The 69,282-nt window shown below is 42.7% G+C and overlaps 1 protein-coding gene across 2 annotated transcripts; it reads left to right on the top strand.

Moving 5' to 3' along the window:
• The first annotated feature begins 17,247 nt into the window (after positions 1–17,247).
• On the top strand, positions 17,248–46,410 carry LOC135510753 (uncharacterized). 2 transcript variants are annotated; one of them, XM_064931926.1, is made up of 9 exons: positions 17,248–17,363; positions 21,913–22,022; positions 25,423–25,507; positions 29,577–29,772; positions 30,064–30,132; positions 30,239–31,257; positions 31,480–32,303; positions 36,444–36,620; positions 39,421–46,410. In XM_064931926.1, the coding sequence occupies exons 1-9, from the start codon at positions 17,266–17,268 to the stop codon at positions 39,669–39,671; spliced, it is 2,829 nt and encodes a 942-aa protein (XP_064787998.1). In that variant the 5' UTR covers positions 17,248–17,265; the 3' UTR covers positions 39,672–46,410. The 2 variants fall into 2 exon arrangements, with proteins under 2 accessions (XP_064787998.1, XP_064787999.1); XM_064931927.1 differs by lacking the exon at positions 21,913–22,022.
• Positions 46,411–69,282: the final 22,872 nt, after the last annotated feature.

Genomic DNA, 69,282 nt, shown 5'->3' with positions numbered 1-69,282 from the left:
ATATATTGCATTTGATAACTTCTACAGTGCTATTCGGGATGTTAATCAGATTCGTCCTGCCGTTCTTGATTTCTTGTCTAAATAAATAATTGTTTGACACTTTATTGCATTGTTAGGAGCTAGTTGTCATGATCGTTTGTTGAATTAATGGACCAAGGCGCAGTGTGCATAGAGTTCCACATGTTTAGTGGATGAAACTCACAGAAAACAATAAAGTGCAAAACGAAACGTGAAACTAATGTAGTGCTCGCAGGCAACTAGACATAGACAAGATCCCATGAAAACCCAGTGGGAAAAGGCTGCCTAAATATGATCCCCAATCACAGACAATGATAGACAGCTGCCTCTTGGGAACCATACCGGGCCAACATAGAAATTAAAAAAACTAGACTACCCACCCTAGTCACACCCTGACCTAACCAAAATAGAGAATAAAAAGGATCTCTAAGGTCAGGGCATGACACTAGTAACATAAGCATTTAGCTGCACCCACTATACCACTTGCTAAACTGTGTACACAAGCAATAAACTTTGATTTGAAACCAACAAATATTTCCATTATTGTATTACATTATGAAGAATAATATCCACCACACATAGAGGGTGTATCAAAAATATATGAAAAAATTACATCGAAACTATACTGGCATATTCCACAACTTCAGACTACTTCAAATGCTGACAGTGCTCTTGTTTAAAAAAAAATGTTTTTGCTACATATGCTACCGAACCAGGATTTTAACAGTTTTGAATTGCCTAAATGCAGGACAAAATGCAATCAAAAGTAAGCTGTCTTTTCAAATACACTTTTGAGGCACAGTAGCCCATTAGTACTGTCCATGGTGTTGAAGGGATTTGGGAAGGTCAACTTTCATAGGTAGCCTACGCCAGAGTTTTCAAACTCAATCCTGGGGTTCCCCCTGGGTGCACGCTTTGCTTTTTGCCCTAGCACTACACAGTTTATTCAAATAACCAACTCCTCATCAAGCCTTGATTATTTAAATCGGCTATGTAGTGCTAGGGGAAAACTGTAATACCCGGGGTGTAGTGGAGGAAGGAGTCAGACGCAGGAGACAGAGAGTTCAGAGTAGGCTACTTCTTTATACACCGACCAGGTGAAAACAGACGCCACTCAAAACAAATGCCCCAAAACACAGGGGAACTAAACAGTCCCAAAAAACAGTTCACGTACACGAACAACCGTGACATACATGTGTGTACAAAGAGTACACATAAAACAATCCCGCACATCCAGCAGGCGGGCCGACTGGCTAATAAAGCCCAACTAATCAACCTTATTAACAACAGGTGTAAATAATAAACAGACAAGGAGGGGGAGGAAAAGATCAGTGGCAGCTAGTAGGCCGGCGACGACGACCGCCGAGCTCCACCCGAACGGGAAGGGGAGCCACCCTCGGTAGGAGTCGTAAACAAAAACACTAAACGGGCTCCTGGATCGAGTTTGAAAACCCTGGCGTAGGCTACCTATGAACGTTGAACTTCCCAAATCCCTTCAGCACCATGGACAGTACTAATGTCCGGGTTCACGTCCGGGATCTGGCTGGGCCAATGAAGGACATTCAGAGACTTTTCCCGAAGCCACTCCTGCGTTGTCTTGGCTGTGTTCTTAGGGTCGTTGTACAGTTGGATGTTGAACCTTCACACCAGAACACTCTGGAGTAAGTTTTCATCAATGATCTTTCTGTATTTTGCTCTGTCCATCTTTCCCTCAATTCTGAATAGTCTCCCAGTCCTTGCCACTGAAAAATATCCCCACAGCATGATGCTGCCACCACCATGCTTCACTGTAGGGATGGTGCTAGGTTTCAGCCAGACATGAGGCTTGACTTTCAGGCCAAAGAGTTCAATCTTGGTTTCATCAGACCAGGAAATCTTGTTTCTCGTGGTCTGAGAGTCTTCAAGTGGGCTGTCATGTGCCTTTTACTGAGGAGTGGCTTCCGTCTGGCCACTCTAACAAAAAGGCCTGATTGGTGGAGTGCTGCAGAGATGGTTGTTCTTCTGAAAGGTTCTCTCATCTCCAGAGAGGAACTCTAGAGTTCTGTCAGAGTGACCATCGGTTCTTGGTCACATCCCTGACCAAGGCCCCTCTTCACCTGATTTCCTAGTTTGGCCGAGCAGCCAGCTCTAGGAAGAGTCTTTTTTTTGGTACCCTTCCCCAGATCTGTGCCTCGACACAATCCTATCTTGGAGCACTCCGGACAATTCCTTCCATCTTATGGCTTGGTATTTGCTCTGACGTGCACCGTCAACTGTGGGACCTTATATTTCCAAATCATGTCCAATCAATTGAATTTACCACAGATGGACTCCAATCAACTTGTAGAAATATCTCAAGGATGATCAATGGAAACAGGATGCAAATAAGCACAATTTCTAGTCTCATAGCAAAGGGTCTGAATACTTAGGTAAAGGTATTTCTGTTTTTTATTTTTAATACATTTGCAAATAAATTGTTTTCGCTTTGTCATTATGGAGTGTTGTTTGTAGATATTACTTGTAGAAAATATTTTATTTAATCAATTTTAGAATAAGACTGTAACATAAAAAATTTGACCACTGATCTGGTTTTGACCTTTTGCCTGTCCACGACCATTCACTTGGTCTACCCCTTTGGATTATTAAACATTGTAAGAATCCAACCATCTGCCTCCTGTGACTGCATCTGGGTCTCATCTTCTGTCTTTATATCTTCCTACCCTTGGTGACACTGTGGTCCAATGTAGGCACGGTGAGACCACAAGAATACAGCAAGGTATGTAGAAAAAGAAAGATGGACCTATTGGAAGTACTTAGGATGAAAATAATAATGCGCACCAAAGAAAAGTCTAGAGAGGACTCCAGCAAAGATGAACAAGTGGAACCAGAATGAAGCAGAAGACTAAGTGTGGCAAACAAGAATGCAGCCAGGAGCACCCGAGCAGTTGAGTTGGGATGGATCCATAACGGCAAACAGGTTAGGACCAGAAGTGGTGGAGGAATCAGGAACCAATCAAAAATTGGTCAAAGTTGATTTTCTACAACGGCCATTCCACTAAAGGGCCAGAAAATGATTTCTCCTTCAAAGTCTGGGACATCAAAGAAAAGAGATGCCTCTTGGCAAGAATGTTGGCAACAAAAATTGATGAATTAATATTTTACTTGGCAACTGAGGAAATAGATAAATACAATAACACATCTGATGACAGTGAGGAATCAAGGTTGTTTGGAGGCAGAGGAGTATGGGAAAGAGAATAATTCTGCAGGTGAATAGGACCCTTCTGTAGAAGAGGCATCTGTGGATGAAGAAGAGCATTCCGCAAGTGTAGAGGAAGAAGAGTTTAATGCGGGTGGAGAGGAGGCTTCTGCAGGTCCCATATCTTCTGAATCATATGTAATATCTGATGATGATGATGGTGCAGATGAGGTACAATTTGGCCCTGTAACTGATGGTGATTACACCTCCAAAGCCACTGTTAACACAAGTAACAATTCTCCTCCAGACATTCCCAGGTACTCACTAGTGTGAGTCCAAGACTCAGTACCTGTGCAATCACTCGTGTCTCCAGAAATTACAGTGAAGAGTCAGAAATGGAAACTATTTTTTCAGACCAGGTTGGTTTTGTCAAAACATTTACACAGATCAGACACAGACAGAGTAGGATTAGCTCGGTTTCAAGGGTGTTTATTTAAATAACAAACAAAAAGAAAACAATAGGTCTCCCCTATGAGACCCTCTCCGGGAGACCGTCTTCTGGGCTCTGGGTCTTGCTGTATCCTGCGGGGAACAAAAACTGAGCTCCCTCCTTTTATCTCTGGGACTGTGCCCAACTATACAGGAGTAACCTTCCTTCCCACCGGTCGCTTCTCCCGTGTGCTGCCCTTCTGGCAGCTTTATGGGACTTGTCCAGATGGTGAGCAATCAGCCCTTGATTACTCACCAACCACAATCAGCACCAATTAGTCCTGGCCGAAGAGCCCGTCGAGACCTGGCACGTCTAGCAGAGGGAGACATCGCCTCGTGATGTAGGACTCCGTCTGTCACCAGGCATCGACAAGTCTCCCCCTGGTGGCTGACCTGCTGTACTCCACACTATGGGAAAGCCTCCATCCCAGAGAGTTAAAGAGAAACAACCTGAAACCCTTGTTCTGAAATTACAAATGGTCAACATACTGAAAGACAAACTTCATGAATTCCAAAAATCCAAACCTAGTGAACAGTCTTCTAGCGGTGAGGTTTATTGACGAGAGCGGAGTGGATTCATCAGGTATCACCAGAGATGCATTTGCAGCCTTCTGGGAAACATTTTTTCAAAACTGTTCAGAGGGCTAGATAGATAAAGTTCCATTGCTGTGTCCTGACTATGGACGTGAGCAGTGGGAAGCTGTTGGCTGCATACTAGTCGAAGGATTCCTTGAAGTCAGCTACTTCCCCATTAATCTTTCTTTGTCCTTCATGGTAGCTCTCATACACAGAGAAGCTCATTTAACCCCAGAGATAATGATGGAGTCCCCCCATTACATCCTTTCACCCTACATACAATCATACAACCTGAAACGTAAACCCAGGCTACCTAAGTATGGTTCTCAATCAGGGACAATGAATGACATCTGCCTCTGATTGAGAACCATACCAGGCCAAACACAGAAATCCCAAATCATAGAAAAAAGAACATAGACAACCCAGCCAACTCACGCCCTGACCATACTAAAACAAAGACATAACAAAAGAACTAAGGTCAGAACGTGACAAATTGAAAATAAAATAGTTATAGGAGCTGTTTGGTTAGACTTCAGTGTGGCTTTTGACATTATCGATCATAATATTCTGCTGAAAAAAAATGGTATGGCTTTACACCCACTGCTATCTTGTGGATTGAGAGTTTCCTGTCTAACAGAGCACAGGGGTGTTCTTTAATGGTAGGATCTCCAACATAATCCAGGTAGAATCAGGCTTTCCCCAGCACAGCTGTTTAGGCCCCTTTCTTTTTTCAAACTTTACTAATGTCCTGCCACTGGCTCTGTGCAAAGCCTGTATGTCTATGTATGCGGATGACTCAAACACTATACACGTGGGCTACTTCAGCGAGTGAAATCACTGCAACACTTAAAGAGCAGCATTCAGTTTCTGAATGAGTGGCTAGAAATATGTTAGTCCTAAATATTTAAAAAACTAAAGGCATTGTATTTGGGACAAATCATTCACTCAACCTCAAATAAGTCTTGTAATGAATAATGTAGAAATTGAGCAAGTTGAAACTAAACTGCTTGGAGTAACCCTGGATTGTAAACTGTTATGGTCAAAACATATTGATGCAACAGTATGCCTTCTTAACAACATTATCAACAAGGCAGGTCCTACAGCCCCAGGTCCTACAGGGCAGCATGGCTGGCCCTTAAATGTACACATAGAGCATACATTAATCATATACATGTCAATCTCTCATGGCTCAAAGTAGAGGAGAGTTTGACTTCATCACTACTTGTTTTTGTAAGAAGTATTGACATGTTGAATGCACCGAGTTGACTGTTTAAACAACTAGCACATGGAACTCTATTCCACATCAAGTAATTTATGCAAGCAATAAAATCAGATTTAAAAAACAGATAAAAATACACTTTATGGAATAGCGAGGACTGTGAAGAGTCACACACACATACAACATACGCACTATACACACACGTATACCTGGATTGTGTGTTGTAGTAGAGTAATGGCCGGAGGGCACACATTTAACATATTGCGAAATCTGTTGTAAAATGTATTAGAATGTTTAAAAATGTTATTATATTATGTATTACTGCCTTAATTTTAGCTGGACCCCAGAAAGAGTAAATGCTGCCATCTTTATAGATGAAGAAATCCTAAATGTAATCAGCTGTTTATAATAATGTAACTGTAATACGGTTACATTTTTTGGGGGGTCAATTACACTAACAAATTGCTGTAAATTTACACCACAACTTTCACGGTAAGCTACTGTAATTCTATATTAAAGTACAGTTCTTTAAAGAGCAAAGCATTATGGGGACTCACTGGCATTCTGCTAAACTGCTGCGTTACCGTAAAGTAATGTATTACCTGTTTTGCTGAAGATTTAGAGCAGCATATTGAGAATTATGGTGCATTTTGAGTAAATGTTTTCTGTGTCTCATTAACATATTTTGAGGAGTGCCTTTAAGAGACATCACTGCACTCTATACTCTTCTGTAAACTGGTCATCTCTGTATACCCGTCGCAAGACCCACTGTTTGAAGCTTATTTATGAAACCCTCTTGGGCCTTAACACCTGTTCTGCCAGTCACATTCTGTTAAAGGTCCCCAAAGCACACACATCCCTGGGTTGCTCGTCTTTTCAGTTCGCTGCAGCTAGTGACTGGAACGAGCTGAAACAAACACTCAAACTAGACAGTTTTATCTCAATTTCTTCATCCAAAGACTCAATCATGGACACTCTTACTGACAATTGTCGCTGCTTTGCTTGATGTATTGTTGTCGCTACCTTCTTGCCCTTTGTGCTGTTGTCTGTGCCCAATAATGTTTATACCATGTTTTGTGCTGCTATTATGTTGTGCTGCTGCCATGTTGTTGTGCTACCATGTTGTTGTTGTGTTGCTACCATGCTGTGTTGTCATGTGTTGCTGCCATACTATATTGTTTTAGGTCTGTCTTTATGTAGTGTTGTGGTGTCTCTCTTGTCGTGATGTGTGTTTTGTCCTATATTTATTTTATTTTTATTTTTAATTTTTAATCCCAGCCCCCGTTTTTCCGCAGGAGGCCTTTAGCCTTTTGGTAGGCCATCACTGTAAATAAGAATGTGTTCTTAACTGACTTGCCTAGTTAAATAAAGGCTAAATAAAAATGTAATAAATAAATAAAGGCTATATTTGTTGCACCCATTAGTGAGAATGCTGTACCCCTTATTGTTTTAACATTTTATTTGTCCTGTAAATATGCAGTAACTTACTGGCTACTGTGCTGCCAGTAATTTACTATAATTCCCTGGTCTGATGAAACCAAGATTGAACTCTTTGGCCTGAATGGCAAGCTTCACGTCTGTAGGAAACATGACACCATCCCTACGGTGAAGCATGGTGGTGGTAGCATCATGCTGTGGGGATGTTTTTCAGCAGCAGGGACTGGGATACTAGACAGGGTCAAGGGAAAGATGAACAGAGCAAAGTACAGAGAGATCCTTGATGAAAATCTGCTGCAGAGCGCTCAGGACCTCAGACTGGGGTGAAGGTTCACCTTCCAACAGCCAGCGACCCTTAGCACACAGCCAAGACAACGCTGGAGTGGCTTCGGGACAAGTTTCTGAATGTCCTTGAGTGGCCCAGCAGATCCCGGACTTGAACCCGATCTAACATCTCGGGAAAGACCTGAAAATAGCTGTCCAGCAACTTTCCCCATCCAACCTGACAGAGCTTGAGAGGATCTGCATAGAAGAATGGGAGAAACTCCCCAAATACAGGTGTTCCTAGCTTGTAGCGTTATACCCAAGAAGACTCAATGCTGTAATCGCTGCCAAAGGTTCTTCAACAAAGTACTGAGTAAAGGGTCTGAATACTTATGTAAATGTTCTATTTCAGTTTTTTATTTATAATACATTTGCAAAAATGTCTAAACTTGTTTTTGCTTTGTAATTATGTTGTATTGTGTGTAGATTCATGAGGAAAAATTATTGTATCCATTTTAGAATAAGGCTGGAATGTGGAAAAGGTCCAGGGGTCTGAATACTTCCCGAATGCATATTATATCTGTTTGTAACAGTGTGTTAAATGGGAAAATGTGATTGTATCATAAATTGTATTTTAATGTTTAAAGACTCTTGGAAGATTAGTCAAAATGAGGACTAAAAGAGATCCTAATAAAATAAAATAAAAACTCCATATGCCTCTGCAACCTGTGCGGGAAAGGGGGCCACTTTCCACTTCTTCAGAAACTGTCCCAGTTCCTATGCTGGCAGGGCAAGGGCCAAAGCCACCAATCCAAATCCCAAACCCACCAACTCACCAGACAAAAACAACAAAGACACAGACCCAGACCTTTCCACAGGCACCGCCCAACCAACCATCCAAGATGTCTAAGAAATGGCCCCCCATCCCTGTCACCACCAAGACATCCAAGAAACAGTCCCCACCCCTGCCTGCACCTTCATCTTCAACAAATCCTCACCTCCACCACCTGCAAATCCCTGATCAAAGTGGAGCCGGTTTTCGAGAGAGGTCATACAACCGGAAGACTCCATCACCACCCATCTACAGTTCTTAGATGATGACGACCCAAATTGGACAAAAATTACCAAATGGAAAAGACAAGACAAACAGACCAATAAGAGACCAGACCAGAACACCACCCCAAAACCCAATCCCTGACGACAGCAAACACGACCCGCCAAACCCCCTATCCCCTCAGAGAAACCGTCTCCCCCTAGTCCATTAGTTCCTCTGATCCCGCCTCCCTAGAAACAAAGCCCTTTCTTCTGAAACTCGTCAGTCTATTCTTGTTCTGAGAAATGAAGGCTATTCCATGCGAGAAATTGCCAAGGAACATAAGATCTCCTACAACGCTGTGTACTACTCCCTTCACAGAACAGCACAAACTGGCACTAACCAGAATAGAAAGAGGAGTGGGAGGCCTCAGTGCACAACTGAGCAAGAGGACAAGTACATTAGAGTGTCTAGTTTGAGGAACAGACACCTCACAAGTCCTCAACTGGCAGCTTCATTAAATAGTACCCGCAAAACACCAGTCTCAACATCAACAGTGAAGAGGCGATTCCAGGATGCTGGCCTTCTAGGCAGAGATGCAAAGAAAAAGCCATTACGCAAACAATTGGAGTGTATGAAAAGAAAATACTTGGAATGACTTCGTAGATACCGGCCCTAAGTGTTACCAAACCACACACACTGGAATATATCAGCTAAATAGCTACCTAATAAAAGGTTGAGAGCAGTGGTGTAAAGTACTTTAGTAAACCTACTTGAAAGTACAACTTCAGTCATTTTTTGGGGTATCTGTATTTTTTTACCCCATACATTTTCCCTGAAACCCCAAAAGTACTCGTTCCATTTAGAATGCTTAGTAGGACAGGAACATTGCCTGATTCACACAGTTATGAAGAGAACATCCCTAGTCATCCCTACTGCCCCTGATCTGGCAGACTCACTAAACACATGCTTTGTTTGTAAATGATGAGTGTTGGTATCAAGGCACAAGGTGAGACCCAGATGCAGACACAGGAGGCATATGGTTGGAGTCTTACAGTTTTTAATAATCCAAAGGGAAGATAATGGTCGTGGACAGGCAAAAAGATCAAAACCAGATCAGAGTCCAGGAGGTACAGAGTGGCAGACAGGCTCATGGTCAAGGCAGGCAGAATGGTCAGGCAGGTGAGTACAGAGTCCAGAAACAGGCAAAGGTCAAAACCAGGAGGACTAGAAAAAGGAGAACGGGAAGAACACGCTGGTTGACTTGACAAAACATACAAAATGAACTGGCACAGAGAGACAGGAAACAGGGATAAATACATTGGAGAAAAGAAGAAACACCTGGAGGGGGTGGAGACAATCACAGGAACAGGTGAAACAGATCAGGGCGTGACAGTTGGAGCATGCTCCTGGCTATCCGTAAATTTAAAAAACAAGAAAAAGATGCCGTCTGGTTTGTGTTATATGTGTTGGTCATTACTGAGACGTGGTTAAGGAAGAATGTTTTGAATACTGATGTTTACCTTTCTGGTTATAACTTTTTTCGGCAAGACAGATATTCCAAAGGTGGGGGAGTGACAATCATTCCCAAGTATTACCTTCAGTGCTTGGTTGTTGCCACCAAGTCTGTCCCCAAAGAATTTGATCTGCTGGTTTTAAGCATTAAACTTTCAAAAAGCTCTTTGTTGACTTTTGCTGGGTGTTATCGTCCTCCATCAGCACCGGCCTATATCCTACCTGCCCTAAGCTCTCTACTGGCCCCTTACACTAAGTATGAATGTGTCCTGCTTGGTGAACTAACTTGGGACATGCTTAAAACACCTGACCAAGTCCTAAAGCAATGGGACTCCCTAAATCTTTCTCAGATTATTACCAATCCAACAAGGTATGACTCCAAACACCCAGAAAAAGCTACTCTCCTCAATGTTGTCCTCACAAATAATCCTGATAGGTATCAGTCTGGTGTTTTCTGTAATGACCTTAGTGATCACTGTTTTACAGCCTGTGTTTGTAATGACTGCTCAGTGAAACGACCTGTCCTGATTTGTCATAGACGCTTGCTAAAAAATTTAACGAGCAAGCCTTCCTTCATGAACTGGCCTCTGTAAAATGGTATAGAATCAGCTTGATCCCCACTGTTGAAGATGCTTGGACCTTCTTTTTTAATATTATCAGTGGTATTGTTAACAAATACGCCCACATAAAGAAAATGCGAATTAAAAACAGGTTCAGGCCCTGGTTCGACAGCGATCTTGCAGAGTTACTCCACCTGAAGAGTTGCATCTGGCGAAAGGATCGGCACACACATACTCAGGCTGACTTAAGGAGCAGTTCTCTCTCTGTGGGTCTAACCCGAAGATGTTCTGGAAAACTGTTAATTAAAGACCTGGAGAATAAACCCTCGTCCTCACAGCTGCCCATGTTAATGTTGATGATGTGGTTGTTACTGACAAGAAGAAGATGGCTGAGCTCTTTAATCACCACTTCAATAAGTCAGGATTCCTAATTGACTCAGCCATGCCTCCTTGCCCGACCAACATTTCCTTATTTCCCACCCCTTCTAATGCCACTAGCCTCGATGCTCCTCCCTCTTTTTCCCTTCCCTGCTACAAAGTTTCTCCCTGCAGGCGGTCACTGTGTCCGAGGTGCTAAAGGAGCTCCTTAAACTTAACCCCCCAAAAACATCTTGGTCAGATGGTTTAGACCATTTCTGTTGCTGCCCCTATCATCGCCAAGCCTATCTCTGACCTTTTTAACCTGTCTCTCCTCTCCGGGGAGGTTCCCATTGCTTGGAAGGCAGCCACAGTTCATCCTTTATTTAAAGGGCGAGATCAAACTGATACTAACTGTTATAGGCCTATTTCTATTTTGCCCCGTCTATCAAAACTGTTGGAAAAACTTGTCAATAATCAACTGACTGGCTTTCTATAGTATTCTCTCTGGTATGCCATTTTGTTTCCGCTCAGGTTATGGATGTGTCACTGCAATTTTAAAGGTCCTCAATGATGTCACCATTGCCCTTGATTCTAAGCAATGTTGTGCTGCTATTTTTATTGACTTGACCAAGGCTTTTGACATGGTAGACCATTCCATTCTTGTGAGCCGGCTAAGGAGCATTGGTGTCTCAGAGGGGTCTTTGGCCTGGTTTGCTAACAAAGAGTGCAGTGTATAAAGTCAGAGCATCTGCTGTCTCAGCCACTACCTATCATTAAGGGTGTACCCCAAGGCTCGATCTTAGGCCCCACGCACTTCTCAATTTACATCAGCAACGTAGGAAGCTGTCTCATCCATTTATATGCAGATGATACAGACTTATACTCAGCTGGCCCATCCCCGGATTTTGTGTTAAACACTCTACAACAAAGCTGTCTTAGTGTCCAACAAGCTTTCTCTGCCCTTAACATTGTTCTGAACACCGCCAAGACATAGGTCATGTGGTTTGGTAAGAAGACTGCCCCTCTCCCCACAGATGTGATTACTAGCTCTGAGGGTTTAGAGCTTGAGGTAGTCACCTCATACAAGTACTTGGGAATATGGCTAGATGGTACACTGTCCTTCTCTCAGCACATATCAAATCTGCAGGCTAAAGTTAAATCTAGACTTGGTTTCCTCTATCGTAATCGCTTCTCTTTTACCCCAGCTGCCAAACTAAACCTAATTCAGATGACCATCCTACCCATGCTACATTACGAAGAAGTAATTTATAGATTGTCAGGTAAGGGTGCTCTAGATTCAGCTAGATGTTCTTTACCATTTGGCAATCAGATTTGCCACCATTGCTCCTTATAGGACACATCACTGCAATCTATACTCCTCTGTAAACTGGTCATCTCTGTATACCCATCGCAAGACCCACTGGTTGCGTGCTTATTTATAAAATCCTCTTAGGCCTCACTCCCCCCTATCTGAGATATCTACTGCAGCCCTCATACAACACCCGTTCTGCCAGTCACATTCTGTTAAAGGTCCCAATCCCTTGGTCGCTCGTCTTTTCAGTTCGCTGCAGCTAGCGACTGGAACGAGCTGCAACAAACACTCAAACTGGACAGTTTTATCTCAATCGTTTCATTCAAAGACTCCATCATGAACACTCTTACTGGCAGTTGTGGCTTCTTTGCATGATGTATTGCTGTCTCTACCTTCTTGCCCTTTGTGCTGTTGTCTGTGCCCAATAACGGTTATACCCTCTTTGGTGCTGCTACCATGTTGTGTTGCTGCCATGTTGTTGTCATGTTATGTTGCTACCATGTTGTGTTGTCATATGTTGTTGCCATACTATGTTGTTGTCTTAGGTCTCTCTTTATGTAGTGTAGTGTTGTCTCTCTTGTTGTCATGTGTTTTGTCATATATTTTAATTTAATACATTTTTATTTTTAATCCCAGCCCCTGTCCCCGCAGGATGTCTTTTGCCTTTTGGTAAATAAGAATTTGTTCTTAAGAGAGAATAGAGATTGATCAGATATCAGAGCGCCCTATGGAAAAATGAGGTGCATTTTACACCACACGGACATAGACCATTACTTCTGCTACTGTTGTGGACTAAAACTTATCAACATCTAAGTTGATCTCCTTTTGAATAACAGGGGACTCTGTACTATCAATGTAGTTTAGTGTCTACAATTTGCTGTACCATAGACACTATGAGTCTACACACTGGCTTGATAACCCTCCCAAACCCAGAAGTGGGGTGATTGCCTGCATTGGGGCCCTTTTTAAGTTTTTCTGGTGCGGGGGCATTTAGTGGCAGGGATAAAGGAGGGGGATTTAGGGGCACCAGCCACTGGAAGCTCATCTGAATGAATGTTCATTTGTGGGTCACTTGGGTTGAGGCTGCCAGTGTCTTCATCACTGTCATCAGCCCAAGACTGTTCTTGGACCCAGGAAGTAGTGCGATCCTCAGCACATCCATCTAGCATCCTCCATGGAAGGTTCAGCTGCTGCACTGTTGAACTCCAATCCAGAAGCTTCAGTCTCAGGCACATCCCTCACATTGGTGTCACTCATCATACTGTTGTCGCTCTGGGAGCTGAGGTCAGACACATCCTGTGTGTCATCCAAGGGAGGAAGTTTTCTGGGAGCAGGAGGTTTCTGTGCACCACCCTCTCATTTCCAGCACGTCCCCGGATCTTGTAGTTGTTGAGTGCAGGCTTTTGAAGCCATGACAGTGTACACATCTGATTCCTACTTGTCAGGAAGCTTGTGTTTTCCTCTGCATTCCTTGTTAGTCATGAGACCATGGTCACCAATGGAACGAGACTGGCCCCTAACTTACTTGTTGTACAGGTCAGACTGATGTCTCTGTTCCACTGCAGAGTTCTTCTGAGCTTGGAGCATGGCAGACTGGAGGTCGCTCAACAGGGACTTCAGATAGACTTCGTAGCCATAGACAGTCTGGTCATGGAAGACATTCTTGAACATCAGGTCAACAGGCAGCCTGAGCACTCTATCAAACATCAAGTAGAAGGGTTTGAAGCCAGTGAGCAGTACAACTGTACACAAAGGTCATGTTCTGGATCATCTGGGGCCACTTCTGTTTTGACTTTGGGGTCAAGAATCTCAGCATGTTACCTAGTGTCCTGTTGAACCTCTCCTTGTCACCGTTCCCCATAGAGGGAGGTTCAACACTTCTCGACACCGGCCAACTCCAGGAGTTCGGCGATGAGTTCAGTTTGGAAATTCGCTCCCTGATCCGAGTTGTACCAAAACTTCTTTGGTGCCAACTTGGTTAAGTAATCATTAATCACTAGGAAATTCAAAGAATTGTTCCTGTTGTCTTCTGCAGACCAGAAGTCGATGCATACAAGTTCCAGTGGGGCAGTGGTCTAGATGCTCTCCAGTGGGGCAGTGGTCTTGATGCTCTCCAGTGGGGCTCTTGCTGCAACCTCTGGGGTCTTGCTTAGGACACACCTTTGACAGGTTTTGACCTACACTACCGTTCAAATGTTTGGGGTCACTTAGAAATGTCTTTTTTTTTAAAGAAAAGCTATGTTCATTAAAATAACATGAAGTTGATAAGAAATAAAACATTTTTTATATCTACTTAGGCGTACAGAGCCCTATTATCAGCAACTGTCACTCCTGTGTTCCAATGGCACATTGTGTTAGCCAATTCAAGTTTATCATATTAAAAGGCTAATTAATCATTAGAAAACCCTTTTGCGATTATGTAAGCACAGCTGAAAACTGTTGTCCTAAGACTCAGTTTTCAGCCTCACATTTCAAAGTGACCCCAAACTTTTGAACGGTAGTGTATACTGAACGAAAATATAAACGCAAAATGCAAAAATGTCTACGATTTTACTGAGTTGCAGTTCATATAAGGAAATCAGTCATTTGAAATAAATTAATTAGTCCGTAATATATGGATTTCAAATGAGAGCGATGGGTGGAGTCACTTGGGAGCCAGCTCCACCCACTGGGAAGCCAGGCCCAGCCAATCAGAAGGATTTTTTTGCCCACAAAAGGGCTTTATTACAGACAGAAACACTCCTCAATTTCATCAGCTGTCCGAGTGGCTGGTCTCAGACTATCCTGCAGGTGAATAAGCCGAATAAGGGGGTTCTGTACTGGCGTGGTTACACCTGGTCTGCAGTTGTGAGGCCGGTTGGACGTACTGCCAAGTTCTCTAAAATGACGTTGGAGGCGGCTTATGGTAGCTAAATGAATATTCCATTCTCTGGCAACAGCTCTGGTGGACATTCCTGCAGTCAGCATGCCAATTGCACACTCCCTCAAAACTTGAGACATCTGTGGTATTATGTTGTGTGACAAAACTGCACATTTTAGATTTGTTGTGGATGTCTTTCTACATGTCGTGCCAGAAGAACCTCTGACGGGCGAGGGAGAGGGTGCGTAGCTGACCCTGGTGACCAAACAGGTCATCAATACCATTCAAAGCCTCCTTCCTCTGAGTCTCAGGCAGGACGTTGCTCCTTGTCAGCAGATCTTTGGAAACTCTGTACAGGATATCATTCAGCAGTGTGAGTTTCTCCCTTTAGAGCAAGCTGGTTCTCATTGTGATGCTCACGTTTGGATGATCTGCACTTCCTCTCAACATAGTGGATCACTCTGGAGATGGCGGCATCATGTTGTTGGTGGGACTTGAGCTCTTCTATGGACAAGGTGGGGAGTGTTTCTTGGCCATCTGGGATTAACGTGCTCATGTGATCCACCAACAAAGCAGTGTTCTGACGAGAAGCAGACTCCCAATCTTTATGAGAGGAGAGTAAAGCTGACGCATCATCCTCAGACAAGGATACATCCGCTGACACACGCAGGGAGGAGTTATCTAGGATTGCGGCTGACACATTAAGCGGAATGCATCCTACATGCATCCATCTTTCACAACACACACTTTCCTAAGCAGCTCCAAATATGTCTCAGACGAGTCAATGACTCAGTAGCTTCACGAACGGTCCCTTGCTCAGAGCTTCGGCCACAACCAGTACATTCAAAGGGAACCTGAATGATCTTGAAGCAGTATGGTGCAAGCTTGGAGACCGAGCGCTGCTCACATGCATCAAGCATCTTTAGCCAATGGAAAGGTGGATGTGTCAGAAAGGTGGATGCGGTGCACAAAGTCCCTCGCCTCTCCACATTACAGCATGTCCTTCAAGAAGACATCTTGGTACTTCACTAAGATCTTGGCCAGCTTAGCTTTCCAATCAGCAGATACTTCACTTCTCGATATTCACATCGCTCTAACCATAGTCCGTCAACAGCTGTGTGGGGTCAGCCATCCTTTGTGAGGAAATGGCAGGACTTGGGGTGTCACACTGACATTGCAGCCCCTGAGTGACAGGCAGGTTCTCCACTGCTAGGCAAGGAGAGACATCCACAAGCTTGGCGTTGCGGCGCAGTGTGACCGTGTTCAGTGATGCGTTCAGGACTTTCTTTGGAACCCAGCGATCTCCCCACATGGGTGTTAGGACATTCTCTAACAGAATGTCCTTAAGGGCTGAGCAGGCGGAGGTGGGCTCAACAATGACAGTGCTCCCAGGTGAAACACGAGCATCATTTGGCAACTTCCCCCATAGAGGTACTCCTCCTGTGAAAGGAGAGTAACAGCTGGCCTAAGCTTTACCGTGCCAATCTTGCTTGCCGACTTGGGGCCTGCCCTGCCTGAGAAACTGCTCAGGAGCTTGAGGAACTGCTCACACTCTGGGTCAATGTATTTATGCACCAGTACTAGTTAGTGGCCAGGTAACGTTGAATGGAATGTTGGACTCAGGCTCTATGTTATGGCACAAATCAGTGAAGAGGAAGGGTTGAGACTTAAAGCTGCTGGCGTTCTTCCTTGTTCTCAGCTAGCCCCCAGCAATGTGGAACTCGTCGGTTGTGGTGGTCTGACTACAAAGCCCAAATGTCAATATGACTTGGAAATCTAAGTTTATGAATCAAAGTGAAAGATCAATCAATTGATAGTGACAGAATTAGATTACTTCCCAAACAAAGCCTATGTTTTGTCGCCTCCGCTATAGAAAGCTGTAGCTCAACCAAAGAAATGAAACATATCCCCATATATATCAGATTCACGTCTTTTCTGGGTATTTTACAGCTTTTTCTCTAGCATTATCAAATCCATTTTATTTTCTTAAATATTAACCTAACAAAAAGAAGGGATAGGATTATGAATTGACAAGGCTTTACATCAGTATAACAAATCAATAATTTAATTATTGGGAATTTATTGACTTCCCATAGTAACCAGCTCAAGGTGCTGAAAGTAGGCATAATTTCAACAGTCTTCATTTTCATTAGACTTTACGAACAACAAGAGGGCTTGTGTTGGAGCCTATTTCTTCCTATGAAGTCGGTCTACCTGTTTGACAGACGAAATTAGGGTATGGGCTGCTATATCCATAGATTTCTCTGTCAATTCAAGACAGTATGCCATAGGCATACCTTTTATTAAAGAAATTGGCAAAAAAGTACAGGCCTACCCATTGTAATTGTGCTATTCTTACCCCCCATTTTGCCATAAACCTCTGCATCCTCGCACATGCGCGTTGGACAATTTACCGGAGCGCGAGGACGGGTAGGAGAGCAGTCCTAATGGCGGAGAACGTACGGTCGCCTTTTGACTACCGGGAGCCACCGACCCTCGACAGTGACGGGGATGGGAGCAAACCGCCACCGCCGCCGCCCCGGGGGTGAGAGAAATAGCTTACTGGAAAATACATTTTTGTTGTGTATCTGATCACTTGCTAACGTTACTTTGTTTAAAGTGAAGTAGAACGCAAAGCCCTGCCTAAGCGTGTGTTTGTTTAGTTCCAGGCTTCCATCCGCGTGATGATTCTGCTGACAAAAATGAAACACAGCAAAAGTGCTTTTTCGCTTTGGGATCACTAACTAGTTTAGGATGTGCAAGCATCCACAATTACGGTCACCCACTTCTCTTAACGCCGATTAAGCTGTATGATGTTGCTCTTTCGTTTGGAAGCTGGCCAGCTGTAATGGGCTGTCTGTTATTTCAAGAGCCAGCCAGCTAGCCATTTTAGCTTGTCCGGCCAGCTAACGCGTTAGGTTAGTTATATTGGCAGAGCAGAAATCTTCGCTAACTGAGTAGCTATCTATAATTATTTTCATTTAGGACATGCCTTACTTGATTCTGATAACTAACGTTTGCTAACTAGCGAAATACGTTATTCATTGATGATTCATTATTTGTTAATATTTCATTAAAACCACACCTGCATACCAGATGTTTTGGTAGCTAGCTAGATCATCTTTATTCAAACTGATGTTGTTTTTGGGGGGGGGGGGGGGGCAGTTAAATTCAGGCATCATTTTCACTGTGTTGATGATCTGACTGATTTTGTGGTCTACTGTATCAGAGAGAGCGAATGAGGAATGCAAAGGTATCTCAGGTGTGTGGAGTGGGGCGCATTTTATATAGGTCTGCTATTAGGGTTTGTCAAATGTTTATTTTATAAAGCTATTATTTTGTGTCTTTATCAGATTATTTATGGATTTGATTCAATTTGTTGATAGACAGATGTTAAAATTATATTGATACTATATCATCCCAATTGTTAATGCCATATCTATTTCATTTCTGTTTTGAATTTAACTTTAGAAACAATATTAGAATAACATTGTTGTGATTATTTAATATGGTAGTAGAGAATGCCTTACTACGAGTGGCGGTAGACTTTTCTTGGGGTTATTTGACAGCAAGAAATTGCCTATTCATAATGTGGCAGATGTAAATGCAAGTTACTTTACACAAGTATGTGAACACCCCTTCAAATTAGTGGATTCTGCTATTTCAGCCACACCTGCTGCTGACAGGTGTATTCAATCGAGCACACAGCCATGCAATCTCCAAAGACAAACATTGGCAGGAGAATGGCCGGTACTGAGGAGCTCAGTGACTTTCAATGTGACACCGTCATAGGATTATCATAGATTTATCCGTGGTGACCGTGTTACCTAGCATCAGTGCAGTGGGCAGCTGGGAGGAGGTGCTCTTGTTCTCCATGGACTTTAGTGTCCCAAAACCTTTTGGAGTTCGAGCTACAGGATGTGAATTTCTGCTTGAAAAAGCTAGCCTTTGCTTTCCTGACTGACTGCGTGTATTGGTTCCTGACTTCCCTGAACAGTTGCATATTGCAGGGACTATTCGATGCTATTGCAGTCCGCCACAGGATGTCAAGGGCAGTCAGGTCTGGAGTGAACCAAGGGCTATATCTGTTCTTAGTTCTGAATTGTTTTGAACGGGGCATGCTTATCTAAGATGGTGAGGAAATTACTTTTAAAGAATGACCAGGCTTCCTCGAAATATGGGATGAGGTCAATATCCTTCCAGGATCTCTGAAGCTAGATTGGGGGGGGTCGATCAATTCACAAATGGTGTCCGGGGCACAGCTGGGGGTGGAGCGGGGGTCGATAGCAGGCGGCAACATTGACAGACTTATTTCTGGAGAGGTTAATTTTTTAAATTTAGAAGTTGTTTGGGTATAGACCTGGAAAGTATGACAGAACTTTGCAGGCTATCTCTGCAGTAGATTGCAACTCCTCCCCCTTTGGCAGTTCTATCTTGATGGAAAATGTTGTAGTTGGGTATGGAAATCTCAGAATTGTTGGTGGCCTTCCTAAGCCAGGATTCAGACATGGCAAGGATATCAAGGTTGGCGCAGTGAGTAAAACACACATAGGGAGGAGGCTTCTGATGTTGACATGCATGAAACCAAGACTTTTTTGATCACAGAAGTCAACAAATGCCTGGGGACACACAGGGCCTGTGTTTACCTCCACATCACCCGAGGAGCAGAGGAGGAGTAGGATGAGGGTACGGCTAAAGGCTATCAAAACTGGTCGCCTATAGCGTTGTGGACAAAGAATAAAAGGAGCAGATTTCTGGGCGTGGTAGAATAGATTCAGGGCATAATGTGCAGACAGGGGTATGGTGCGGTGCGGGTATAGCCGAGGTAAGCCCAGGCACTGAGTGATGATAAGAGAGGTTGTATCTCTGGATAAGCTGGTTATAATGGGTGAGGTCACCGCATGTATGGGAGGCAGGACAAAGGAGGTATCAGAGGTATAATGAGTGGAACTAGGGGCTCCGTTGTAAACTAAAACAATGATAACTAACCTAAACAACAGTATACAAGGCATATTGACATATGAGAGAGACATACAGCGAGGCATAAAGTAATCACAGGTGTTGATTTGGAGAGCTAGCTAAGACAACAACGGGTGAGACAACAACAGCTAATCACCTAAAACAAAAACAGGTAAAAGGGCGATGAATGGGCAGAGAGGCTCGGTTAACTACACACAGGGCCTCAGTTCGCGTCTGGGCCCGACAGATAAACAATACAAAATAAACCGAATGGAGTACTGTGATTAATGGACAGTCCAGCAGGCATCAGCTATGTAGCCAAGTGATCATAGGGTCCAGGGGGCAGCAATAGATGGAACAGGGAAGCCGCGGAGTAGTCGCTACTACGCTAGCATTCGGGCGACATGGTGTTTAAAGTTAGTAGCCCGGGGCTAGTCGAAGCGTGTGCTCCGACGGAGGCCGGTTGAAGGCACAGCGGATGGAGTATTTGCGGCAGACCAGTCGTAGTGGTGCGGCGGGGCGCCGTGTCGACTAAGGATCCAAGCCAGATGGCGAAAGAGGTATCTTAGTTGTAGTAATGTAGTTTTCTAGCAAGGAGATGCGCCTGGGTCACTGCAAACTGGTGCTTGCTTCGGGGCAGGGGCATTAGCCACTACAGCCACTCAGTAGCAGCGGTGATCCGGTGCCAATGTCCAGAGCTTACGGCAAGGATCCGGTGGAGTAGTGTGTTCTAGCTGTGTTTGGGTGGAGTCCGGGTGAACAACTGAGTAGACCTGGAGGTGGGCCTCAGGGATAGCTTCGGTACTTGGTAACTCGGTGGGTGCTAGCTAGCTGTGAAGATCAGGAGTAATGGTCGAGGGACCAGCGTTGTAGTGGAGAGACAGTCCGTTACTGGTAGGCTGGCGAGTATTATCCAGGCTAAAAAAATATAAAAAATTCTGGTATCTGTGCAGAAGGTAAAGGCCGCTAGCAGTGGCTAACAATGACTAAATAGCTTGTAGCTAATTAGCTGGTTAGCTTCTGATGGCTAGGTGGTTCTTGCTATAAGGTCTAAAAATAATAGCGGTTCCATATCACAATGGGTGAGGCAGGTTACTGGAAGGTAGAATTGAACTAAAATGGAGAAGAGATTGAAAATAAAATGGAAATATACGAAAAATACAGAAGTACATGAGAGGACGAACAAAACACGTCTGCACTGCTACGCCATCTTGGAAATCAACTTTTTGTTGGGAGTTTCATTAAATGGTTTTCCATGGCCGAGAAGCCGCACACAAGCCTAAGATCACCGTGCGCAATGCCATGTGTCGGCTAGAGTGGTGTAAAGCTCGCAGCCATTGGACGCTGGAGCAGTGGAAATGCGTTCTCTGGAGTGATGAATCCCGCTTTACCATCTGGCAGTCCGACGGACGAATCTGGGTTTGGCGGATGCCAGGAGAACGCTACCTCTATCTAGAAATGTAATTATTGTCATCGACAACATAAACCTGTCTGCTCTATGCAGCACATTTTTAAGCTGAAATGTTCTTAATCTGAAGGGAACCCTACCCCAAGATGTACCCTACCCTCAAGTTACTCCTTAAGGTCCAGGGACCTTATACGATATCTTCAGAGGTAGACTTTCTCTGGCAGCCAAATACTCAAGCTAAACGTGAATGGATTCTAAATTGCCATACAGTTCTAGAAACATAAAGCCCCTTTTATATCACATTAAAAGTAATTTCACAAATGCAAAATATACACTTACAGTGATGTTTCTGGGGACCTTCTTCAGTTACACACAGATGTTCGGTGCATGCTACATAGAGGGACCACTTGTGCTAATTAGCTGTCTTCCATCTGTCTGCCGTAAACAATCGCTGATATGGCCACGTGGGAACGTTAACCCTATAAAGGTGTGTATCAATGCAACCTTTTTTATTTATTTATTATTTCTCGCTCATACGAAAGATAAGGTCCTTATGCTCCCAAAACCTGTACCCGCAAGCGATGCATGTTAATATTCAGACTGAGCGTTTAGGCACTTAACAAAACTCCCACGTACCGAAGACTTCTTTGTCCTATGACTCTTATTATGTGTAATTGATCTGAGAGTCATGGACAAGTGCTAAAGGAACCCCGCGTGTGTTTTGTAGGCGGGTGTGTGGGAGAAAAAGAAAGGGTACACCTGTGAAGGTGTGTGACCAGGCCTACGTGACCGAGGATGAAGAGGAGGAAAGTCTGTCTGAACACAGCTACAGTCCGGGTAAACACACGCACAGACAGACACCCTATTATGTGCCGTCAGAAAGTATTCACACCCTGGACTTTTTCTAAATGTTGTATTACAGTATGACTTTGTTACTGGCCTACACACAGTACCCCATAATGTCAAACTGGAATGATGTTTTTGATGTTTTTACAAACTCTAAAAAATAAAAAAAATGTGAAGCTGGAATACCTTGAGTCAGTAAGTATTCAACCCCTATGTTATGACAAGCCTATAAGTTCAGGAGTAGAAATTTGCTTAACAAGTCACAAGTTGCAACAATCGTGTTTCGCATGATTTTTGAATGACTACCTCATCTCTGTACCCCACACATAATTATCTGTAAGGTCCCTTAGTGTTGCAGTGCATTTCAAACACAGATTCAACCAACATTTTTCCAATGCTTTGCAAACAAGGGCACCTATTGATACATGGTTAAAATAAAGCAGACATTGAATATCCTTTTGTGCATGGTGAAGTTATTAATTAGCATGGTGAAGTTATTAATTACACTTTGGATGTTATCAAGTCACCCAATCACTACAAAGATACAGGCGTCCTTCCTAACTCAGTTTCCGGAGAGGAAGTAAACCACTCAGGGATTTCACCATCAGGCCATTGGTGGCTTTAAAACAGTTAGTGTTTAATGGCTGTGATGGGAGTTAAACTGAGGATGCATCAACTTTGTAGTTACTCCGCAATACTAACCTAATTGACAGAGTGAATAGAAGGAAGCCTGTACAGAGTAAAACATTCCAAAACATGCATCCTGTTTACAACAAGGCTCTACTGTAATACTGCAAAAAAATATGGCAAAGCAATTTAACTCATTGTCCTGAATACAAAGTGTTTTGTTTGGGGCAAATCCAATACAACACATTCTTGAGTACCACTCCCCATATTTTCAAGCGTAGTGGTGGATGCCTCACGTTATGGGTATGCTTGTAATCATTAAGGACTGGGGAGTATTTCAGGATAAAAACAAACGGAATGGAGCTCAGCACAGACAAAATCCCAGAGGAAAACCTGGTTCCTTTCAGCAAGACAATAACCTTAAACATAAGGCCAAATCTACATTGGAGTTGCTTAACAAAAGACAGTGAATGTTCCTGAGTGGCCAAATTACAGTTTAAACCTGAACAATGGTTGTCGAGCAATTATCAACAACCAATTTGACCGAGCTTATTAAACAATTTTGAAAAGATCAATCGCCAAATGTTGCAAAATCCAGGTGTGGAACGCTCTTAGAGGGGGCGCCCGAGTGGCACAGTGGTGTAAAGCAGTGCATCTCAGTGCAAGAGACGTCACTACAGTCCCTAGTTCGAATCCAGACTGTTTCACATCCGGACCATGATTGGGAGTCCCGTAGGGCGGTGCACAATCGGCCCAGCGTCGTCGGGTTTGGCCAGGGTAGGCCATCATTGTAAAGAACAAATTCTTATTAGCTGACTTGCCTAGTTAAATAAAGGTTACATTTAAATTAATAAATAAAATAAAAATAATAATTGAGACTTACCCACAAAGACTCACGGCTGTAATCACTGCCAAAGGTGCTTTTACAAAGTACTGACTCTGCGTGTGAATGCTTAGGTAAATTACATATTTCTTTATATAATTTTCAATGAATGTGCAGAAATGTCTAAACATGTTTTCACTTTGTCATTATCGGGTGTTGTGTGTAGATGGGTGAGCAAAAATGTATGTGTCAGTACAGTGCCTTGCAAAAGTATTCATCCCCCTTGGTGTTTTTCCTATTTTGTTGCATTACAACCTGTAATTTACATAGATTTGTATTTGGATTTCATGTAAATGGACATATTATAATATTACATATTATGGTCATGTAATGGACATATTATATTATAATATTACATTCTGGACATATTGGTGAAGTGTAATGAAAAAAATAACTAAAATAGAAAATGGAGAAGTAATGCGTGCATATGTATTCACCCCCTTAGCTATGAAGCTCCTAATAAGATCTGGTGCATCCAATTACCTTCAGAAGTCACATAATTAGTTAAATAAAGTCCACCTGTGTGCAATCTAAGTGTCACATAATCTGTCACATGATACACATGTTCTGAAAGGCCCTAGAGTCTGTAACACCACCAAGCAAGCGGCACCATGAAGTCCATGGAGCTCTCCAATCAGGTCAGGGACAAAGTTGTGGTGAAGTACAGATCAGGGTTAGGTTATAAAAAATATCCTAAATGTTGAACATCCCATGTAGCACCATTAAATCCATTATTAAAAAATGTAAAGAATATGGCACCACAACCTGCCAAGAAAGGGCCGCCCACCAAAACTCACGTGCTAGGCAAGGAGGGCATTAATCAGAGGCAATATAGAGACCAAAGATAACCCTGAAGGAGCTACAAAGCTCCATAGCGGAGATTGGTGTATCTGACCATAGGCCCACTTTAAGCCGTACTGTCCACAGAGCTGGGTTTTACGTTAGAGTCGCCCAAAAAAAGCCATTGCTTAAAGAAAAAAATAAGCAAACGCGTTTGGTGTTCGCCAAAAGGCGTGTGGGAGACTCCCCAAACATATGGAAGAAGGTACTCCAGACAGATGAGACTAAAATGTAGCTTTTTGGGCATCAAGGAAAATGCTATGTCTGGCACAAACCCAACACCTCTCAACACCATGAGAACACCATCCCCACAGTGAAGCATGGTGGTGGCAGCAACATGCTGTGGGGATGTTTTTCATTGGCAGGGACTGCGAAACTGGTCAGAATTGAAGGAATGATAGACGGTGCTAAATACAGGGAAATTCTTGAGGGAAGCCTGTTTCAGTCTTCTAGGGATTTGAGACTGGGACCGAGGTTCACCTACCAGCAGGACAATGACTCTAAGCATACTGCTAAAGCAACACTTGAGTGGATTAAGGGAAAACATTTAAATGTCTTGGAAAGCCCAGATCTCAATCCAATTGAGAATCTGTGGTATGATTTAAAGATTGCTGTACACCAGTGGAACCCATCCAGCTTGAAGGAGCTTGAGCAGTTTTGCCTTGAAGAATGGGCAACAATCCCAGTGGCAAATGTGCCAAATGTATGGAGACATTCCCCAAGAGACTTGCAGCTGTAATTGCTGCAAAAGGTGCCTCTTCAAAGTATTGATTTTGGGGGAATGAATAGTTATGCAAACTGAAGTTTTCTGTTTTTTGTCTTATGTCTTGTTTGTTTCACAATAAAAAAAAATATTTTGCATCTTCTAAGTGGTAGACATGTTGTGTAAATGAAATTATACAACCCCCGCCAAAAATTTTAATTCCAGGTTGTAAGGAAGCAAAATAGGAGAAATGCCAGGGGGGTGAATACTTTCGCAAGGCACTGTATACATTGGGTTAAATGTGTGCTGCTGTTCTTACCTGTGTGTAACTCTCCTAGGTGGTGGGCAGTACCCAGAGGGAGCGGAGGACAGACTGCCTCCACCCGGAAGCCCTTACTACCTTGCTGACCCCTCCCAGCTCTGGTGAGAGAGACAATAGGATTACTCAATTACACTTAAAAAAATGTGTTCTTCTGACAGCCAATATGTGATAATGAGAGGTAGAGGATATCAAGCTTGATGTGAAATACATTAAATGTTTCTGATATTATCTAGAAATTGCTCAATGAAATGTTGATGCAATTAAAAAAAAAATTGTAGTTGCATTTTTTGCTTTGATTTATTTGACGATTAAAAACCCACCAGAAACAACCACACGTGGATAATGCATTTATAATCATGAGTATGACACAGTTTGAAAACCTAATTTTGGTCCTTCTACACTGAACAAAAATATAAAGGCAACATGCAACAATTTCAAAAAGTTGAGTTTACAATTCATATAAGGAAATTAGTCAATCGAAATACATTTATTAGGCCATAATCTATGGATTTCACATGACTGGGAATACAGATATGCATCTGTTGGTCACAGATATCTTTTTTTTTTTTAAAGTAGGGGTGTGGATCAGAAAACCGGTCAGTATCTGGTGTGGTCACCATTTGCCTCATGCAGCGGACACATCTCCTTCGGAAAGTGTTGATCAGGCTGTTGATTGTGGAATTTTGTCCCTCTCCTCTTCAATGGCTGTGCGTAGTTGCTGAGTATTGGCGTGAACTACAACACACTGTTTTACATGTCAATCCAGAGCATACATGCTCAATGGGTGACATGTCTGGTGAGTATGCATGCCGTGGAAGAACTGGGACATTTTCAGCTTCCAGGAATTGTGTACAGATCCTTTCGACACGAGCCGTGCATTATCATGCTGAAACATCAGGTGATGGAGGTGGATGAATGGCGTGACAATGGGCCTCAGGATCTTGTCACTATCTCTGTGCATTCAATTGCCATCAATAAAATGCAATTGTATTCATTGCCCGTAGCTTATGCCTGCACATACTATAACCTCACCGCCACAATGGGGCACTGTGTTCACAACATTGACATCAGCAAATTGCTCGCCCACACGACACAATTTACCCAGTACAGTTGAAACCGGGATTTATCTGTGAAGAGCAAACTTCTTCAGTGTGCCAGTGGCCATCGAAGGTGAACATTTGCCCACGGAAGTCGGTTACGACGCTGTACTGCAGTCAGATCAAGATCCTGGTGAGGACGACGAGCACGCAGAAGTGCTTCCCTGAGACGGTTTCTGACAGTTTATGCAGAAATCCATCGGTTGTGCAAACCCACAGTTTCATCAGCTGTCCGGGTGGCTGGCCTCAGACGATCCCGCTGGTGAAGAAGCCGGAATTGGAGGTCCTGGGCTGGTGTGGTTGGAGGTACTGCCAAAGTTCTCTACTTCTGCTAATGGTAGAGAAATTAACATTAAATTCTCTGGTAATATCATTGGTTGACATTCCTGGAGTCAGCATGCCAATTCCACGCTCTCTCAACTTGAGACATCTCTAGCATTGTGTTGTGACAACTGCATATTTGGCCTTTTATTTCCCCAGCAGAAGGCGCACCTGTGTAATGGTCCTGCTATTTAATCAGCTTCTTCATATGCTAAACCTGTCAGATGGATGGATTATATTGGCAAAGGAGACATTTTCTCTAACGGATGTAAACAGAATTTATGCACAACATTTGAGAGAAGCTTTTTGTGTGTATGGAATGTTTCGGGACTTTATTTTCCAGCTTCATGAAACATGGGAACAACACTACATGTTGCGTCTTTATCATTTTGTTCAGTATAAAAATATTAACAAACATAAACACATACGTAAGTAGGCCTAGGCTACACAGTACACCTAGCCTAGTAGGCATACTTGGGTTACACATAACCAGGGGTTGGTTTTTAGGAACAGAACCAGGAATGAAAGTGAACTGTTATTTTAAAAGCATGGGAACTGGTTAATAACGTTATTTTATGTTCCGGGACTCTCTTTTTCAGTCCCCCAAAAAAACATTACAAGGCACCTATGCAAAGCCCTCAATCTGTCACTGAAACATATTCCAGTGTCTGCCTGCCAGCTGAAAATCAGTGCTAGATACAGATACTATAGATATCACATTTCACATTGGATTTATTACAGTGCCTTCAGAAATTATTCACACTCCTTTACTTTTTCTGCATTTTGTGTTACAGCCTGAATTAAAAAGGGATTAATGCTGCAAAATGTAATTTTTTGGCGACCCAACCAAATTCACATAGAAATGTGAGTTATAGATCTGTTGTTCTCATTGAAAGCAGGTCTAAGATGCTGTAGATATGTTCTATGCGCGTTATTTCTAGGCATCGCGTTAAGTTACATTTTTGCATCTTTTACTTTCGGTTTTGTACACCAGCTTCAATAATATATCCAATATTTTTGCTTATTGAAAGATTATAAAATAGAGCAGACAACCATGCAATCTCCAAAGACACACATTCGCAGTAGAATGGCCATACTGAAGAGCTCAGGGACTTTCAATGTGGCACCGTCAAAGGATGCCACCTTTCCAACAAGTCAGTTTGTAAAATTTCTGCCCTGCTAGAGCTGCCCCAGTCAACTGTAAGTGCTGTTATTGCGAAGTGGAAATTGCTCAGAGCAACAACGTCCTCAGCCGCAAAGTGGTAGGCCACACAATCACATAGAACGAGACCGGCGAGTGCTGAAGCGCCTGGCGCGTACATTCTTTTTGTTCTCGGTTGCAAAACTCATTACCGAGTTCCACACTGCCCCTGGAAGCAACTTCACCACAAAAACTGTTTGTCGGGAGCTTCAGGAAATTGTTTTTTCCATGGCCGAGCATCCGTGCACAAGCCTAAGATCATGCGCAATGCCAAGCGTCGGCTGGAGTGGTGTAAAGCTCGCTGCCATTGGACTCTGGAAAGGGTGGAAATGCATTCTCTGGAGTGATGAATCATGCTTCACCATCCAGCAGTCTGACAAACGACTCTGGGTTTGGCTGATGCCAGGAGAACGCTACTTGTCCGAATGTATAGTGCCATATGTCAAGTTTGGTGGAGGAGGAATAATGGTCTGGGGCTGTTTGTCTATGGTTCGGGCTCGGCCTCTTCGTTCCAGTGAATGAAAATCTTAACGCCGCAGCATACAATGACATTCTACATGATTCTGTGCTTCCAACTTTGTGACAACAGTTTGGGGAAGGCCCTTTCCTGTTTCAGCATGACACTGCCCTCGTGCACATAGCAAGGTCAGTACAGAAATGGTTTGTCGTGATCGGTGTGGAAGATCTTGACTGGCCTGCACAGAGCCCTGACCTCAACCCCTTCAAACACCTTTCGATGAATTTGAACGCCGACTGCGAGCCAGGCCTATTTGCCCAACATCAGTGCCTGACCTCACTAATGCTCTTGCGGTTGAATGGAAGCATGTCCCCGCAGAAATGTTCCAATATCTAGTGGCAAGCCTTCCCAGAAGAGTGGAGGCTGTTATAGAATTGAAGGGGGGACCGACTCTATATTAATGGCCATGCTTTTGGAATGAGATGTTCGGATAGCAGTACAATACAGTACTGAATACAGCACAGGATACACACACGCTAGCCCACACACACACTATACGTTTTAATATTGTTGTATGGTGGTATTGTACATTTGGTGCTGTGGGTATGTATTGGTGTGCTGCCTTGGCAGCAGCTAATGGGAATTTAAAAAAATAGCTTACATGTTTGAATTCGGAGCAGATAGAAGTTAGAAGTTTTTGGAAATGTGGTCGCATAAACCTGAGGGAGATTTTACATTAATTCCATTATCAAAGTTTGCATCTGCACATTTCTTCCACTTAATTTGTTTTTGAAAAATGTTCAGTGGAAATTGTCACAATTAGTCCTTTTGCATATCATTGTATGGTTTGTTCAAAATATTCATATTTTTTGTTTGGAATACATTTGTTAAGTAAAAAAACTGAGTCAAAGCGCAAATCCTTTACCGTAGAATGGCCCACACCTCACCAAGACCTTGATCAGTGAAATCCGGTGTGTCAGTGCTGGAGTAGAACAAAAGGCGGCACACAGTGTATCTCTCCTGGACCAGGCTTGGTGACGACCAATCCAATGGTGAGTGGATGGTATGTAACGTTACTGTGTTTCTCTGTACAGCGTGTCGGAGCTGGGTGAGGAGGGAGCGAGTGGTGTCCGGGGGCCAGTGCTCTTCCACCCCCCGCCCAACTGCAGAATCCGAGAGGTGCACTGTGGAAGCCAGGTGCGACTGGTCGTTATAGCGATCCATGACATCGCCAAAGGGGAGGAGATCACGGTGGACTACAGCCTGACGGACTGGGGAGAGAACGCCATGGTGATTGACTTGCTGATAACATCACCAGCTTAATTCATCGCAAACCCATTTCAGCCATTCTTAAATATACTTGGGGAATTATTGTTGTTAGAGGTCATGACTTCTGACTAACAGCAACCTTATACACATCAAAATTGACGTTGTTCATCTGTAGGCATTAGTGGCATTCATGAACAAGTCTCCTTGTTCTAAGTAAAAACATTGCAATGCCCAGTGTAATTGTTGTGGCACTCAGTTAATAATGCTCTGAATCCATATTGAAGCCTTTTGGTTGTGTTATGAATATTCCAGGGATTCCATAGCTCTGTGTCTTCGCGAGGGTTTGACTGCAGCTTTAACCCAGACAATAACATTAAGAAGGTAATCAAAACGGTCGTGACCCTACCTCAAGCTCATTTAATCTATTGGTTACAGAGGGTATTTACAAAGTCTCTTTTGTCTTGTTTTGGGGTTTGTCTCCGAACAGGAGGAAGAGCCCGGTCCCCACCCTCTGTCTCTCTCTGACTACCTCACCCCCTCCTGGTCCCTCTCCCCTTCCTCCTCCCCGCTCACCCACTCTGAGCCCAGCGACTCAGACCGAGAAGAAGATGACGACGACGATGATGATGAAGAAGAAGAGATGGAGGAGCTGAGGGGCCGTATGCTCAGTCGCCGAAAGAAGCGCAAGATAGCTGTTACGGTCACCACCAAGAAGAACAGAGCTGCTAATCCCAGGGTGGGACCCGGCCACCCCTGCTCGTTGTTATCCTCCCGATTAGCTGTCTCCCCGGCCCAGACCCAGTCTCAGGCCGCCACTACCCTGGCGCCCCCCACCACCAATATCAACAACAACATCAACATAAACATTGGCAGCTCCAGCGGGGCTACTGTCAGCCGACGGCAGCACTGTTCCTACTGCGGCCGCCACTACCGTTCGCTGGCGCGCCACCTGGAGAAACACCATGCCAACCAGCCAAAGGTCAGGGCGGCCATGGATCTAGCCACACGCCACACACACTCCTCCTCTACCTCCTCCCATCCTCACTCCTCCACCACCACCACCACCTCTCATGGCCATACCTTCGCCTCCCCCCAGCCCTCCTCATCTTCCGCTCCCGCCCCTCCCCCTCCTTTCTACAGGGAGAGAGAGAGGGATGCACCGGCCACTCGAAGTTCCTCAGGGGCGGTCTCCTTTTCGCTCTCACTGTCTGCTCAGTCGGCTGTGGCCAAGAAAGGCTCCAACTTATCGGTACAGACGCCAAAGCAATGCTTCACCCCTGCAGTGGCACCGGTTAAAAGTCTGCCCACACCAGCTAGGAGGGGCCGCAGGCCGAAGAGAGCAAAGGAGGAGCAGCAGAAAACAGAGGAGTGCTTCAGGAGCAAGGAGGAAGAGATACCTCCACGTTCTACCCCCGAGCCGGAGGAAGAAGTGCCGGGTGAGGAGCTGGAGCTTTGTGGAGCTGGGGAAGGGGATAGTCCTGAGAATAAGAGTGTCGAGATGGCTAGGTATGTGATGGATAATATGGTTCTGCTGCATTGGAAAGAAAGTCGGGCCTAACTGAAATGTGAAATATGATGCTCTGTATCAAAACTGCTTGAGAAATGACACCATATTCTGCAATTCTATCATTATTGTTGTGATAAAGATAAAGTAAAAATATAACTTTTTGACATGTTATTGTTTTTACTTTCTCACGCTCCCTCTCTCTGCCTCTCTTCTTTTTCTAGCTCTCACAGACATCACATGCCCCCTCTCCTATCCTCCCTCTCCTGCCTGGTGCTCTTCCTCCGCCGTCAGCAACACTCTTCCTTCTTGTCCCTATCTCGCTCCCCCAGTTCGGCCGAGGCCTGGCGCCTACTTTGTCACTCCAGCCTGGCGCTACTTATCCTCTACAACCGGCACCGTGAGTGCGAAGTGGCCAAGCTCACCACCCAGGACTACCACAACCGTACCACCACACCGAGCCCAACCCAGGCTAACTTTGCCAACAACCCCCCCACTGGCCTAGAGGCCATCCTCTCCGCCTTCGAGCGCCAGGTGCTTTGCCACCTCCCCCGGGCAGGTGTGCTGGGTAAGCGGGGGCGTATCCAACCCCTCATCCTGCCCCCGCACTGCGAGCCCTGCATGGAGCTGCTCCTTCAGACCTCTGCCAATGTGGGTGTGGACCCCCACAGCCCCTACGTCTTCTCCCGGCCCTTCCACTCGCCCGCCACCCCGCTCCGGGGCACCGACCTGCTGCGTAACCTGGCACGTGCCAGCGGCGCCAAGAATCCCGGAGTGCTGACCCAAACGCGAGTGCGCCGGCAGGTGGCCATCCTTACCCAGTTACTGCTCTTGGAGGAAGGTGAGGGGCAGGGCCTGCCGGGCGGGGCGGCTGGCAAGCGCCTGGAAGACTTCCTTCAGCGGGAGTACCACGTAACCCAGAGCTGCACCACGATAGGCCGAGACCCTGCGTTGATGGGACATGTGGGCAGGGTGGTGCTTTATGGGGAGCGGCAGGGCGTGCTGTTCAGGGGGATGAGCCTGCAGCACATTTGTCTGGAGCTGGATGGTAAGGAGACACTTCCGGGAACTCGGCCCTGGTATGATGAAACTAGCACTTACTGCTAATTCATGACAGAACGCCATCCCTAAAAAAATAAAGTTTCTGTTCATGAAGGGTTTGCATCAGTTACCTTCAGAAGGGAGTACAAGAGAAAAGTTGAATTGCATTTAGGTGTGAACTATTAATCTCCCTCATTTTCTCTCATTGTGATGGAGGAGAGGAGGAAACAAGGAGGTTCTGAGATGGATCAGCAGTAGAGTAATTGATAGCTTTGTTTAATGAGTATGCTTGTCATGCTCACTAGGGGTATGTTTACTTGTTGTAAGTTGTTTAAAGCAGTAATAACGGAGGCTTTACACTGGGGGAGGTGACATAAGGGTGATTCTTCTCTCGCTATGTCGCAGCTGTGAACATTTTAAATAGATGGGAGCTCTGAATACTGCATCTTGCGATTCCATTGCCCGCAGTACAACAATCTGTCCTTATCAGACATTGTTACGGACTATGTGTTATGTTACTGTTTGCTCATTACAAGTGTGTAAATTAGAGGTCGACCGATTGTGATTTTTCAACACCGATACCGATTTATTGGAGGACCAAAAAAAAGGCGATATGGATTTATTTTTTATTTATTTATTTGTAATAATGACAATTACAACAATACTGAATGAACACTTATTTTAACTTAATACATCAATAAAAATCAATTTAGCCTCAAATAAATAATGAAACATGTTCAATTTGGTTTAAATAATGCAAAAACAAAGTGTTGGAGAAGAAAGTAAAAGTGCATTATGTGCCATGTAAAAAAGCTAATGTTTAAGTTCCTTGCTCAGAACATGAGAACATATGAAAGCTGGTGGTTCCTTTTAACATGAGTCTTCAATATTCCCAGGTAAGAAGTTTAGGTTGTAGTTATTATAGGACTATTTCTCTCTATACCATTTGTATTTCATATACCTTTGACTATTGGATGTTCTTATAGGCACTTTAGTATTGCCAGTGTAACAGTATAGCTTCCGTCCCTCTCCTCGCCCCTACATGGGCTCGAACCAGGAACACATCGACAACAGCCACCCTCAAAGCATCGTTACCCATCGCTCCACAAAAGCCACAGCCCTTGCAGAGCAAGGGGAACAACTACTCCAAGTCTCAGAGCGAGTGACGTTTGAAACTATATTAGTGCGCACCCCGCTAACTAGCTAGCCATTTCACATCGGTTACACAAACTTAATCTCAGGAGATGATGGGCTCGAAGTCATAAACAGCTCAATGCTTGAAGCACAGCGAAGTGCTGCTGGCAAAACGCACGGAAGTGCTGTTTGAATGAATGCTTACGAGCCTGCTGCTGCCTACCATCGCTCAGACTGCTCTATCAAATCATAGACTTAATTATAACATAACACACAGAAATACAAGCCTTTGGTCATTAATATGGTTGAATCCGGAAACTATCATTTTGAAAACAAAACGTTTTTTTTCAGTGAAATTCGGAACCGTTCCGTATTTTATCTTAACGGGTGGCATCCCCAAGTCTAAATATTGCTGTTACATTGCACAACCTTCAATGTTATATCATAATTACGTAAAACTCTTGCAAATTAGTTCGCAACGAGCCAGGCGGCCCAAACTGTTGCATATATCCTGACTCTGCGTGCAATGAACGCAAGAAAAGTGACACAATTTCACCTGGTTAATATTGCCTGATAACCTGGATTTCTTTCAGCTAAATATGTAGGTTTAAAAATATATACTTCTATGTATTGATTTTAAGAAAGGCATTAGTGTTTATGGTTAGGTACAGTCGTGCAACGATTGTGCTTTTTTCGCAAATGCGCTTTTGTTAAATCATCCCCGTTTGGCGAAGTTGGCTGTCTTTGTTAGGAAGAAATAGTTTTCACACAGTTCGCAACAAGCCAGGCGGCCCAAACTGCTGCATATACCCTGACTCTGTTGCAAGAGAAGTGACACAATTTACCTAGTTAAAATAAATTCATGTTAGCAGGCAATATTAACTAAATATGCAGGTTTAAAAATATATGCTTGTGTATTGATTTTAAGAAAGGCATTGATGTTTATGGTTAGGTACACGTTGGAGCAGCGACATTGATTATATGCAAAGCAGGACACACTAGATAAACTAATATCATCAACCTTGTGTAGTTATTTAGTGATTATGATTCATTGATTGTTTTTTATAAGAAGTTTAATGCTAGCTCGCAACTTACCTTGGCTTCTTACTGCATTCGCGTAACAGGCAGACTCCTTGTGGAGTGCAATGAGAGGCAGGTGGTTAGAATGTTGGACTAGTTAACTGTAAGGTTACAAGATTGAATCCCCAAGCTGACAAGGTAAAAATCTGTCGTTCTGCCCCTGAACAAGGAAGTTAATCCACTGTTCCTAGGCCGTCATTGAAAATAAGAATGTGTTCTTAACTGACTTGCCAAGTTAAATAAAGGTGTAAAAAACATATGTTTTTTTAATCGGCCAAATCGATTTCCGATTGTTATGAAAACTTAAACGGCCATTCAGATTAATCGGTCGACCTCAAGTGTAAATTCCAGAGGAAAACATTGCCCCAAGTCTCCAAGTCCTTTACATTGTAAAAAAAAAAACGGACCCTGTCTTTCAGAGCTAATTCGTAAAAATCCAAATAACCTCACAGATCTTCATTGTGTTTCCCACGCTTGTTCAATGACCCATAAACAATTAATGAACATTCACCTGTGGAACGGTCGTTAAGATACTAACAGCTTACAGACAGTAGGCAATTAAGGTCACAGTTATGAAAACTTAGGACACTAAAGAGGCCATTCTACTGACTCTGAAAAACACCAAGAGAAAGATGCTCAGGGTCCCTGTTCATCTGCATGAACGTGCCTTAGGAATGCTGCAAGTGGGCATGAGGACTGTATACGTGGCCAAGGCAATAAATTGCAATGTCCGTACTGTGAGACGCCTAAGTCGGCGCTACAGGGAGACAGGACGGACAGCTGATCGTCCTCGCATTGGCAGACCACGTGTAACAACACCTGCACAGGATCGGTACATCCGAACATCACACCTGTGGGACAGGCACAGGATGGCAACAACTGCCCGAGTTACACCAGGAAAGCACAATCCCTCCATCAGTGCTCAGACTGTCCGCAATAGGCTGAGAGAGACTGGACTGAGGGCTTGTGGGCCTGTTGTAAGGCAGGTCCTCACCAGACATCACCGGCGATAATGTGGCTTATGGGCACAAACTCACTGTCCCTGGACCAGACAGGACTGGCAAAAAGTGCTCTCCACTGACGAGTCAAGGTTTTGTCTCACCAGGGGTGATGGTCGGATTCTCGTTTATCGTCGATGCAATGAGTGTTACACTGAGGGCTGTACTCTGGAGCAGGATCGATTTGGAGGTGGAGGGTCCGTCATGGTCTGGGGCGGTGTGTCATAGCATCACCGGACCGAGCTTGTTGTCATTGCAGGAAATCTCAACACTGTGTTACAGGGAAGACATCCTCCTCCATCATGTGTACCCTTCCTGCAGGCTCATCCTGATATGATCCTCGAGCATGACAATACCACCAGCCACACTGCTCGTTCAATGCGTGATTTCCTGCAAGACAGGAATGTCAGTGTTCTGCCATGGCCAGCGAAGAGCCCGGATCTCAATCCCATTGAGCACGTCTGGGACCTGTTGGATCGGAGGGTGAGGGCTAGGGCCATTTCCCCCAGAAATGTCCGGGAACTTGCAGGTGTCTTGGTGGAAGAGTAGGGGTGACATCTCACAGCAAGAACTGGCAAATCTGGTGCAGTCCATGAGGAAGAGATGCACTGCAGTACTTAATGCATCTGGTGGCCACACCAGATACTGATTGTTACTTTTGATTTTGACCCCCTTTTTTTCAGGGACACATTACTAAATTTCTGTTAGTCACATGTCTGTGGAACCTGTTCAGTTTGTCTCAGTTGTTGACTCTTGTTATGTTTATACAAATATTTACACATGTTAAGTTTGCTGAAAATGAACGTAGTTGACAGTGAGGACGTTTCTTTTTTTCTGAGTTTGTAAAGAAGGTGTTGGTGAATGAACAAAGCATGTTGTACGTTATATTCCTGTTGACATATGTGCCCTCTCCCTCTTCTATCCCTATCCAACAGTGATGTCGGGTAACTCTGCAGACTCCTTCTCAGGTGACTCGGACGGGGAGGCAGAGAAGGTGGAGGTGGTGAAGAAGCGACCAGGTCGACCCCCCCGCAAGAAAAAAGGACCCCCTCCCTCTGTCAACCCTCCGCTCCCTGGTGCCCACAAAAGGAGAAGCATCCAGCCCAAGTCCGGTATGTACCATTGTATTTTTGGCCTAACCAATGCTTTGTGTATTAATGCATATTTTGGTGAATTGTTTTGAACAATAGCTTATTTTTGTGAGAAAGTGGGTGCTCGCGTCAGACAAGTTTGATCAACAAGGGACTCGACAAGCGTCTCGTTTACTTCCTAACACCTATCGATCTTTTCAAATCTAGAAATCTTAGTCACATTTTAGTAATTTCATCCTTCGTTAGTTTTTGACTAAAACTCTGGACAATTTTTGTCTTTGTTTTAGTCACAGCCATTTTAGTCACATAGTGTATTAAATAATTAATGTTTAGGCAACCTAACTTTCATCATGTGCCTTGTCCAACTAGGCCTTCTATTCCCTCTTATACGTTAGCTGGCAACATTGATATTGTGGGAGCGCGCGTCATGAGACCAAGGTACTCTGCCAGACCACTGACTCAGAGGTCGTATGAGCCCCTCCTTTATAGTAGAATCCTCAAACCAGTTTCTAAAGACGGTTGACATCTAGTGGAAGCCCTAGGAAGTGTATCCTCATCCATATCTCAATGTAGGCCAAGCTTTGAAAAACTACAAACCTCAGATGTCCCACTTCCTGGTTGGATTTTTCTCAGGTTTTCCCCTGTCGTATGAGTTCTGTTATACTCACAGACATCATTCAAACAGTTTTAGAAACTTCAGATAGTTTTCTATCCAATAATAATATGCATATATTATGCATATATTAGCTTCAGAGTAGGAGGCAGTTCACTATGGGCACGCTATTCATCCAAAAGTGAAAATGCTGCCCCCTATCCCAAAAAGGTTAGCAAAACATTTTTGCATTGTCATTATGGTGTATTGTGTGTAGATTGAGGGGACAAAAACAAACAATTACATTTTAGAATAAGTCTAATGTGAAAATTGAAGGGGTCAGAATACTTTCCCAAAGATAGAATGTGTGTGTATATATTTCTGCAAAAAAGTAAACACTCATTGTCAACTGTTTATTTTCAGAAAACTTAACATGCATATATTTGTATGAAGATAAGATTGAACAATTGAGAGAAACTGAACAAGATCCATAGACATGTGACTAACAGAAATAGAATAATGTGTCCCTGAGCAAAGGTAGGTCAAAATAAAAAATAACAGTCAGTATCTGGTGTGACCACCAGCTGCATTAAATACTGCAGTGCATCTCCTCCTCATGGACTGCATCAGATTTGCCAGTTTTTGCTGTGAGATGTTGCCCCACTCTTCCACCAAAACACCTGCAAGCTCCCTGACATTTCTGGGGGTGAATGGCCCTAACCCTCATCCTCCGATCCAACAGGTCCCAGACGTGCTCAATGGGATTGAGATCCGGGCACTTTTCTGGCCATGGCAGAACACTAACATTCCTGTCTTGCAGGAAATCATGCACAGAACGAGCAGTAAGGCTGGTGGCATTGTCATGCTGGAGGGTCATGTCAGGATGAGCCTGCAGCAAGGGTACCACATGAGGGAGGAGGATGTCTTTCCTTCAACACACAGCATTGAGATTGCCAGCAATGACAACAAGCTCAGTCTGATGATGCTGTGACACACTGCCCCAGACCATGACGGACCCTCCACTTCCAAATTGATCCTACTCCAGAGTACAGGCCTTGGTGAAACACTTATTCCTTTGATGATAAACGCAAATCCGACCGTTACCCCTGGTGAGACAAAACCGCGACTCGTCAGTGAAGAGCACTTTTTGCCAGTCCTGTCTGGTCCAGCGCTTGGTGGGTTTGTACCCATAGGCAACGTTGCCGGTGATGTTTGGTGAGGACCTGCATTACAACAGGCCCACAAGCCCTCAGTCCAGCCTCTCTCAGCCTATTGCGGGCAGTTGTTGTCGCCTTCCTGTACCGCAGGTGTGATGTTAGGATATACCAATCCTGTGCAGGTGTTGTTACACGTGGTCTGCCACTGCGAGGACGATCAGCTGTTTGTCCTGTAGCTCTGTCTTAGGTGTCTCACAGTATGAACATTGCATTTATTGCCCTGGCCACATCTGCAGTCCTCATGCCTCCTTGCAGCATTCCTAAGGCAAATTCATGCAGATGAGCAGGAACCCTTGGCATCTTTTTTTTGGTGTTTTTCAGAGTCAGTAGAAAGGCCTCTTTAGTGTCCTAAGTTTTCATAACTGTGACCTTAATGGACTACCGTCTGTAAGCTGTTAGTGTCTTTAACCCTTGTAAAACTGATTTTTATGTCAGGAATTGTGAACTGAGTTTAAAAGTATTTGGCTAAGGTGTATGTAAACCTCAGACTTCAACTGTATATAGAATTTATTATTAGAATAGATTTTATATTTTTTTTTGTGTGTATTGTTAGATATTCCTGCACTGTTGGAGATGGGAACACAAGCATATCGCTACACCTGCAATAACGTCTGCTAAATGTGTTTGCGTTCAATAAGATCCAATTTTTTTACTGCACACTGAGTCCATGCAACTTATTATGTAGACACACATTTGTACTCCTGAACTTATTTCGGCTTACCATAAAGCGGTTTCAGCTTTTCATTTGTAATTCATTTGGAAACTTAAAAAAAATAAAAATGTATAATAATTAAATCTGTTTTGACATTATGCGGTGTTGTCTTTAGGCCAGTGAACAAAAAAATCCAGCTGTAATCAATTTTAAATTCAGGCTGTGACACAACAAAATGTGGAAAAAGTAAAGGGGTGTGTATACTTGGTGAAGGCACTGTATAGATTAGGGGTCCGGTGCTCTGTGGGGATGGATTTGGATTTGGTAATTGATACATATGAGTCTGTCCTGTGTTCCCAGGGAAGCGTGGGGTGCTGAAGCGGCCCTGGTCGGAGGCGGAGCGAGTCGCTGTGGAGACGCACCTGAAGAGGAACATCATGGAATTGCGCGTGCCAGCCAAGGCAGACTGCGAGCACTGCTTGCACCTCTGCCCTCTGCTGGTCAGCAACCAGCGCGACTGGAGGGCCATCAAGTTTTACTGCCACAACCGCATCCAGCTACTGAAGAAGCAATGCCGGAAGGAGAGTGCAGGACAAGGGGTACTCTGTTAGATAGGGATGGGGAGAGAGAGAGAGATGTGAGAGGTCGAGAACCGACTGCTATGATCTGGAGTGACCTGATTCTGGTCCTGGCAAAGTAAGCTCAGTCTACTGGTTTTCTACTGAATTAACCTGACCTCCAACTTAATTTTAAAGACTCGTACCTGGGACTAGGAGTTCAATATTAGTCCATATCTGTAATGTTGACTTCAAGAGTCAAAACGATAATTCATTGAGATTAGTTGAAATGTCTCCTGTAACCTGGGGCCATATCCACAAAGTGTCTCAGAAAAGGCCCAAGGAATCCTGTTAAAAGCTTTTGTTAGAATACATAGTTACATAATTTTTGCCTGACACGGTCAGCCTTCTCTTAATTCTTGCCTAATATGTTGGCATGCGAAATATATATATATTTTTTACAAATTCTGATGGTTGTTCAAATTGAATTAGCATAATAAAGAAATACCCATCAAATTCCATTTTTTTTTAACGGTAATGAGAAGTTTGATGTCGCCCTTCCACAGTGAAAGGTGGCAGAGCTAAAGCGGTGTTTGTCAGGCCGTGAGACATCCCGAAAGTCGGTCTTTTCACAAACGTCTGTAGCGTATTATGACCCCCCCCCATGTCGGTTTTAGGTGCGACTCATCACTAAAGAGGCTTCATGCAAAGCTTTTATTTTTTCCCATACGGTCGTTGAATTCCATATGAATTCACTTTCTGCACCCCTTTAGAATTGAATAAAAACTTCCAAACATGTTTGTCCATGGTAGAAGTTGTCTGAAAGTGACTTTTTGGACCTGAATGCCAAAACATTCAGGAGATAGTTGCGCAAAGTTGACCCATTTTGTATTTCCCACCCTACCGTAAGACATCCATGTCTTTATGACTGAAAAAATATAACTGTTCCAAGTTTGATGTCATTTGAAAGTTTTCAAACAGAGTTGCCAAACTATTTGATACTTTTTTCCAATGTACATATGTACACACACAGTACCAGTCAAAAGTTTGGACACCTACTCATTCAAGGGTTTATTTATTTATTTTTACTATTTTCTACATTGTAGAAAAATAGTGAAGACATCAACACTATGGAATCATGTAGTAACCACGAAAGTGTTAATCAAATCAAAATATATTTGATATTCTTCAAAGTAGTCACCCTTTGCCTTGATGAAAGCTTTGCACACTCTTGGTATTCTCTTAATGAGTAGGTGTGTCCCAACTTTTGACGGTACTGTATATATACAGTGCATTTGGGAAAGTATTCGGACCTCTCGACTTTTTACACATTGTTAAGTTACAGCCTTATTCTAAAATGTATTAAATCGTTTTTTCCCCCTCATCAATCTACACACAATAACCCATAATGACGAAGCAAAACAGGTTTTTATAAATGTTGCACATTTATAAAAAAAAAATATATATATATATACTGTGGGGCAAAAAAGTATTTAGTCAGCCACCAATTGTGCAAGTTCTCCCACTTAAAAAGATGAGAGGCCTGTAATTTTCATCATAGGTACACTTCAAATATGACAAAATGAGGGGAAATGTATGAATTTATTTGCAAATTATGGTGGAAAATAAGTATTTGGTCAATAACAAAAGTTTATCTCAATACTTTGTCATTGACAACAAAGGGTATATAACAGAGGTCAAATGTTTTCTGTAAGTCTTCACAAGGTTTTCACTCACTGTTGCTGGTATTTTGGCCCATTCCTCCATGCAGATCTCCTTTTAAGCAGGGATGTTTTTGGGCTGTTGCTGGGCAACACGGACTTTCAAATCCTTCCAAAGATTTTCTATGGGGTTGAGATATGGAGACTAGCTAGGCCACTCCAGGACCTTGAAATGCTTCTTTCGAAGCCACTCCTTCATTGCCGGGCGGTGTGTTTGGGATCATTGTCATGATGAAAGACCCAGCCACGTTTCATCTTCAATGCCCTTGCTGATGGAAGGAGGTTTTCACTCAAAATCTCACGATACATGGCCCCATTCATTCTTTCCTTTACACGGATCAGTCGTCCTGGTCCCTTTGCAGAAAAACAGCCCCAAAGCATGATGTTTCCACCCCCATGCTTCACAGTAGGTATGGTGTTCTTTGGATGCAACTCAGCATTCTTTGTCCTCCAAACATGACGAGTTGAGTTTTTACCAAAAAGTTATATTTTGGTTTCATCTGACCATATGACATTCTCCCAATCTTCTTCTGGATCATCCAAATGCTCTCTAGCAAACTTCAGACGGGCCTGGACATGTACTGGCTTAAGCAGGGGGACATGTCTGGCACTGCAGGATTTGAGTCCCTAGCGGCGTAGTGTGTTACTGATGGTAGGCTTTGTTACTTTGGTCCCAGCTCTCTGCAGGTCATTCACTAGGTCACCCAGTCTTCCCAGCCTGGTGCAGGTCTACAATTTTGTTTCTGGTGTCCTTTGACAGCTCTTTGGTCTTGGCCATAGTGGAGTTTGGAGTGTGACTGTTTGAGGTTGTCGACAGGTGTCTTTTATACTGATAACAAGTTCAAACAGGTGCCATTAATACAGGTAATGAGTGGAGGACAGAGGAGCCTCTTAAAGAAGAAGTTACAGGTCTGTGAGAGCCAGAAATCTTGCTTGTTTGTAGGTGACCAAATACTTATTTTCTACCATAATTTGCAAATAAATTCATTAAAAATTCTACAATGTGATTTTCTGGATTTTTTTATCATTTTGTCTGTCATAGTTGAAGTGTACCTATGATGAAAATTACAGGCCTCATCTTTTTAAGTGGGAGAACTTGCACAATTGGTGGCTGACTAAATACTTTCTTGCCCCACTCTGTGTGTTTGTGTGTGTGTGTATATAGATATATATATTACTTAGGTTTTCAGACCCTTTACGCAGTACTTTGTTGAAGCACCTTTGGCAGCGATTACAGCGTTGTCTTCCTGGGTATGACTCTACAAGCCTGTCATGTTGAATCGGGAGCGTCGGTGCCACTCAAGGAGACTTGTCCCAAAGCCACTACTGCGTTGTCTTGGCTGTGTGCTTAGGGTCGTTGTTCTTTTGGAAGGTGGTCTTGAGCGTTGATGAAAACTTCCAGAGCGATCTCTGTACTTTTCTCTGCTCGCCTTTCCCTCTATCCTGACTTGTCTCCAAGTCCCTGGCGCTGAAAAACATCCCATCAGGATGATACTGCCACCACCATGCTTTACCGTAGGGATGGTGCCAGGTTTCCTCCAGACATGACGCTTGGCATTCAGGCCAAAGAGTTCGATCTTGGTTTCATCAGAACAGAGAATCTTGCTTCTCATGGTTTGAGAGTCTTTAGGTGCCTTTTGGCAAACTCTAAGCATGCTGTCATGTGCATTTTAATGACGAGTGGCTTCCTTCTAGCCATTCTTATGGGGTATTGTGTACACATTGAGGAATTTATTTTATTTAAACATTTTGTTATTAGGGCTGTAACGTAACAATGTGGAAATAGTCCAGGGGTCTGAATAATTTTCGAAAGCACAGTGTATTTTTATGTTCTTTCTTTGTATCGTTAAAGGAGAAGCTTACCCAAAATTGAGAAACATTCCAGTTCGTTTTTTGGAATACAGAAACACGTTTCCAGGACACCAGAGTGTATGTGGGCAGCAAAATCCCTGTGGTCTGTTAGGTTCTAAATGAACCCAGTAAAACTTGCGGGTGCTTAGTAATGCTCAAACCAAGTTTATTCACCCACTTGGTCAAACAGCTGCATAAGACAACCTATTCACACAAGTACTGTTATTTAACTCTTTCTCCTATGCTGAGTCTCCTACACATCTGAACAGCCAATACATCTCTGCTGCTAGACAGAAACTTATTGATATCTGTTCTTCCTCACTTCATCTGACCTGACCTCGGCCCCAAATTCCTCACTCCTCCTCATAGGATCCCTGATGTCTGTCAGAATGTAAACGTTCTACGTTCCCCTCTCCTCCCTCTGTGATATGAATAAAAATATCAAATCAAATTTTATGGTTTGCAGATGTTAATGCGAGTGTAGCAAAATGCTTGTGCTTCTAGTTCCGACAATGCAGTAATAACCAACGAGTAATCTAACCTAACAATTACCTTATACACACAAGTGTAAAGGGATGAAGAATATGTACATAAATATATATGAATTAGTGATGGTACAGAACGGCATAGGCAAGATGCAGTAGATGGTATCGAGTACAGTATATACATATGAGATGAGTAATGTAGGGTATGTAAACATTATATTAAGTGGCATTGTTTAAAGTGGCTAGTGATACATTTTTTACATGTATGGCAGCAGCCACTCAATGTTAGTAGTGGCTGTTTACAGTCTGATGGTCTTGAGATAGAAGCTGTTTTTCAGTCTCTCAGTCCCTGCTTTGATGCACCTGTACTGACCTCGCCTTCTGGATGATAGCGGGATGAACAGGCAGTGGCTCGTGTGGTTGTTGTCCTTGATGATCTTTATGGCCTTCCTGTGACATCGGGTGGTGTAGGTGTCCTGGAGGGCAGATAGTTTTCCTCTGGTGATGCGTTGTGCAGACCTCACTACCCTCTGGAGAGCCTTACGGTTGTGGGCGGAGCAGTTGCCGTACCAGGCGGTGATACAGCCCGACAGGATGCTCTTGATTGTGCATCTGTAAAAGTTTGTGCTTTTGGTGACAAGCCAAATTTCTTCAGCCTCCTGAGGTTGAAGAGGCGCTGCTGTGCCTTCACCACGCTGTCCGTGTGGGTGGACCAATTCAGTTTGTCCGTGATGTGTGCCTTCAGTTTCGCACGAATGCTGCCATCAATCCACGGTTTCTGGTATTTTGTATTTTCAAGTTTAGAAGTCAGAACCCATCAGGTCGCAAAAGCAAACTAACTGTTCCTCATTACATTACTCCATTACTGTACGAATTGTAGACATGTATTCTTTTTCTCTGCAGCACAAACATTTCTCATTCACGGCATTGCCGCGCAATTGCCACAACTGCACCACCAGTCTGTGTTGATTCTGTGGATGGGTTGTGGCTGTGGTCCAGCTACTGCTACGGCTTCAGTGGCTAGAGCGGCAGTGGCCATCTGAAGTTCAATTTGCCTTAATTCTTTGTCCGAATACTCGGGCTCAAATAAATACTGTTAGACGACACCATCGACCCACCCCCACTCCTCCAGTTGTTTTCTTCATCACTAGCGATTATTTCGTTGTCATACATATTTGTAGATTGCTGTTTACTTTGTATAACTCATATGTAACGCTGTATTCACTTCGCCGCCGAGAGAGCTGGGGAGAGGGCAAACTCCACTGAACTAGTTTGAATGTATGGAATCATTTGGGATTTTCTGTATTTTGGGTGAACTTCTCTTTTAATGTCAATTATCAAAAAATGTGTAAACTCATTTTTTTCATTTTCACATGTTGTAGCTTAGACCCTCCTATGTTACATAGTCTGAGTGTTTGTGTTGTGCACTAAATCGGTTGAGACAGATCATTCTCATGAATACAGGGTGGATGTAATTTCAATCATAACCAGGATTCATAGAATGGACCTATCCCTTCAGTTCACTGCCATTTAGCTGGTACACAATTGAAATTGAAATTGCATTTATCAAGTTACTACCTGAAAGATGTATACAGCCTACCATACATGCTTGCCCATGGTATTCGTGATCAGAAAGTGTCAAACTAATAATTTCTGGAAAAATACCTTAATAGAAAAGGTATTTTTTAGCTTTTAAAATAAACCTTTTAACATAAAGGTAAAAGCATACATAATTTCTCTATGTTAATACAAATAATTGGTTTGACAACCCTTTTTTATAAGCTTTCAAATTCAACCATTTATCTTTTTTAGTGATGACATGTGTTTTCATGGTCGGGTATGCAAAATGGGTCAACTTTGAGCACCTCTATCTCCAGAATGTTTTGTCATTCAGGTCCCAAAAATCACTTTCTGACCACTTCTACAATGGGCAAGCTTGTACGGAGGGTTTCATTCTAATCAAAAGGGATGCAGTCAGAAAGTGATTGAGATTCTATGGAACGACCCCATAAGAGTAGGAGTAAAATGTCTCTTTTCGGTACTTAAGACCAATTTTCTACTCTGACGCTTTATGGATACAGGCCCTGGATTGGGAATCATTGGTCCTAGAAGTGCGGAAGAGTATCCGAGTTTTAAAGACCCAATTTCAATGTGATGGGACATGACGGAGAAAGAACTGAGAAAGTGAGTGAGTTCAGGATTGGAGAATGTTTGGAAGTCAAGCTTCCATCTCCACTGAAAGCTGAAGACGAAATGTGAATGTTAGGTTGTCTTTACAAAGATGGAAGAAGAAACATTATGGTTTTAACCCATAAGAGCCACCCTAGAATTAGCCTACATGTCATATGGACTGGGACATCTATGAACTGTAAAGTGTGTGTTTGATATCGTTAACTGACTGGCGTGGACCCCAACCATTGCTTTCATGGTCAACTGTATTGATCAAAGTATTGGACCGTGATGCACCAGTGAACTTGTTCACATGTACCTTTGTACCCCGGTCTTAGTCATACTAGTATGAAACATGGCACTCATTGTTCAAATGGTTTATAATGTGTTTTTTTATTTTATTAAACTATCATATGGTCTTATTAGTAACAAATGTAAATGTGTACTAATCAACAATGAAATTGGACATAGTAGGGGTTATTAAGGTCTTATTGTGCTTTGGTGTACATAATGTAAATACTACTTATTAAAGTGTATCACATTTTAAAGTGTTTTCTTAACCACAAAGTGAGATTTTGTACTACGGTAACAGATGCAACATAAAACATACAGTGCATTAGTAAAGGATTCAGACCACTTGACTTTTTATTTAGTCTTATTCTACAATTGATAAACAATTTAATCTGCATCAATCTACACACAATACCCCATAACGACAAAGCAAAACAGGTTTTTAGAAATGTTGTGCATTTATTTAAAAAATTAAATACTTATCGCATTTACATACGTTTTCAGACCCTTTACGCAGTACTTTGTTGAAGCTTCTTTGGCAGCGATTACAGTGCCGAGTCTTCTTGGGTATGACTCTACAAGCTTGGCACACCTGTATTTGGGGAGTTTCTCCCATTCTTCTCTGCAGATAATCTCAAGATATGTCATATTGAATGGGGATTGTTGCTTCACAGCTATTTTCAGGTCTCTCCAGAGATGTTCAATCGGGTTCAAGTCCAGGCTCTGGCTGTGCCACTCGAGGATGTTCAGAGACTTGTACCAAAGCCACTCCTGGGTTGTCTTGGTTGTGTGCATAGGGTTGTTGTCCTGTTGGAAAGTGAACCCTTGCACCAATCTGAGGTCCTGAGCGCTCTGGAGCACGTTTTCATCAAGGATTGCTCTGTTAATCTTTCCCTCAATCCTGACTAGTCTCCCAGTTCCTGCTGCTGAAAAACGTCCCCACAGCATGATGCTGCCATCACCATGCTTCACCGTAGGGATGGTGCCAGGTTTGTTCCAGACGTGACGCTTGGCATTCAGGCCAAAGAGTTCAATCTTGGTTTCATCAGACCAGAGAATCTTGTTTCTCATGGTCTGAGAGTCCTTTAGGTGCCTTTTGGCAGAGTCCAAGCGGGCTGCCGTGTGCCTTTTACTGAGGAGTGGCTTCCATCTGGCCACTCTACCATAAAGCCCCGATTGGTGGAGTGCTGCAGAGATGGTTGTCATTCTGGAAGGTTTTCACATCTCCACAGAGGAACTCTGGAGCTCTGTCAGAGTGACCATCAGGTTCTCGGTCACTCCCTGACCAAGGCCCTTCTCCCCCGATTGCTCATTTTGGCCAGGCGACCTGCTCTTTACCACAGGTGGACTCCAATGAAGTTATAGAAACATCTCAAGGATGATCATTGGAAACAGGATGCTCCTCAGCTCAATTTCAAGTCTCATTGCAAAGGGTCTATAAATAATTTTTTTGGGACATTTGCAAATATTTCGTAGCCTGTTTTCGCTTTGATTATGCGGTATTGTGTGTAGATTGAGGATTTTTTTAAATGTTTAAGGCTGTAACGTAACAATGTGGAAAAAGTCAAGGGGTCTGAATACTTTCCGAATGCACTGTATTAGCTACAGTAATGCAAAATATGATAATTTCAGAGTAGTCTAATGAATAAGAACAAGTGTTAACAATATTCAAAATTGTTTCAAGAAAACAAAACTTAGCTCTAATATTTTAAGTCACAAGTACATTATTTGAATACATAGTCACACAAGGTGTTTATCATATTAAGAATATATTAAACATCTTAGGTTGGGTTTCTGCCTTTAGTAAATGAGCAAGGTCTTACCTGGGTTGAACAGGTAATACAGTAAGAAGTCACTTCTACAGATACAGCAGGAAAATTACTCCTCGCTAGATTCTCGTTACAGGTTATTGTCTTGCTGGAAAATCCAGTTAAGGCCATGTTTTAGCCTCCTGTTCATGACACTGTTGACCATAACAAGGGCCCCAGGACCAGTGGAAGCAAATAGCTCCCTAACATCAACACCACCACCATATTTTTCAGTAGTTTTTGGGTTATTTTCTGCTTATACATTCTCATTTCAATGCCAAACCGGCCACTGGTGTGCGTGGCCAAAGAGCTCATTTTCTTGTCGACTGACCAAAGCACCGGTTCCAGTCCAAGTGCCAATGCCATTTAGCAAACTCCAGGTTTTTACATTTGTTGGATGACATGAAAATAGAGCTCTTTGGCCACGCATACCAGTGGTGGGTTTGGCATCAAAATGAGAATGCATGAGCAGCAAATAACCTCATACCTACTGTTGTATGAAATATACTTATTCATGTCACTGAGGGAGAGAGGGGGGACTGTATAACGTTTACATTCTGTCCGGATATACACTGCTCAAAAAAATAAAGGAAACACTTCAACAACACAATGAAACTCCAAGTCAACCACACTTCTGTGAAATCAAACTGTCCACTTAGGAAGCAACACTGATTGACAATAAATTCCACACGCTGTTGTGCAAATGGAATAGACAACAGGTGGAAATTATAGGCAATTGGCAAGACACCCCCAATAAAGGAGTGGTTTTGCAGGTGGTGACCACAGACCACTTCTCAGTTCCTAAGCTTCCTGGCTAATGTTTTGGTCACTTTTGAATGCTGGCGGTGCTTTCACTCTAGTGGTAGCATGAGACGGAGTCTACAACCCACACAAGTGGCTCAGGTAGGAGGAGCAGGAGGCCAGAAACAGACTCCATGAGGGCCCAACGTCCACAGGTGGAGGTTGTGCTTACAGTCCAACACGTGCAGGACGTTTGACATTTGCCAGAGAACACCAAGATTGGCAAAATCGCCACTGGCGCCCTGTGCTCTTCACAGATGAAAGCAGGTTCACACTGAACACTTGACAGAGTCTGGAGATGCCGTGGACAACGTTCTGCTGCCTGCAACATCCTCCAGCATGACCGGTTTGGCGGTGGGTCAGTCATGGTGTGGGGTGGCATTTCTTTGGGGGGCCGCACAACCCTCCATGTGCTCGCCAGAGGTAGCGTGACTGCCATTAGGTATGAGATGAGATCCTCACCCCTTGTGAGACCATATGCTGGTGCGGTTGGCCCTGGGTTCCTCCTAATATGTTTTTTAGTGAAACAAACAAGAAATAAGACAAAAAATACAACTTGAGCGTGCATAACTATTACTTTGTAAAGCCACCTTTTGCAGAAATTTCAGCTGCAAGTCTCTTGGGGTATGTCTCTATAAGCTTGGCACATCTCGCCACTGGGATTTTTGCCCATTCTTCAAGGCAATACTGCTCCAGCTCCTTCAAGTTGGATGGGTTCCACTGGTATACAGCAATCTTTAAGTCATACCACAGATTCTCAATTGGATTGAGGTCTGGACTTTGACTGGGCCGTTCCACAACATTTAAATGTTTTCCCTTAAACCACTCAAGTGTTGCTTTAGCAGTATGCTTAGGGTCATTGTCCTGCTGGAATGTGAACCTCTGTCCCAGTCTAAAGTCTCTAGAAGACTGAATAAGGGTTTCCCTCAAGACTTTCCCTGCACCATCCATCATTCCTTCAATTCTGAACGTGTTTCCCAGTCCTTGCCGATGGAAAAACATCCCCACAGCATGATGCTGCCACCACCATGCTTCACTGTGGGGATGGTATTCTCGGGGTGATGAAAGGTGTTGGGTTTACACCAGACATAGCATTTTCCTTGATGGCCAAAAAGCTCAATTTTAGTCTCATCTGACCTTCTCCGATATGTTTGGAGAGTCTCCCACATGGCTTTTGGCGAACACCAAATGTGTTTACTTATTTTTTCTTGAAGCAATGGCTTTTTTCTGGCCACTCTTCCGTAAAACCCAGCTCTGTGGAGTGTATGGCTTAAAGTGGTCCATGGACAGACACTCCAATCGCCGCTGTGGAGGTTTGCAACTCCTTCAGGGTTACCTTCGGTCTCTTTGTTGCCTCTGATTAATGCCCTCCTTGACTGGTCTGTGAGTTTTGTGGGTGGCCCTCTCTTGGCAGGTTTGTTGTGGTGCCATATTCTTTCCATTTTTTAATAATGGATTTAATGGTGCTCTGTGGGATGTTCAAAGTTTCTGATTTTTTTTTTTATAACACAACCCTGATCTGTACTTCTCCACAACTTTGTCCCTGACCTGTTTGGAGAGCTCCTTGGTCTTCATGGTGCTGCTTGCTTGGTGGTGCCCTTTGCTTATGGTGTTGCAGACTCTGGAGCCTTTCAGAACAGGTGTATATATACTGAGATCATGTGACACTTAGATTGCACATAGGCAGACTTAACCTGTGTAGGACTAGCGGACCCCCCCGCCAAATTCAAAACAACAAAAATCTCATATTTTAAATTCCTCAAGCATACAAGTAATTTACACCATTTTAAAGATAGAATTCTCGTTAATCCAGCAACAGTGTCTGATTTCAAAACGATTTACAGTGAAAGCACCACAAACGATAATGTTAGGTCACCACCAAGCCACAGAAAATCACAGCCATTTTTTCCAGCCAAAGAGAGGAGACACAAAGCAGAAATAGAGATCAAATGAATCACTAACCTTTGATGATCTTCATCAGATGACAATCATAGGACTTCATGTTACACAATACATGTACGTTTTGTTTGATAAAGTTCATATTTACATTGGCGCGTTACGTTCAGTAGTTCTAAAACATGCGGTGATTGTGCAGAGATCCACATCAATTTACAGAAATACTCATAATAAACATTGATAAAGATACTACTATTATACATGGAACTTTAGATAAACCTCTCCTTAATGCAACTGCTGTGTCAGAATTTTTTAAACTTTATGGAGAAAGCAAACCATGCAATAATCTGAGTACAGCCTTTAGACAACAAAGCAGCCGAAAAGATACCCATCATATTGGGTAGTCAACATTACTCAATTTTGTTTCTGGTGTCCTTTGACAGCTCTTTGGTATTGGCCATAGTGGAGTTTGGAGTGTGACTGTTTGAGGTTGTGGACAGGTGTATTTTATACTGATAACAAGTTCATACAGGTGCCATTAATCTTCTTAAAGAAGAAGTTACAGGTCTGTGAGAGCCAGAAATCTTGCTTGTTTGTAGGTGACCAAATACTTATTTTCCACCATAATTTGCAAATAAATTCATTAAAAATCCTACAATGTGATTTTCTGGATTTTTTTTCTAATTTTGTCTGTCATAGTTGAAGTGTACCTATGATGAAAATTACAGGCCTCTCTCATCTTTTTAAGTGGGAGAACTTGCACAATTGGTGGCTGACTAAATACTTCTTTGCCCCACTGTCACTAATATCACCCTGTATCTTCAATGGGGGCTGGGTTGAAAAACTACCAACCTCAGATTTCCCACTTCCTGGTTGGATTTTTTCTCAGGTTTTTCCCTGCCATATGAGTTCTGTTTATACTCACAGACATCATTCAAACAGTTTTAGAAACTTCAGTGTTTTCTATCCAAATTTACTAATTATATGCATATTCTGAAGGTAATTGGTTGCATCAGATCTTATTTAGGGGCTTAATAGCAATGGGGTTGAATACATATGCACACACCACTTTTCATTTTTATGTGTATGTCCATTACATGAAATCCAAATAAAATCCATTTAAATTACAGGTTGTAATGAAACAAAATAGGAAAAAAGCCAAGTGGTTGAATACTTTTGCATGGCGCTGTATAAGAGTACATATCCATTAAGGCTAGATTGTTCCTCAAGATGTTCAAACTTTCATAGATGACCAGCAGGGTCAAATAATAAATACAGTGGTTGCACAGGAGAATTACACCAGATATAACATACCGACCCTAGCCCCGCGGCAAATAGTCTATTGCAGCATAGTTACTGGAGGCTGAGACGGGAGGAGGGGACTTTGGATCCATCCTACGATACCCCCGGACAGGACCAACCAGGCAGGATATATCCCCACCCACTTTGCCAAAGCACAGTGCCCACACCACTAGAGGGATATCCACAGACCACCAACTTACTACCCTAAGACAAGGCTGAGTATAGCCCACCAAGATCTCCTCCACCACATGAGCCCGAGGGGGGCGCAAAACCGGACAGGAAGATTACTTCTGTGACTCAACCCACCCAAGTGACACACCCCTCCTAGGGAAGGCATTGAAGAGCACTAGTAAGCTAGTGACTCATTCCCGGTAATAGAGAATTATTAACTCAGAGGTAGAGAATCCCAGTGGAGAGGGGAGCTGGCCAGGCAGAGACAACAAGGGCAGTTCGTTGCTCCAGTGCCTTGCTGTTCACCATCTCACCCCTGGGCCAGACTACATTCAACCATAGGACCTACTGAAGAGATGAGTCTTCAGTAAAGACTTAAAGGTTGAGACAGGTTGAGAGTCTGCGTCTCTCACATGAATAGGCAGACCATTCCATACAAATGGAGTTCTGTAGGAGAAGGCTCTAACTCCAGCTACTTAGAAATTCTAGGGAAAATTAGGCCTGCATCTTGTGACCGTAGCGTATGTGTAGGTATGTACGGCAGGACCAAATCGGAGAGATAGGTAGGAGCAAGGCCATGTAATGCTTTGTAGGTTAGCAGTAAAACCTTGAAATCAGCCCTAGCCTTAACAGGAAGCCAGTGTAGAGGCTAGTATTGGAGTAATATGATCAAATGTTTTGGTTCTCGTCATGATTCTAGCAGCTGAAGTTTATTTTGTGATTTTTCCGGGTAGCCGGAGAGTAGAGCATTGCAGTAGTCTAATCTAGAAGTAACAAAAGCATGGATTAGCTTTTCCGCATCAGTTTTTGGGACAAAAAGTTTCCGTTTTTTGCAATGTTACAAAGGTGTAAAAAAGCAGTCCTTTGATATTTTTATTAAAAGAGATCAGGGGGTCAAGAGTAACGCCGAGGTCCTTCACAGTTTTATATGTCAGTCGACTGTACAACCATCAAGATTAATTGTCTGATCCAACAGCAGATCTCTTTGGTTCTTGGGACCTAGAACTAAGCATTTCTGTTTTGTCAGAGTTTAAAAGTAAATCATTTGCCCTGATCCATCTCCTTATGTTTGAAACACAGACTTCCAGAGTAGGCAATTTTGGCACTTCACCGTATTTCATCGAAATGTGCAGCTGTATGTCATCTGCATAGCAGAGAAAGTTGACATTGAGTTTCCGAATGAGGTAGAATATATAGTGAAAACAATAGTGGTCCTAAAACGGAACCTTGAGGAACACTGAAACTTACAGTTGATTTGTCAGAGGCCAAACTATCCAGAGAGACGAACTGATATCTTTCTGACAGATAAGATCTAAACAAGGCAAGATCTTTTCTGTGTAAACTAAATTGGGTTTCAATCTCTCCAAAAGAATGTGGTGATCGATGGTGCCAAATGCAGCACTAAGGTCTATGAGCACAAGGACAGTTGCAGAGCCTTGGTCTGATGCCATTAAAAGGTAATTTACCACCTTAACGGGTGCAGTCTCAGTGCTATGATGGGGTCTAAAACCATACTGAAGCGCGTCATATATATTATTTGTCTTCAGGAAGTCAACAACAGATATATATATTTTTTGAGGAATGGGAGATTCTATATGGGCTGATAATTTATAAACTTCTCCATGTGAATACTGAAGTCACCAAAATATTATCTGCCAAGACTACAAGGTTCGATAGGAATTCAGGGAACTCAGTGAGAAACGCTGTATACGGCCCAGCAGGCCTGTAAACCGTAGCTATAAGAAGTGATTGAGTAGGCTGCAAAGATTTCATGACTAGAAGCTTAAAATACAACGTTTTTATTAAATTTAAAAAAAATGTACTTTCAAAAAGGTTAGCAACATTTGCAGGATGTGTGGGGGGGATATGGTCACTAGTGTAACCAGGAGGAGAGCCCTCTTTTAACACAACAAATGAATCAGGCTTGATTCATGATCCATGTTTCAGTCAGTCCAATCACATCGAGTTTATGATCAGTGATTGGCTCATTGACCTTGGAGATATGAGATATCACAATTTCTTTCAATAATGACAGGAATGGAGGAGGTCTTTAGTCCAGTGAGATTGCTAAGGTGAACACCGCCATGTTAAGTTTTGCCCAACCTTGATCAAGGCACAGACACTGTCTGAATGGGGATAGCTGAGCTGACTACACTGACTGTGCTAGTGGCAAACAGTTCGGAACCTTCAACACCTCATTGAAAACCTGTGGTTTGAATTGGAACAGGGCAGTCCATAAGCTCAAAGAATATCAAGGATCTGGAAGGATTCTGTGGAGGAATGGTCTAAGATTCTGCCCAAAGTGTACCCCAACTCATAAAATATCTTAAAAAAGGCACAGTGCTGTTATCCTCACAAGGTGAGGTATTGAAAACAGGTGTCAATAATTGTGACCCCTACCTTTTTGAGATTAAAAAAAAGATCACTTGATTAAGAAAATCCCTTTCTCTTAGCAATTGTATTAGTATAAAAAAGTGTCCATTTTTTTCAGCATTTGATTTTTTTTGTGTGTCCTTTTTGCTCATCTATATCAAGGGTATCAATAATTTCTGACCCCGCTGTACAGTTGAAATCGGAAGTTTACATGCACTTAGTTGGAGTCATTAAAATTAGTTTTTCAACCACTCCACAAAGTTCTTAACAAACTATTGTTTTGACAAGTCAGTTAGGACATCTACTTTGTGCATGACACAATTAATCTTTCCAACTATTGTTTACAGACAGATTATTTCACTTATAACTCACTGTAACACAATTCCAGTGGGTCAGAGGTTTACATATACACTAAGTTGACTGTGTGTATAACAGCTTGGAAAATTCCCAAAACTGAAAATTCCCAAAACTGATGTCATGGCTTTAGAAGCTTCTGATAGACTAATTTACATAATTTGAGTCAATTGGAGGTGTACATGTGGATGTATTTCAAGGCCTACCTTCAAACTCAGAGCCTCTTTGCTTGACATCATGGGAAAATCAAAATAAATCAGCCAAGACCTTAGAAAAAATGGTAGACCTCCACAAGTCTGGTTCATCCTTGGGAGCAATTTTCAAGCGCCTGAAGGTACCACATTTATCTGTACAAACAATAGTACGCAAGTATAAACACCATGGGACCACGCAGCCGTCATACTGCTCAGGAAGGAGACGCAGTCTGTCTCTTAGAGATTAACGTACTTTGGTGCGTAAAGTGCAAATCAATCCCAGAACAACTGCAAACGACCTTGTGATGATGCTGGTGTAAACAGGTACAAAAGTATCTATATCCACAGTAAAACGAGTCCTAAATCGACATAACCTGAAAGGCAGCTCAGCAAGGAAGAAGCCACTGCTCCAAAACCGCCATGAAAAAGCCAGACTACGGTTTGCAACTGAACATGAGGACAAATATTTTACTTTTTGGAGAAATGTCCTCTGGTCTGACGAAACAAAAATATAACTGTTTGGCCATAATGACTATCATTATGTTTGGAGGAAAAAGGAGGAGGCTTCCAAGCCAAAGAACGCCATCCCAACCATGAAGCACGGGGGTGGCAGCATCATGTTTTGGGGGTGCTTTTCTGCAGGAGAGACTGGTGACACTTCAACAAAATAGATGGCATCATGGGGTAGGAAAATGATGTGGATATATTGAAGCGACATTAGTCAGGAAGTTCAAGCTTGGTCGCAAAATGGGTCTTCCAAATGAATAATGACCCCAAGCGTACTTCCAAAGTTGTGGCAAAATGGCTTAAGGACAACAAAGTCAAGGTATTAGAGTGGCCATCACAAAGCCCTGACCTCAATCCTATAGAAAATTTGTGGGCAGAACTGAAAACGTGTGTGCGAGCAAGGAGGCCTACAAACCTGACTCAGTTACACCAGCTCTGTCAGGAGGAATGGGACAAAATTCACCCAACTTATTGTGGGAAGCTTGTGGAAGGCTACCCAAAACAATTTAAAGGCAATGCTACCAAATACTAATTGAGTGTATTTAAACTTCTGACCCACTGGGAATGTGATGAAAGAAATAAAAGCTGAAATAAATCATTCTCTCTTATTCTGACATTTATTCTGACATTTCACATTCTTCAAATAAAATGGTGATCCTAACTGACCTAAGACAGGGAATTTTTTACTAAGATTAAACTTCAGGAATTGTGAAAAACAGAGTTCAAATGTATTTGGCTAAGGTGTATGTAAACTTCCGACTTCAACTGTATATGTTGGTGAACCTGCATGACTTCCCACCATGTGTCTCGTGCGCTTCTATTTGTTTGGTTTGCGTGTGTTTTTTTTTCTTATAATCATTCCAAATACTCTGGTAATGTTTTGATATAGCGGAGAAAGCAAACGGATATCAATTGCTCTGGTGCCATTGCTGAAAGCTTCTCAACCACACACCTATCTGGTTGAAAGCCTCCTCTCTTACACCGCCTCCACGACACAAGCCTCTCCCAAGTGGGTGTGATACCTAGGCTTCTCCTGTGGCGATTACATAAATATACAATGAAGGTTGGTGCATAATGTGCAATTGCTTCAATTGATGTTTATATGGACTAGCTGAAGCAAAGCTTTCGAAGCAGAGGAAGGATTTTAACTATCAACCTATGGGTTATGGGCCAGCACGCTGGGACTCGAAAACACAATCCATTAAGCCACTGAGGCTGTTTGAAATAGGGACATATTATATGAACTGACAGAACAAGGAATACTTGTGAGAATTCAGCATTGAAGCAGCAGAGACCTGCCCATGAAACAATACTTTTTTTTCATTCCTGTTTGCACTTCATAGCTAAAATCCAACTAGATAGCAGAGGAAGATTTCGATCCATCAACCTCTGGGTTATGAGCACATCCACTATGGTTCACGTCTCATGTCTTCCTTCCAGGAAGGAGGCATATAGCAGGGATGGTGGATGCGTAATGTCGAAATGCTTCAATGGATGTTTATATGGACCAGTTGAATCACAACTTTCTAAGTAGTGGATGGTTTAGATCCATCAGCCTCTTGGTACAGCACACTTCCGCTGTGCCACTCTGCTTCCCATGCCTGCTGAGGAAGGAGGCATATAGTAGGGATGGTGGGTGCGTGATGACGATACGCTTTCAGGATGGTTTCGATCCATCGACTTCTGGGTTATGGGCCCAGCACCTTTCCACCACTACTTTCAGCCACTCCAGATGGGACTCAAACCCACATTAACCCACTGGCTTAGGAGGCCAGTGCATTAATCATTAGGCCACTGGGGCTGTGTGATGACAGATGTCAGACTGACAGAAGCTGGGAAAATTGTGGAAAATTCAGCATTGAAGGGGCTGAGACCTGCCCCAAAAATGTGTATTTTTTTCATCCCTGTTTGTTACTTCATTAGCTGAAGGACAACTGGATAGCTTCAATCCATCAACCTCTGGGTAAAGGGCCCAGCACGCTTCCACTTCCACCTCTCTGCTTCTGTTGTTTTCTCCTGAGGAAGGAGGCATATAGCAGTGAAGGTTGTCACATAATGTCAACATTCTTCAATGGCCTCCCGGGTGGATTCAGTGGTTAAGGGCGCTGTACTGCAGCGCCAGCTGTGCCATCAGAGACTCTGGGTTCGCGCCCAGGCTCTGTCGTCACCGGCCGCGACCGGGAGGTCCATGGGGCAACGCACAATTAGCGATGAGACAAGATAGTAGCTACTATAACAATTGGATACCACGAAATTGGGGAGAAAAAGGGGTAAAAATTAAAAAAACAAAAATAAAACATTCTTCAATGGATGTTTATATGGACTAGATGAAGCACAACTTTTTCAGCATAAGATCCATCAACCACTGGGTTATGGGCCCAGTACACTTCCGCTGTGCCAATCTCACCACAGATGGGACTCAACCCAGACCCACAGTGTCCGGTCAGGAGCTCTGCTGGTTGGCTACTGCGTAGCAACCTAGCGGTGCTTGAAGCCCTGGTCTGCCATAGAAAGCCTAAATGACGATAGCCAGAACGGCCAAACCCAAATATTTTTGACATACATTTTGGTGTCTCAAATGTTGTCTCTCAAAAGTTCGATCCCCATTGTGAATTATTTAAAATTACGCTACAAATCAAGATATTTAATTAAATAGTGATCCATTCTGACTGCTCCATTTGTTGTCACACAGGACCACGTGCTGACACAGACCAATCACGGGCCAGCAGGCTAAGAGGAGCCTCCATAGTTGACTCTCAGGCAGGATGAAAACAACTACATTGACCATGATCCTTTTGTATTTACTGCCACTTTCACCATGGTCCTTAACGATTTATTGATTTTTTTGTTGTTGTTGCCTTTCTACAATATGGAGTGCTTCAAATTCAAATACTTCCGTCACCATCAGACGTTTTCCATAGGAATATGTGGATGACGTCAGTGCTACCACTATCTGCTGGTTTTAATGTCTATGACTCAAACCCACAATCCATGGCTTAGGAGGCCATTTGGCCTCTGCTAAAAAGGGTCAGACTATATGAACAGACAGACGCAGGGAAACTTGTGGGAAATTCAGCATTGAAGGGACTGAGACCTGCCCATGAAAAGTGTATTTTTCATCCCTGTTTTCACCTCATATCTAAAAGAAAACTGGATAGAAGAGGTTGGATTTCGATCCATCGACCTCTGGGTTATGGGCCCAGCACACTTGCACTGATTTCAGCCACCACAGATGGGACTCAAACCCACAATCCATGGCTTAGGAGATGCCAAAGCTGGGGGACTATAGTATGTAAATTGGGATAAAAAAAGGGGAAGATTGGGGGAGAAGAAAAGGGAGGGAAAAATATAGAAGGAATAAGGAAACAGGAAACATTTATGGTTCTTCGTTATTTATTATGATGAGCTGAAAAACAATTAACATTTTGTTTTTCCCTGTGTTTGAGGAAGGGGAACAGGTCCCCAGTTCGAATCCTGCCTCAGCCAGAAATAACATTTCTAAACAACCGCTATAGTCTCCAAAAGTGTCATTTTTCACATTGATTAATTGAAAATCACCTGAGTTAATGAAATGATTATGGTAGAATAATCATAACATATAGAAGCGTTGTTCTAATGAGAATGGTTTATTACTGTATTATACTCCCGTTACCTTGTTTATGCAATTAGTATCTTAAATTATCAGTAGTTCTGTTGCAGTTTCTTGTGTACTGCATATTACCTGATATAATTATGAACATTCTAGCGCTCGATTCAATCAGATTAGTGTTGGTCGACACCATCAATAGAGATTGTTTTTGCGTGTCAGAGGTGGTCAAATCTACAAGCGGCTCCTTGCATTACCTTACCGCGTATACTGCCATTGGATGCAACGAAATCACCCAACTTCATATCCAATGAATCCCATGCAGCCACGTTAGAAGTTCCTGCAGCCACGTTACAGGTTCAAACACTTGAATGCGTGAGGTTCTATTGTAGGCTATAGGCCCTACTCGCGATTAGACTGATAGGCTTTAATTAAATCCCCCCTATCCAAATGAACATATGTTATGCAATAGCCTGCACTTTCTATCACCGTTTTAAACTTCTAATGTGGTAGGGATAATAACCCACTGGGCACAGATGTCACTTTGTATGCTCCCTTTGTTACAATATACAATGACAATTCGATGACCAAATATTATAATAAAGTTGCTGTTCATTAGCAGTAAAGGCCTACATTTAATGACAGGTATTTCTAGTAATATAGTCTGTTTTCTAGATGAACACAACCTTCACATGTCATAGGCCTATGCATGTTTTGCCATTATCTCGTCATAATACATACCTTCTGAAAGAGCTCATACCATCTCTTCTGCCTCGGAGCTGGCCAGTTGCCTGCATTGACAAGCCAACGCCCTGTGGTGGCAAATGCCAGCAAGTGGAACATCCACTCCCTTATGGGACTTATGGGGCTTTTTAGACGTCTGAAACCAACAGTATGAATGTATCACACTATCATATCACACTACCACAAGAACAATTAGCAATACATAGCAAACTAAATGTAAAATAGGCTAATACAGCCAGCCTACAAGAATACATGGTGGTATTGGGAAATTAGTCAGGCAAGTAGGCTAATTAAGCATCAGGGCAAATTAGTAAACAGACTATATCAGCTAGGCTATATCATGGACAAATATACTGAACAAAAATATAAAATGCAGAAACCAGGTTTTGCATTTGCTGAACCAGATTTTGCTTAGCCCCAGTCAGTTAATTTTTTATCCTGACAAACCCACAAGTCCTTAACAATTACAAGCATACCCATAACATGATGTAGCCACCACTATGCTTGGAAATATGGAGAGTGGTACTCAGTAAAGTGTTGTATTGGATTTACCCCTGTTAGGATCTAATTCTCAGTTTAAAAACTTGACAGACATTATGAAAGCTTAAACCAATTTATTCTTCCCAGAGGATCAATACAGCTGCATTAGACAAAAACATTGTCTAATGCCGTCATTGAAAATAAGAATTTGTTCTTAACTGACTTGCCTAGTTAAATAAAGGTAATGGTGACTCGTACCAGACTGTCTCTTCTCCTCCCAGTGGATCCCTCCGATAGGATCCCTGATGGCTAACAATAACATATCATAATGTAAATGTTATACATTACCCTCTCTCCCTCAGTGACATGAATAACTATATTTGATATTCTCAGAACCCAACACCACAACACTTTGTATTCAGGACAAAAGGTGAATTTCTTTTCCAATTTGTTTGCAGTATGTAGTGGAAATGTCCTGTATTTTCCAATTCATAAGAGCAAACCACCACACACGTCAGAGTTATCATAAAGTCCATCTTTAATTATTATGAGCTCCATCACAAACCTGTGACTCTCAGATCAATTCAGTGTCTATAAATTAATTCTCTGAGAGTGCTTACACATTGCAACTGAGATCCTTTATAGCAAAGACACACATAGCCAGACAGCATTGGCTATAAATTATCGTTCAGCTTTGGTCTACTAAACTATGTTCTTATTCTTGCTCTTGGTACCACTCAGAACCAACACCATTACCTCACCCAATGGCATATATCAAATACACCCCCTCCTGGACAAGATCACAGAGACAGTGACTGGCACACAGACATTGTGGAGCCAAGAGATAATTGGTTCCCCCTCAATCATCCCGTCACGTGGTTTTACACATGACACATTCACAGATAAGACTAACCAGACCTCTCCCCTCTCTGGGCCCACGTAACTTTGCCCACATAAGCATGCTATAAAATGAATCAAACATCTTATTTATAAATGTTACCCAACTAATTCTGATTCTGCCATGACAAGTATTACCTGCCTTTTTGCAAACAGGAATATTTTTATTCTGTACAGGCTTCCTTCTTTTCACTCTGTCAATTAGGTTAGTATTATGGAGTAACTACAATGTTGTTGATTCATCCTTCATTTTCTCCTATCACAGCCATTAAACTCTGTTTTAAAGTCACTGTTGGGCTGATGGTGCAATCCCTGAGCGATTTCCTTCCTCTCCAGCAACTGAGTTAGGAAGGACGCCTGTAGCTTTGTAGTGACTGGGTGTAATGATACACAATCCAAAGTGTAATTAATAACTTCACCATGCTCAAAGTGTTATTCAAGGCACTCACACATCTGAGCTATCTTTTTTGCAGATGCACAAGATGGACCCCATAATGTCAAAGTGGAATTATGTTTTTAATTCAATTAATTCTAAATGAAAGGTTGAGAAAAAAGAAGAAACTTGCACACTGATTTTGCTAGTATCTCTGCTCTTTAATAAGCTTTACGTATCGGCCTCATGCGTCTTTTTTTTGCATTACTTAACATTTTCCCTCAACTCCAACCCCATTCGATGCATTGAATGGATGTGAGTGGAGCTATGTCTACATAAGGGTGCTAATAAATAAAAAACTCACAAAAGCTCTGACGAATACCTTGAGGGCGATATGTAAAGCTTATTAAAGAGCAGTGATACTAGCAAGAGCAGTGTACGGGTTTCTTCTTTTCATTTAGAATTAATTTAATTAAAAACAGAATTCCACTTTGATGTTATGGGGTATTGTGTGTAGGTGAAGTGACACAAAATCTCAAAGCTGTAACAACAAAATGTGGAAAAAGTCGAGGGGTACTTTCTGACTGCACTGTATTTCAATGTAGTCCTATGGTTTCCTTTATTCATATTTCCCAGGTTATGTCGGAGTTACGTGTGTCTCTGTCCCAGAGTCATGTATTTGTATTTATTATGGATCCCCATTATGGATCCTCATCTTCCTGGGGTCCAGCTAAATTATGGCACTTTATACAATTTCAAAACAATCCAATACATTCACAGATTTCACAACACACTGTCTGCCCTCAGGCCCCTACTCCATCACTACCACATATCTACATTACTAAATTCATGTGTATGTATAGTGTGTATGTCATCGTGTGTGTGCCTGTGCCAATGTTTGTGTTGCTTCACAGTCCCCGCTGTTCCATAAGGTGTTTTTTTATCTGTTTTTTAAATCTAATTTTACAGCTTGCGTCAGTTACTTGATGTGGAATAGAATTCCATGTAGTCATGGCTCTATGTAGTACTGTGTGCTTCCCATAGTCTGTTCTGGACTTGGGGACTGTGAAGGAACCTCTTGTGGCATGTCTTGTGGGGTATGCATGGGTGTCCAATCTGTGTGCCAGTAGTTTAGACAGACAGCTCGGTTCATTCAACATGTCAATAACTCTCATAAATAAATTGCAATTTTCCTATGTCCTTTTTATGGCACCTGACCACACGACTGAACAGTCGTCAAGGTGAGACAGGGCAGAGGGCAGACACTAGGACCTGTAGGACCTACCTTGTTGATAGTGCTGTTAAGAAGGCAGAGCATCACTTTATTATAGACAGACTTCTCCCCATAATAGCTACTACTGCATCAATATGTTTTGACCATGACAGTTTACAATCTAGTGATACTCCAAGCAGTTTAGTCATCTCAACTTGCTCAATTTCCACATGATTTATTACAAGATTTAGTTGAGGTTTAGGGTTTGTGGTGGCTTATTTCTGCATTACCAAATGAGGAGACTTACAAACTTCACACACCAGTCAGAGTTATACTTAAACTACATCTTTAATAATAATAAGAGCTTTGCAATAGCATTTGACTTTCAATGATGCGCCATCTCTAATGAACCATTGAAAGTGACAACAGAAAAGTACAAAGATCTTTTATAGCCAAGATACAGCCCTCTCAACCTACATGACGAACCACAGATATTAAGGACGTTCACAAAGGGACTTTATAATTGAGAAAGGAGTTTCCCTTAGCCAGATAACATTTGCTATAAATTATCGTTCAGTTTGGTCCCTAAGACGAGGTTCTAATCTTGTTCATGGTACTTCATAGCACAAAAACACCATCTCATCCAATGGCATGAATCAATTGTCAACTCTAGATACTCCCATCTCAAGTAAACCCCCTCTTGACCCCACTCCTGGACAAGCTCACTGAGGGGAGTGAGCCTCTAGGTCATACACTATCCCAGGGTAAGTGCAACATCAGAGAGGACATACAATGGTTCCAGACACTGCCATACACCTCCCCCCAATGCCAAAGGAGGGAGTGACTTGCGCACAGACATTGTGGAGACAAGTAATTGGTTCCCCCTTAATCACGCCATCCCTTCACATAGTTTAACAGATACATTCACATATGAAGACAATGTTCCATCCTGTCCTCTTCCCTTTCTGATATTTTGAATAGCACCAGAGACATGTAAAAGACAAGCCTGACCTCTCTCCTCTCTGGGCTCCAAGTGACTGAGCCCCAGCTGAGGGAAGAAATGCAACTGCCAACACTAGAGTCTATTAGAAATACATTCTAATAAAAAGTATACCACATAAGAATATTATACAGATAATATTATACAGATAATATTATACAGGGCTTAATTACTTATGTTACCCAACTAATTCTGATTCATCCACCACAGGTTTAGTGAGTGTTTTGTTGCAAATACAATGCTTTTAGTTTTAGAAATATTTAGGGCTTACTTATTCCTTGCCACCCACTCTGAAAGAACTCTTTGTTGAGTGTTGCAGTCATTTCAGTCGCTGTAGTAGCTGACATGTATAGTGTTGAGTCATACATAGAAACTCTACTCAGTCAGTGGCATGTTGTTAGTAAAAATTGAAAAAATATACAGCCTGGAATCGAACCAGGGTCTGTAGTGATTCACTGAGATGCAGCGCTGTCTGCGGTTCTGAAACACATCAGTGCGCTGTTTAAGTGGCACCTTTTGCTAGACCATATTGCTATGTGCATAATAGCCAAGTTAACCAGAATACTGGTGTTGAGTACAATGCGGCGGAGGCAGCAGCAGAGTTAAAGGACGACAGAAGAGCCCTTGCCTTATTTGTCTAAGAAAAGTGAGGAGAAAGGAAACCCTAACTTAATTAGGTCTATAATCAATTGTTAAATATGCCTGGCTTTATGAATCATCCATATATAAAGTGCATTCGAAAAGTTTTCAGACCCCTTGAATTTTTCCACATTTTGTTACCTTATAGCCATATTCTAAAATGGATTAAATTAATGTTATTACTAATCAATCTACTCACAATACCCCATAATAATAAAGTAAAAACAGGTTTTTAGAATTTCTTGCAAATTATTACATAATAAAAAACTGAAATACCTTATTCATGTAAGTATTCAGATCTTTTCCTATGAGACTCGAAATTGAGCTCATGTGCATCCTGTTTCCGCTGGTCATCCTTGAGATGTTTGGCCACCCGGCCAGACTGAGCAATCAGGAGAGAAGGGCCTTGGCCAGGGAGGTGACCAAGGACCCGGTGGTCACTCTGACAGAGCTCCAGAGTTCCTCTGTGGAGATAGGTGAACCTTCCAGATGGACAACCATCTCTGCAGCACTCCACCAATCAGGCCTTTATGGTAGAGTTGCCAGACGGAAGCCACTAATCAGTAAAATGCACATGACAGCCTTGCCAAACGGTACCTAAAGTACTCTCATGAGAGTCCATGAAAGACAAGATACTTTGGTCTGATGAAACCAATATTGAACTCTTTGGCCTGAATGCCAAGTGTCACGTCTGGAGGAAACCTGGTACCATCCTTATGGTGAAGCATGGTGGGTGGCACCATAATGCTGTGGGGATGTTTTTAAGTGGCAGGGACTGGGAGACTAATCAGGATCGAGGGAAAGATGAACGGAGCAAAGTACATAGAGATCCTTGATTAAAACCTGCTCCAGAGCTCTAAGGACCTTAGACTGGGTTGAAGGTTTACCTTTACAAAGAAATGCTGATGATATGTTACTTAAGCTCCGTTGATTGCTTTCCTTGGCAGATAGCAATTAGGGGCCGGATTGTTGGGGCCAGTTTCCTTTGAGTTGATTGAGGTGATTTGGTGTAAGGGGTTCCAAGTCACTTGGGTCATCAGAGACCGAAGTGATTGGGCGGTCATTGAAAATGGCCTGTATGTCACACAGAGCAGTTTGTAGGACTTAGTCATTGAGGGTTTGCTGCCTCGTGACTAGGGCTGTGGCGGTCATGAAAGGTTATTGTCATGTTCAATGCTCCATGCCATAGGCCATAGGCTTGTTCATTTAGCTGACAAGATATGCTTATAAGTCCCGTGCCATAATTTTATTTTATGTGATTTTATAGTAAGAAGAATATAATTTTACTTTTTGTCATTACAGAGTGAGCGCACATATGAAGTGGCTATGTGGAGCGTAAAAGTGATAATTTGAAACAAGTCCTATATGCTAGATTTAGAGTTATTTGGCAACCTTAGTTGTAAATGATACAGACCGTCTAAAAAATCGAAACATATATGGGCTGCATGGTGCGACTATAGGATATTGATGATTTGAGAAAGTAGTGTCGTGACGTGGCTATCATTAATGCGATGATGCTATTTATCAAATTATTACCTACGTTTAATTATTACTCCATTAAATGAATCCTGTAACAATTAACTTATTAGGAATTTGGGGCACCATGGGAAAAGTTGTTTACCGAGTTATTATCTCCCGACTTAAACTCTAAAGATTACCTAATTATCTCTTACATCAATAACCGTCAATCTTTGTCCACCAAAGGTCACAGTGTCCTTCTTAGTTGTCGGCTTCTTTGTCTTGGAGTGTTTTTAGAATGGATTTTTCAGATGTACCACACAGTGGTGAGGGAGATTTGGCCTTCCCTCCAGGCTTTGGTCAATTATCTTAGACTACATTACATGCAGAGCTGCAGACGGTGTATGTTTTGATCCAGTCTTCACCTTCTTCACTCATCAAGAGTTTCAGAGGGTCTTACCATTTTCTGGTCTTGTAGTTTTAACCATTTCAACATGTGGACCACGTCCTCACGTTCTCTGGTCTGTATTTATATTCTCAGCGAGTCCTTTAAAGCACTCTGGTCTTGGAGGGCGGTCCCATCATGTGGACACGAACTCTGACCTCATTAGGGGCGTGGCTTAGTTACTGTGCAACAGACCTGAAAAACCATTATCTCATTAGAATACTAAACTCATTTCATCATCCCCTACGTTTGGATGTTGAAATATATTGTTCCAGTGTCCGTTGTTTGATGTTGAAGTTTTGGCTTCTCAATAGTGCTGTCAGGATTTGGCCAGGATTGTTCAGGTTTTGGTCACTAGATGCCCCCATTGTGCTTTTTTGACCCTTTTGTTTTTCCCTTGTTCTAGTTATTAGTTGCACCTGTGTCTCATTTCTCTTGAATGTATTTAAACCCTTAGTGTTCCTCAGTTCTTTGCTCTGTGTTTGTAGGCTAGCACCCAGCCATGCTGTGAACTTTTGGTTCTCTTGTTGGAGTTTTTTTGAGGTACTCTGGTTTTGTTCTTGTTTATTTTTGATGATTCATTTGAGGTTTGTTTTTCCCTGCTGTTCTTACCACTTTGTGGATTTTCCTTGTGTCTTTGAGGGTATACATTTTTTTTCTCTTGGAATTACTTTTGACGTTGTGGATTTATATTTTTGCCTGAAGATCTTTTCCTTTTTTCTTTATTAAATAGTACTGCTGCTGCTGCTTCATCTTCTGGGTTCTGCCGACTATTAGTGGCTCAGTTTACTAAGTGACTGTTTCTCACACCGGAGACCCGAGTTCGTAACCGGGTCCTGACAAGTGCAGGGCAAGAGAGAGAAAGTTTATGACCGGCGTTAAGTCATAAAACTGGACCAACTCCTCCCTTCATCTCTGGTGGCAGCCAGACCCCTGCCTCTCTATCTGTCAGCCCTGTGCCGAGCTGATCTGATGCCTTTGATCCTCACCAAGGAGAGAGAGTTTTAACAGTAGCAAAAAAAGCTTGCGCACTGTTCCTTACCTCCATCTGCACAGATGTTCTCTCATCAGGTGATTATATTTTCACCCGTCAGACTATTCACAATTTAATCAAATTTTACTAATATGTCAAATTAATTTGAATTTAGAATAGCCCATTGTTAAATGGGCAGGGGCAGGGGAAAAAAGTATGTGTATGCACTCCAATACCGAATGTAGACTGCATGCTTTCCACTGTCTATTTTGTAGGCTACTTCAGTTTTATAGCAGAGCATGTGCTTAATATGAGCTGAGGAATACAGTGCCTTGCAAATGTATTTACCACCTTGGCGTTTTTCTTATTTTGTTTAATTACAACTGGTAATTTACATTTTTGGGGATTTCATGTGAAGACATACACAAAATAGTCCAAATTGGTGAAGTGAAATGAAAACAATTACTTGTTTAGAAAAACAGAAAAGTGGGGGTGCATATGTATTCATCCTTTGCTATGAAGCCCCTAAATAAGATCTGTTGTAACCATGTAGCTTCAGAAGTCACATAATTAGTTAAATAAAATCCACCTGTGTGCAATCTAAGTGTCACATGATCTCAGTATATACACCTGTTCTAAAAACACTCCAAGACAAGGCCCCACAGAGCCTGCAACAACACTAAGCAAGGGGCACCACCAAGCAAGCAGCACCATGAAGACCAAGGAGCCTCCAAACAGGTCAGGGACAAAGTTGTGGAAAAGTACAGATCAGGGTTGCATTATAAAAAAATATCAAACTTTGAACATCCCACGGAGCACCATTTAAATCTATTATTAAAACATTGAAAGAATACGGCACCACAACAAACCTGCCAAAAGAGGGCCACCCACCAAAACTCACGGACTAGGCAAGGAGGGCATTAATCAGAGAGGCAACAAAGAGACTGAAGATAACCCTGAAGGAGCTGCAAAGCTCCACAGCAGAGATTGGAGTGTTTGCCTATAGGACCACTTTGAGCCGTACACTCCACAGAGATGGGCTTTACAGAAGAGAGGCCAGAAAAAAGCCATTTGCTTAATAAAGAAAAAAATAAGCAAACACATTTGGTGTTTGCCAAAAGGCGTGTCGGAGTCTCCCCAAACATATGGAAGAAGGTACTCTGGTCAGATGAGACTAAAATTGAGCTCTTTGGCAATCCAGGAAAACGCTATGTCTGGCACATCGGCAGTGACTGGGAAACTGGTCAGAATTGAAGGAATGGTGGATGGCACCAAATACAGGGAAATTCTTGAGGGAAACCTGTTTCAGTCTTCCAGAGATTTGAGACTGGGACGGAGGTTCACCTTCCAGCAGGACAATGACCCTAAGCATACTGCTAAAGCAACACTTGAGTGGTTTAAGGGGAAACATTTAAATGTCTTGGAATGGCCTAGTCAAAGCCCAGACCTCAATCCAATTGAGAATCTGTGGTATGACAAAGATTGCTGTACACCAGCGGAACCCATCCAACAAGAAGTTGAAGCAGTTTTGCCTTGAAGAATGTGTAAAAATGCCAAGCTTATAGAGACACCCCAAGAGACTTGCAGCTGTAATAGCTGCAAATGGTGGCTCTCCAAAGAATTGACTTTGGGGGGGTGAATAGTTATGCACGCTCCAGTTTTTTTTTGGTCTTATTTCTTGTTTGTTTCACAATTCAACATATTTTGCATCTTCAAAGTGGTAGGCATGTTTAAATCACATGATAAAAACCACCCAAGAATCTATTTTAATTCCAGGTTGTAAGGCAACAAAATAGGAAAAATGCCAGCGGGGGTGAATACTTTCGCAAGCCACTGTAAATATAAGTATAATATAATATATTAATATAATATAGTATAACACTTATTTCAATCCATGCATCAACCGCTGTTTGAGGAGCATGCTCTTGCTGCCC

The sequence above is a fragment of the Oncorhynchus masou genome, chromosome 23, assembly GCF_036934945.1.
Source record: "Oncorhynchus masou masou isolate Uvic2021 chromosome 23, UVic_Omas_1.1, whole genome shotgun sequence".
Lineage (NCBI taxonomy): Eukaryota > Metazoa > Chordata > Actinopteri > Salmoniformes > Salmonidae > Oncorhynchus > Oncorhynchus masou.
This window is presented reverse-complemented; position numbering and strand designations above follow the sequence as displayed.

Excerpts from the sequence above, each read along its gene's own strand:
- LOC135510753 (XM_064931926.1), top strand. The coding sequence starts at position 17,266 with ATGGCGGAGAACGTACGGTCGCCTTTTGACTACCGGGAGCCACCGACC. Across the intron at positions 30,133-30,238 it reads CAGACAATAACATTAAGAAG|GAGGAAGAGCCCGGTCCCCA; the intron begins GTAATCAAAACG and ends GTCTCCGAACAG. Across the intron at positions 36,621-39,420 it reads AAGCATCCAGCCCAAGTCCG|GGAAGCGTGGGGTGCTGAAG; the intron begins GTATGTACCATT and ends CTGTGTTCCCAG.